Source organism: Pyrus communis, chromosome 12 (genome assembly GCF_963583255.1).
Source record: "Pyrus communis chromosome 12, drPyrComm1.1, whole genome shotgun sequence".
Classification (NCBI taxonomy): domain Eukaryota; kingdom Viridiplantae; phylum Streptophyta; class Magnoliopsida; order Rosales; family Rosaceae; genus Pyrus; species Pyrus communis.
In genome coordinates, this window is record NC_084814.1 from 22589842 (window position 1) to 22650789 (window position 60948).

The following is a 60948-nucleotide window of genomic DNA, read 5'->3' on the forward strand; positions in this document are numbered from 1 at the left end:
AATTTGTAATTCAATAACTGAAAAAATAGAAATTAAATTGATTATTGGGAAATTTAAACCAGTAAACAATCGTTCTTCATAAGTAAACCATCCAATACAAATCCAGTCATTTGTGGTAGATTTTGGCTTCATTGTTGGACATTTCTTTCAATCTATAGCTTTCGACTGAAATTTGCTGGTAGGAAGCTGTAAAACTCGTCGAGAAGATCACGATCCTGAAGAAGAAGGGTCACCTGCAACAATATTCAGCAACAGTTTCAATAATATGTTTTTTTTTTTCAGTCAATTTATGACTTGTATGTATATACGGGTTCCTTGTTATGTCGTATGAATAAGAATCTCGTCCAACAAGAGGTTTGTAACTCACGTAATTGAGAGTGATTGTGAACATATATTCATACGTGTGTGTTCAAAATCTCCGTTTCTAATATATGTACAAAAATAATAACAATAATATTAACCTCGTCCACTACTTTGGACATGTCTATCTTCTTCGCCTGAAACTCATTCAGAATATGCAAGAACAACCTGTATTTCTGCTCGTCATTGGAAAATCGTTTCTGCAAAATTAAATACGTAGAAAAACAAATGGAAAAAAAATTAAAACAATATATAGTTCGTGTCAAAAAAAAATAAAAAATAAAAAACAACACTTGCAAATTTGTTGCTTTGAAACGTTGTACCTTGACTTTATTTACTAAATTTAACGCGTCTTCAAATTCGGCCTCAAAAAGCCAAACGGGTCTTGCAACCATCTTCTTTTTTTTTTTTTTCCTTTTCAGCAAGAAGCTGTCCAAAACTAAAATGCTCATAATAACCAAAAAATTAGGGTTTACGCAAGGAAAAAAAACTTGCTTACAAAAAATATCGAGAAATTACTCAGAGGTTCACAGGTAAAAGTTTACAAACATTTTTTAGATATATTTAAAAATAATAATAATAAGAAGGGCAACTCCATTTTAGCAAGCAGTTAAATGACATGTATGAAGGACAACTCGAATTTTCAGAAAAACATCACCCAAGTCATTTAAGAGACTCATTGGAGTTCGGATGGTCAGTTGAGAGTACTCATCAGTTGACCCCCTTGCCCCTTGATAGGTCTGACATTGGACCAAGTAATAATGCAAAATATGTAAAATATATTACCAACAGTGAGTTTCATATAAATCTCACATCAATCAACGGTTTATTCATGACCCGTAGATTACAAATTATGATAGGGTTGAAATACAACGAAAAAAAGAAGAAAAAAATTTAACAAATCGAATCGAAAACTCATTCAGATATGCAATTTCTAGGGTATCAAGATAGTTGAAAAGTGAGCATACTAATTACCTCAGTTTAAACTCGAAGCACCAGTGCTGAACAAATATTGAAGATCACGTTTAAATAGAGGGAGACACTCTTAATCTGTTCAACTTTGACACAAATTCCTTGTTTAACGAAACAGTAATCCATTTAATTAGACTAATTAGTTAGATTAGAACACTGTTTCTGGAGTGGCGTGAGTTTTTTGTTACCCCAATCTTTATCGACCAAACGGTTTGATTCCTACACAATAACAAACTTTATGGTGATGAGAGTCATGCTAACTCACGAGATAAATATATTACTCAAAATAAATATTAATTAAAAAAATTAAACTCACTTGCAACTTTTCGACTACCGTGTGAGTTTACAACAACAATAATAACAGAGTCTTATCTCATTATTTAGAATTGGTTGTAAGAATTTTAAAACGCTATTGCGTTCGATTTTGCACCAAATATTTAGTTTGTGACAAATGCTTGCCATGCTAAGAGCATAAATCGGGCCAAGATTAAACAAGGTTTTTGGACTTGCCACAACAAAAACCCAATTAGTCCCGCAACTAAGAAAGTAGAATTATGGATGAAATCTTCTTGATGCTATTGGAGCTCATAAGAACAATGCTTAGCTACTCAATAATGAGTAAGAACTCTGACTTAACAATTTTTGTCTCTGATTTATAAAATTTCGTGCCTATAATAGGAATAATTCATATTATAAATCACTATGCAAAGATAATTCTTGCAAAAGTTGAATATAAAATAAGGTCATTTAGTCAATTAATTATGGAAAATAGATAGACGGTTTGTAATGCTTTTACTATTTTTATCCATCTGTTTTTATACAGTTCACTGACTAAACGAGCTTAGAGCATTTACTATACTAAGAAAAAGTGGGCTGGACTTATTTTAAAGATTTGCATTGGGCTAAAACTTAAGCAAGTTTTCGAAATCTTTGGATGGCCAAATTATTGAGGGCCCAAAAAACAATTCTTGGGTGTCCATAAAATCAGCACCAAAGGAAGAATGAAACTGTCCCTGTCCTATTTAGTTCACCTTTCCATTTCAAATCCAACCACAAAATTATGTTGCCACCAACAAGTTCAAGGCAATTTTCAGGTGTATGCATCTCATTGCGTGGGGTTCTATGACTGGTTAGATCTGATGTTGAAGGCCTAAAGTTAGGGAACTTCAAGTTTGGACTACCATATCCAACAATCTTGTGGTCCTCAATATGGTTGACCATGGCCTAAACCCAAATTACAAAAATGATAACATCAAAGTATAAACATCAAAGTTTTGGGGTAAAATTAATGTTTAGACGGCGAGCCTAGTAGCGTAGGCTTGTAACTGAGTAAGACATTAAAGTGATTGGTGATACAGCCTTGGTCAAGTGAGGCATAGTGTTTTAATTTTGTTCATTTTTGTTGCGAAGTCACTTTAAGCTCACCCTAAACCACTCGGGTTAGTAGGGATGTCCCACCCATTATGAGTGGGTAGCAAACAAAAATAATGTTTAGACCTAATACGATTATACAAACCGTAAATTTAGGTGACACTGTTGAATTTAGTCGCTCAAGCACTGTTTTATCATATGAATATGAATTATGCTGGAGTTGGTCTCTCACACATTGTTTTATCAAAAGAGTGAGATTGTTAAAATTAATCATCCACGCACTGTTTTATCTGATAGTTTGTATGGTAAATCAAATAAGTAGGTCTAATTAAACCCCAAAAAATGCGAAGAAATGAAGACCCTAAGATGGTGCCAAGGACATTTTGTTCTTTCTTTTAATTCATTCTCTTTGAAAGCCAAAGGCCACCACCTAATTGTCCTTTTCCTTTGCATGTGGAATTATGAGGTGTGTTGAATCCGATGAGTTATTTTAAAGGCACATTACAGAAACAAGTTATGAATGATAATCACCACGGTGGTTCAGTAGTCGATGACGAACTATAGACCTATATTTCACACGGTATATTCTGAGTTTGATTCCTGCGTTGTGAATCACAAGATGGTGGCTAGAGAAAGGTAAGAATACCCTTGTGAATCTTCTTAACCCCTGAAAAAATGCATTACCTTGACGAAGCCACCAACTGATTGCTTTATAAAAAGAAAGAAGTTGTGAATCATGAAAGATGATACATGTATATAGGATACAATAATTTATAATTTTAATGGCTATAATGCCACTCAAGCTAATTTTGAGTCCACATCCCATGTGGTATGATGACCTTGGAACATGCACATTGCACACCTATAAGTCCAATCAAAGTCTTGTCTTTAATTCTAAGTCACCCACCTATATATTAAAGCAAAATGATATATACCACTACAACAAAATTCCCAAAACTTAGATCTTACGATATTATAAATTCTCGTACTCTATGTGAAAAAGTTAAGAAAGAAATAGAAGGTTTTTAGGAAAAAGAATTCATACATAAGTTATCATTATGTTAACTTTTGTTATTTTATCTTTTTCAATTCATCCGATAACCAGAAATTTAAAATAATATATGGAAGGTAAAAATGACGTGTGAATAACACAACATGGCATCAAAATCCTAATGATCATAAGATTGACTATGTATATTGATGTGTCCAATTAATCTACATGAACAATAAGAAAAATTTTCACGTGACAAACAAGCATGGCAGCAGGCAGTACTCTAACCAAAAGAATGTTTTGTTCTTGGCAGTATCTGCCGCATTCCCTGTATATGGTTTGTATACACACAACTTGGGGCTTCCCAACATATCTGAACTCGTTATCCTCCACCCTTCACTTGATGCCGAGATAGATGCCAGCAATCAATATTCACTTTAATTCATCAACTACTTTTGGCAAAAATTAATTCCAAAATCAACTTTTTCCTTTCGCTTTGTGACCCAACTCCAACGACGCTCTAAAAAATTACTCTTTTCCTTCATAAATTGAATCTAGCAAGCCCTAATAAGTGGATTGACAAAAATATCCCGCCCTGCGAGAGGCACGTGACATGCTTGAACTCGTAATCCTCCACCCTTCTTCACTTAATGCCAAGATAGATGCCAGCAATCAATATTCACTTTAATTCTTCAACAACTTTTGGCAAAAATTAATTCCGAAATCAACTTTTCCCTTTCGCTTCATGACCCAACTCCAACGACGCACCAAAAAATTGCCCTTTTCCTTCGTAAATTGAATCTAGCAAGCCCTAATAAGCGGATTGATAAAAATATCCCTCTCTATGAGAGGCAGGTGACATGTTTTAACTAAAATGAATGGAAAGTAACATATGTCATATATTTCAACAGTTAAGAGAGTCCAAGTTGTTAAAAATTAAAATTAAAAATTCAAGTGGTACTAGCGTGCATGCTTTCAAGTTCAGGTTATACTTGTGTACAATCTCATACATATAACATATAACATATATACATATGTATATACATATATATATTATAATATATTACTACTTGAATACTTAAACCGGATATATATGTTTTGAGCTTGGAAACTTCATGTTATTTGTCGCGCTACATACAAAGCAAATTGCACATGGCCTGCACCCTGCAAATAGAATTCACTGAATTGAGCCAAGACCAAAGTTCTCGTTCTCTGCATGAGAGACATACGGATGAGTTTTGTGCATCAACAGTCAACACATTAGAAAACACGTTAAGGTATGGTGCGTTGTCCTTATCGTCCCCACAATCATACATTCAATTTTGCTTGTATGGCACCCTTTAGATAAGATGAAAACTTGATTACCTCGATTTCATGCACCAGTCGTGTATGTGTCGTGCACACACTGACACACATTTGGTGTATAAAACCGAGAGAAGACAATTCTTCTACATGTATAAAGGCTGATTTAGGATTTATTGAAAGTTGAATTCAAATACCACGTGTTTTTAAAAAACTGAAAATGTTTTAGCAATAATATTTTTTTAATTTTAAAACCACTTACAATATTTCCTGCAAGAAATACGTAGCTTTTACAAGTTCATCAATTTTATTCTTTCTTGTCCACAATCATTGCCGTTAATCCAGTTGAAGTAATCAGTTCTTTTGCTTCAGAACCATTTAGCTTTCCAATGAGGGGTTAACTGGTTAATTAGGCTGGTAGGTAAGGAGAGGTTGAAAGGTTGAGACCCATATTTTACTGTACGGTTCGAAAGCACACATTTCTTGGCCAGTTGGCCCACAATTATTAACAAATTGCATTCCTGATTTGATTTTGTTGGTCCACTAATTGTTGTCAAGCACCATAAATATAACAATCAGCATTACGATTAATGGTATTTTTATTTACTTATAAATAAAATATATCATGGTCATCTTACATGAATGATGAAGACGGATAATATTGTGACGAGTTTGACACCTATTAACAACTAGTTCATTGTGTGACGTAACCTAATCCAACTTTTTTTAAAGTAGAATATCGTTGTACATAAAAATACCAAAACTATGGATATTATAGCAGTAATGCCTTTGTGAGTTTCCCGTCCCCCGAAAATGTGGATTGACGTGACGAAACCACCACCTCTATTTAAAAATAAGAAATCTATACGTTCTTATTATCTAATTCATATGGTCTAAAATTTTATAATTTTGTATGTATTCTCGTGCTAATATGCTATCATATTGAATCTTTAATTAGTTAAACATCTCTCTTATTTGTTAGGTGCAACAAATAAAGGATTAATCCGAAATTTTGAGTAATTAAATAATTAGTTCTTAAGCATGATCAAGTAAACCAAACCCTCCGTTAACCACTATGCACTCCGTTATGATTTAGTTGAATCGGATGCACTACCAGAAAATTCGCTTCAAGCAGTTATCATTTTTTAACAGTAAAAATTGTCGGCAGTGCACAGTAACTTTGGCATAATTAACCCCGGCAAATATCACGTGACCACCTTAATGCTAGGTCCAAAATGAACCCGCCATCTACACCCGGTGTTATAATTAGTCACGTGCTCTCTTGTCTCCAAATTTACCTCTCCCCGTCTCCCGGACCACCGTGGTCCTTCCACCTGAAATCCCTCCCATTCTTAAAAGTTCCCCAATTGGACCAATCAGCATCTAACACCAATGTCTGGCTCACGTGTACAGTGTACTCATCCTCATACAATCTTGAATTTCGGGCTACAAGCTCGTGACATGTTTACCCGTTTTGAATGGTATTTTATTAACTGAGACGCTAGTATTAATGTTTTAATGCGCGTATACAATTTGTAATCTAATATTCGATCTTCGATTTAAATGCCAGATTGACTCAGAGATATAATCGATTGCATTCTCATTCTTTGTCTTTTACGTTCATGATTTCTCCGAAAAATAAAATGTCGGATAAATAAATAAATGAGGCTCACAATACAATTCATAATCTAAATTTCAATCTCTGAATCAGGTATTAGATTAATTTGGAGATATAATCGATTGCATTCTCGTTTTTGGTCCTCTATAATTATGACTTCTTCGAAAAACAGAATGCTGGATAAATAAAAAAAATAAAACCCTCACAATACAATATGTAATCTAATACCCGATCGCAAAATTAAATATTAGATTGATTCGGAAATATAGTCAAGTGCATTCCTATATTCTTAACTTCTCGATTCGATTCCCATGTTCCAAGTAAACATAATCAAGGGTGATTCGGTAATCCAGCAATGTTTAATGACTAAACATCCTTGAGTGAAGTGAAAAACTGGTAATTAACGAATAACGACTGCCTCCCTAACCGAAACGACACCGTAGCGATTACCCGCGTCAAAAGTTCCGTACACCGACTCCTCTTCTCTTTCGGTTTAAAAGCACAGAGCCTCGAACCACCTTTCTCTCTAAACACACACCGACCGAACCACCGTCAGCTCCTCCGGCAATGCTGCTGGAGATTCCGGAAGCTCCGCCGCCGGACTCGTAAACTCGACCCGACTCCACCAAAACCGCTCTATCTACAATGCCTCCCGCCCAGAACCTCAAGCACCGGGTCTTCACCTGCCTGAATAAGCTCTCCGACCGTGACACTCATTCGCTTGCAGCTTCCGAGCTCCAATCCATCGCCCGGACCCTCGAACCGACATCCGTACCCGTTTTTCTTTCTTGCATCCAGTCCACCGACGCCTCCGACAAGTCTCCGGTACGCCGACAATGCGTCCACCTCATCACCGTCCTCTCTGAAACTCACGGCGACACGCTGTCCCCGTACCTCTCCAAAATGCTCACCAGCATCACCAAGCGGCTCCGCGACCCGGACTCCGCCGTCCGATCCACCTGCCAAAACGCCGTCGCTTCCCTCTCCTGCCACGTCACCAAGCCCTCTTCTTTCGGCTCGTTTCTGAAGCCGCTAACCGACGCGCTTTTCACGGAGCAGGACCCGAACTCGCAGATCGGGTCGGCCCTCTGCCTGGCGTCGGGCATCGACGCCGCGCCCGACCCGGAACCCACGAAGCTGGCGAGGCTGCTACCGAGGCTCGAGAAGCTGATAAAGTGCGACGGATATAAGGCGAAGCCGGCGGTGCTGACGTTGATCGGGTCGGTGATCGCGTCGGGCGGGGCGTCGGGTCACGGGGCTTTGAGGAGCTTGGTTCCTTGCCTCGTCGGGTTCCTGAGCAGCGAGGACTGGGCCGCGAGGAAGGCCGCGGCGGAAGCGCTTGCCAAGCTGGCGGTTGTGGAGAGAGACACGTTGTCGGAGTTCAAAGCTGGGTCCTTGAGAACGTTCGAGAATCGGAAGTTTGATAGAGTAAATTTTAATTCTTTTGTTTTAATTGATAAATTTATTTAACTATCGAGTTTTTAGCGTAATTAAATTTGTTTAATTGTTAATGTGGGTGATTTTTAATTATGTGTGATAGGTGAAGAGTGTTAGGGAGGTTATGAATCAGATGATGGAGGCTTGGAAGAAGATTCCCGATCTCTCCGACGAGGCTTCCCCACCGCCGCGATCAAATGCTTCCTCCAAAGGTATTACTAGATTTGAATCATTGATTAATGGGTCTTAGTTTTAAGTAAATTCATTGGATTAGTAGGTTTTCTAGTCTTTGAAGTGATTTTATTTGATGTTCTTCTGTTTTTCGATATTGGTTTCAGGTTCTTTGATGGATCCAGAGAATGCAAGTGATGGTGATGGACGCCATCCGGTTAGGTCTAGAAACAGCGATGCTCCTGGTTCCGGAGCTACTCAATTGAAGAAGAAAGCTACCTCGGCTAGCAGATCAACTCCGCCTGAGAGTTCTTATGCTACCACTGCTACGAAGACAAGTACTTTGAAGAGTAAGGACAAGAAGGCGAATCCAGGGACGTTAGGGAAACCAGACCGTAAGAAGCCTTCAGATTGGGAAGCTGAGATTAGTGCGCTTGGCGCTCCCTCATCGGCTGGGGCCTTTGATGACGGTTTTAAGGAGATGGATGAGAATATCCCAGAAAGAAGGATCAATGGGAACACAAAACGTACCTTGTTCCATAGGAGTTCTGATAACAAAGTGCACAAATTTGGTGGGTCAAGGTCAGCATCTCGTGTGGCTCCGTATCATGAGGAGAGGACAGAATCTACCGTTGTTGTCAGTAATGTTACCGTGGATAATCATAAGAACCACAGAGAATGCGAGGATTTATCCCGGATCCGCAATCAACTTCTTCAGATTGAAAAGCAGCAGTCCAGTTTACTTGATCTCGTGCAGGTTTGTTTCCGCTGCTTGAAAATCGAGTTTACTCGATAGTAATTTGTTTTATTTTCCTGGATAATTGCAGCTCGAAATATGCCTATATTATGATTTACTCCGTTGTAAAGAAGAAGTATAATCAACTCTTGAATCGAAACTAATGTATTACGCTAGTACTCATCCGTGAATTTGTAGTGCATTTTGATGTAGGGCTGCTGCTAATCATTTTCTTCGTTTCACTTCCTACATTAGAAATTCATGGGCAACTCGCAAGCTGGAATGCGTTCGTTGGAGACTCGTGTACAACGGCTAGAGCTAGCACTGGATGGGATCTCATATGATTTGGCTTTGTCAAGTGGAAGGATGACCAAAGTCAAGTCACGCCGCAGCTCGTGTTGCCTGCTACCTGGTGCTGATTTTTGGAGTTCCAAGTTCTGGAGGAAAACAGAAGGCAGGTACTCAACGCCAGGGCTTCCTAATTCCAGGGGCATTGCACCGGCGGTAGCCATGCGCTACAGAGCAGATGACAGTGGCAATGCTGAAGCATTGGAGAACCTTAGGTTTCAGCTCCAGGATAGGAGTGGGTTCGTTGTAAACCCTTTGGCAGAGATTCGGAGTGACTCAAGGCGTATATCAGATGCCACACGTCACTAGCGAGTTGGATTCAGAGGTACCTTACAAGATTTTCATCGCATTTCTGATGTCATTTTCATAGTGTTTGGATCGTTGGCCTGGTTGCTATCACTAGATGCCGATATGATCAAAGCAATCCGAAGGTTTGTGCTATGTTATTGCCTTCTCGGTTAGCAGCCTCCGCCAAATCACCGGCGATAGTATTCTTTCATGCGGTGAAACGAAGATACGAAAAAGAATATTTTGTGTTCTCTTCATTCCCTGCACCTCTCTTTGTTATTTGTATTAAGATTTCAAAGGAGTGGTATATCATCAAACGCCATTTTTCTTGGTGGTTGGTGCAGAGAATGTATTGTGTACAGAGAGGGGTCGTAGAGTAAGAGAGCCGAGAACACGGTCCGGTATATCGGGTGTTTTGACACTTGGTGTACCGAGCCCTGTTCCCAGTACATTGAAAAATCTCTTGTAGTGCAGGGCCTTCATTCCTTTTAAGTTGTAGCTTTCTTACTGATCATTACTTGCTCTGAAAGAGTTTAAGATGCGATGATGAAGATGAATTCTTTACTTTTTGAAATGGCTGTTTGTTTTGGGGTGCGACCCGACCCGACCCATTCAGTTTGATCGACGAATAAAGCAACGCAATAATTAGGCATGTTTAAAAGTATTTGCAACATCATGTTATGCCTTTAAAAGGGGAGGTATATGAAAAAATTTTAGAATGTGTCGGCCCATAGCATGGACCGGATTCAATGGTTACTGACGGTTATGGAATCTCGATCCATGCTATGAACCGGTCAATTCTTGACAGACTCAGTCACATGAAATAAGGAATTTTGAAAAAATAAAATTATAACCACCTTTTATAATTATACAAAAAAATTGATATAAAAATATTAATATACCCTTCAAACGAGGTTTTTCCCAAAATGAGGACCAAGTGTCTTTTGTGGCAAGTACGCAGGGAAGAGAAAGACAGATGGAATTTGGCGATGCAAGAATTGTAGAAAAGTGAAGCTTGACGGTGCCTACCGTGGCACTCCTAGTTTTTTCACGGCTAAGAGCAAATGAGAAAGTTTTTTAGTTATTAAGCGTATTTGGTACTTTCATCTCGACTTTTGGTTATAATTATTATAAACTTAAAAAGATTATAATTGGTTTTTTCACTTTATTGCTTCTTGCAGAAAGCACTTTAAGTGCTTTTAGAACTCAAAAACATTTTCTCTATAAGTGAATTCTAGAGAAGCACTTTATTGCTTCTTGCAGAAAGCACTTTAAGTGCTTTTGGAACCCAAAAACATTTTCTCTATAAGCGGTTTCAGTCATTTTAAATACAATTCCGAACAAGCCCTTATATTGTCAACAATATTGTTTTCACAGTTTTGATGAGAAGAGAACACTTCGATGGATTTGAAGAGCATCTTAAGCACCTGGACACAACTCCGAAAATCTATTCCATGAAAATTGGGGCGTTATCGCATATTTCAATCGAAAGGATGTACAAATCTAATAGGTTTGTGGTATTCTTGGCTTCTTATATTGCAGAAGCAGTTGTCCATTTTGTTAATGGAATGGGATAACAGTCACACCAATTGCACTTCAACCAACACAAAATTCACCGCATAAACTAGTATTGACTTAGAGCTCGTTTGGAATTACTTTTGAAATAGCTGAAAACGCTTTTGGTGAAAATGTTTTCGGAACCAATCCTCAAAAAAAATGCAAGTGAATCTTGGAAAAATACTTAAATGTCTCATGCAAAAAGCACCAGTTATGTGCTCTGGAAAACGCTTTCAGTCACTTTAAAAGCATTTCCAAACCAACCTTTCTCTAATTTACGCCGTCTTTCACATTGGATTGCCACTATTCTGAACAAAGGAAGGCGGAGAACTATTGTTTACCGGTGCGCCGGGGTGAATGGGTTCAAAAGCTTTTTACTATCGAAAATGGCTACAAAATTTAAACAGAAAGGGACGATCTTTCATGCTTCGTACAAGATCACATTGATAACAAATCACAGAAACTGAGAACATAAAGCAAAACCTAGTTGGAGAGAGAGAGAGAGAGAGGGGTGTTAAGAGTTACCGATTGAGCTTTGTGCCAGGCGAGGCCTTTGTGGACATTGGCGGAGAAAGTGGCGGCGAGGTATAAGGTGGTGACGCCGAGCCCCGCCGTGAACGCCTTGAATGCCCAATCCCCTGCCTTGCTTACTATCCCCATCTCTCGCCCTCCGCTAGTTTTGGTATCGTCTGCGCGTGAGTGCGAGGCGCGCAAGCTCCTCGTCCTACTGGTTAAGGGTTTGTTTGGAATTGGCTTTGGAACGACTAAAAGTGTTTTATGATAATAAAAAATGCTTTTGACTATATTTAATTGAAAAAATATAAATCTTTATGCATTGTGAAAGTGATTTTAGGAGAAGCACCTTATGATCTTTCTTTGGAAAATCCGAGCTTTTTAAATTGCTATGTGTTTAGAATAAAAACACTTCTAGCTGAAACGCTTATGAACAGAAGTGCTTCCAACATAAAAAGCCTCAAAGGTTTTGTAAAAGTGCTATAGTCTGTTGACAACCGTTTGATGCATAGGTGAATTATGTATGTCCTAAGCTGCTCGGGTTAGTAAGCCACCGTTTCATTGTGGATGCATAGCAAATGAGTAATTTCCAAAATCTAATTACCAAAATGATTAAGAAAGGAGGTAAATCCCAATTATATATATAAAAAAAAAAACCAATGATTTTACCTTCAATTATATATATATGGTAAATGTTACTACTAACTCAGGAATCTACACTTGTTCCTCGACAATGGATCTTTCTATCCATTCTTCTAAGTCTTTGTTGCAGAGGAAGATGATCTGGTTTTGTTTCTAACTCGACGTCAAAATCCTCGCCGTTGGTATGCAAAGTCCATCGATATCTCTATTGCCACCACTTCTTCTCCGACAAAGATATAAGCTGTGCAACAGAAAATGCAGGAGGTATCAGTAAGTAAAATTCTTCCCATGTTCTCATCCAATTTCAAAACAAGTAAATTATTCAAGGCTACAAGATCCTCAGACCGTTTACGCCGTCTACTAAACAAAGAAAACCTCAGGCTGAGCATTTATCAACTTTGAGAAGATTAGGGATAAACCGAAAACATGGTGAAAGTCATGTAGGCAACCTAACAAGGTGAAATAAAGGGTGGACGACTAGATAAGGACAATGCCATTGGAGATCCAAAAAAAGTCGGAGGCAAATCTCTTCGAGGCATCTGAAACGTCAGTGAAACAAACAAACAAGACGGACAAGTGTGATGCACTAGAAGATGATCTTCGAGCATCGGAAAATCATGACAAAGAAAACTTATAGGAGATTCGACATGGAAATTGATCATTAATGAAAAGATATTAATCTCTTGGTGAATATTTTGAATCTTTTTAACACATATAGGTTGATCTCTAAAACAAGGTGCATATACGAGAGCACTTTTGGGGATGTGAACAAGTTGACCGATGATATTACACAACTACGGTCATTGGCATCTTATTCCAGGATATTGATATGGCAACGCCACACAGCATTCAACATCGAACCAGCTTGAGTTCGGCTCTAATTCACAATATTTTTCAGGGTAACACAGGCATACTAAATCTTTTCGGGAAGAACAGAAGACAAACTAGGCAAGCACTCAGATTGACCTTCTCAGTATTCAGCATCGACAATTGGATCTTGCATAACTTTACTAGCACACATGCATGAAAAAAAACACACATGACAAGAAGTAAACACTAATATTATGATTATCCCTACCTGACGAGCAACCTGTGCTAGTCGTCGACTGTCCCGAGATGATTTGAGCAACAAGCTTGACGTCTGTGGCTCTAGAGAACCATTTTGTTCCTCGATTGTCTTCCTTTCCAAAGTGTTATTGTCAAGAAGGGACTCGCTTTCAGGGTTGTTTAGCGTGTCCTTCTTGCGCTTTCTGCAGAATGTATATTTGAGAAACTTATTGTTTTCAGGTTGACTAGCAGTGCCATCATCTAAATTGGATACTTTCGTATTTGACTTATGTAACGGATAATCTTTCTCAACATCTCTTTTGCATGACAGAACCACCAGACTCTCGGCAGAGACACATTCCTGCCCGGTCAATCTGGATTCTTCAACAAACATTGTTGCCTTCTGACCACTATCATTTTCAGTAACATTAGCACATTCGGACTGTGTACTCATTTCAGTTGTCTCCAAGGGCAGTTTTGGGATCGAAATGGATGATGTGACTTTTTGAATTTCATCTTCAGACTTCTTTGAAGCATTATCTGTGAGAACACTGCTATTGAGTGAGGAAGCAGAAGTTCTAGAGCACGAGAAATCAGATACTTGGCGCATTTCCATCGACTGATGAGGATCAAGATACCTGCATGAGGGAGCTTTGCTTCTCCTAAATCTAGCTGCTCTCTTTCTCTTCTTCTGGAAGGACTTAAAGGCAGGTGCTTGAATATGGCTACCATCTGCCTGCCTCACTTTCAGTTTTGGGTTCTCCTCCACCCCATTTGCATTATCACCATTCGGTTCAGGGGTTTTATGCAGATGTTCATCATCTCCTCTGATGAATGTTCCATTCTTCCCATCATCAACAAGTACGGAAAGAGAGAATTTTTCATCCAACAGGCTTCTTTCAAATGCACGAATTCTCTGAGTGCATCCATTTCTGTATAACTCAGGCTGTTTACCTCTCATTACTAGCGAGGCGAAATCAGGATTACAAGCACAGTAATTATCCTTAAGAGAATCATACGTCCCATTCGAAACTGAATTCAATTGCGATGTTATTGACCCTCGAGCAGCAGTATTACCCTCTAAATTTTGCTCATCCAACTGTCTTGGATTACTTCTCGCCTTCTCCAGTTGAGCCTGCACTTCACTCAACTCTTCCCTAAGCTCCTTCACTATATCCTCAGCTTCCTGCAGCTGGGCTTCGAGTTCGTCAATCTTTTCTTGTTGACTCAAAGACATCGTCTTTGCCTCGTCATCCTGAACACACGGCGAAATCAATCACCCCCTCGATTAATTTCATCAGTAAATTAACAACAAGCATGTCTTTTTCTCCAAGAAATCCCCTTTCAAATGAAAACAAAATATAACAAGAAATCTAATCCTTCATCAAACAACAACTGATCATATGTTGTTGAGAAAAAACACAACCTTAACCAGACAACAATTCACACTAACTCACTTCACAAAACACAACTTTGACCAATCCCAACTGCAAATCCACATTACTCGATCAACAGAAAATCAAGCACGGTCAAACCCGACATCCAAACAGACCAAAAATAAGCAATCCCATAGTCCCCATTTGAGACAAAACATGTTACCTTGGAATCCAACATTTGTTTGAGCCTGAGAAGCATCCGAAAGGCCTCGTCTTTCGCCGAAAAGAGCTCCCCCTGAAACCGCAGAGCTTTCCTCTCCGACACCACAATTCGCGACGCCGCCTCTTTCGCCTTGTCGAGGATTATCTCGGCGTACGCCTTCTTCAGCGCCGTCAATTTCTGATACAAAACCCAGAACCCAACAGACATAAATCAAACGAAATCCGACACCAAACCAATCGCATACAAGATCATAGAACCAAAAAAAGAAAAGGTAGTTAGTTCCGAAATTACAACCTCGGACTCGCCCATTTCCGTCAATGCATACAATCCCGACGCCGCCACTGGCTTAAAACGAAGTCGTTTGCGAGTCCTGAGTAAAAAGAAGGAAGAAGAAGAAGAAGACGCGGAAGTTTTTCTGTTTGCCCCCTCACTTCGCAGCAGCTGTCTGTTACGAACTGAATGTCTTTACCATATTACCGATTTGCCCTCGTTACCCTCCTTGAATTGCGGTGTTTGCCACGACCCCTGACCCGGCGCATATTCGGTGCGGTTTTTTTAGTCGCAATTTTCAGTTGCGACCCTTGTAGTTTGTGGGTCCCGCGCCATGGTTTCGGTCCCACTAGTGGTGACGTGGACGTCTAGTAGGCACAAACGTTGAGAGCGGACACGTGGCTGAATGACAGGCATTTGGGTTTGGTGTAGAGAAATTTTTTATTGTGACGGGAATACGGATGATATACGGATTTAGATTTTTTCGGGACCCCCTCACTGGGGATCTGAAGATCAATGCATAGTAACCGTTTATCAAAGATCGTGCTGTCACAATTGAATACTTTTTATATTTTTAAAAGTAAAGTAAATTTATTTTTTAAAATTATTAACTTTTTAATATATATATTTCATCATTTATAAATTTTAAAAATTTCTCTTCTGGAAAGGGAGCGCTTTGAAATGCGTGGTGCGACAGAACTCGTTTAAATTTGACACGACCCACTAACTCTTCCCGCTTTCTTCCCCCTATTATGCACAACCAGTTCCACGTGTCCTTCTTCAAGCTCAGTCCTTCCCGCCCGGTCTCCTCTTCTGCTGTCTCCTGTAACTTTCTCGAGAAAATTCACAGAGAAAATCCAATCCGAAGCTCCGAAAGCTCATGCGAGCTTAATTACCGAAATGTCCTTCTCCCCCACGCTCTCCATTTCCAGCTCTTCGCCTATATCCACCTCAGTCTCCATAATTAACCCCAAGTCCCACCAGCTCACCGTCGTCATCAAGGCCCCGGACTCGTCCGTGCACCGGAGATTCTTATCCGTCCGCCATAACTTCCTCTCCGGCGACCGTCGTCTGGCGTTCTCTGCCGGGGCGAAGCCGAAGGATCTCATCCTCGGGAACCCGTCGGTGACGGTGGAGAAGGGGAAGTACAGCTACGACGTCGAAACCCTAATCAACAAGCTCAGCAGCCTACCTCCGCGCGGCAGCATCGCTCGGTGCCTCGACATTTTCAAGAACAAGCTGTCGCTGAACGATTTCGCTTTGGTGTTCAAGGAGTTCGCCGCGCGCGGCGATTGGCAGCGGTCGCTCCGCCTCTTCAAGTATATGCAGCGCCAGATATGGTGCAACCCGAACGAGCACATATACACGATAATGATCAGCTTGCTCGGCCGCGAGGGGCTGCTGGATAAGAGCGCCGAGGTGTTCGACGAAATGCCTAGCTAGGGCGTGGTCCGCAGCGTCTTCAGCTACACCGCCTTGATCAATGCCTACGGGCGTAACGGTCAGTACCAAACCTCCCTTGAATTTCTTGATAGAATGAAGAAGGATAAGGTTTCGCCGAGTATTTTGACTTATAATACTGTGCTCAATGCTTGTGCAAGAGGTGGGTTGGATTGGGAAGGGTTGTTAGGATTGTTTGCCGAAATGCGGCACGAAGGAATACAGCCGGACCTTGTTACTTACAATACTTTGCTTAGTGCTTGTGCTGGTAGAGGGTTAGGTGATGAGGCGGAGATGGTGTTCAGGACTATGAATGAGGGTGGGATTGTTCCGGATATAACCACGTATCGTTACCTTGTTGAAACTTTTGGTAAATTGGACAAGCTCGAGAGAGTCTCGGAGCTTCTTAAAGAGATGGAAGCTGGAGGGAATTTGCCTGATATTACGTCGTATAATGTGTTACTAGAGGCATATGCACAATTGGGGTCGATTAGAGAGTCAATGGGTGAGTTTAGGCAGATGCAGGCAGCGGGGTGTATGCCAAATGCCGCCACTTATAGTATTTTGTTGAATCTGTACGGGAGTCATGGAAGGTATGATGATGTTCGGGAGCTTTTTCTTGAGATGAAAGTGAGCAATATAGTGCCAGATGCAGCTACGTATAACATTCTCATACAAGTGTTTGGGGCGGGTGGGTATTTTAAGGAGGTAGTGACTTTGTTTCATGATATGGTGGAGGAGAAAATCGAGCCCAATATGGAGACGTACGAAGGGTTGATATATGCTTGTGGAAAGGGAGGACTCCATGAGGATTCCAAGAAAATTTTACTTCACATGCACGAAAATGGAATAGTGCCTCGTACCAAGGTCTATACAGGGGTTATTGAAGCATATGGGCAAGCGGCATTGTATGACGAAGCTCTTGTAGCCTTCAACATAATGAATGAAGTGGGAAGCAAACCATCAGTTGAAAGCTACAACTTGCTGATACATGCATTTGCAAGAGGCGGATTATACAGGGAGACTGAAGCAGTCTTGTTGATAACGGGCTTGGCTGGTGTTGCCAGGAATGTCCATACAGTCAATGGCATGATAGAAGCTTTTAGGCAAGGAGGTCAATTTGAAGAAGCTATCAAGGCATATGTTGAGATGGAAAAGACAAGATGCGAACCCGATGAGTGGACCCTTGAGGCAGTTTTAAGCGTTTACTGCGTTGCAGGTCTTTTTAATGAGTGTGAGGAGCATTTCCAAGAGATTAAAGCCTCAGGAATATTACCCAGTGTCATGTGCTACTGCATGATGCTTGCTGTTTATGCGAGGAGTGACAGGTCAGTATTCACGCAATAGTTTCACAATAATTTGCTTTCGTTTGTTAAATTAAACCATCCATTTTAAGCTAATGGATAAGATATGTATTTGCTAAAAGAAGTGGCAGTAAGGGATTTCGGATTACTGAATTTCAGTAACTAACCTACCAGTCTTAAGTTCTTAATCTATGTTAGGTTAGTATCGAAAAATCAGTCTTCCTAAGTTCTTAATTATTAAAGAATCCATGATATATTAGTAGCTTGCACTGCTTCAGACAATACATCCTTTACATTCTCTGTCCCAGAATCTTACAACTAAGAGGACTGGCAATAAATATGTGCAGTATGGCCTCTGCAACCTTAAAGCTCAACCTGTCATTCTCCATTCACTACATTGTTAATCTTATAGCCTTTAGCAACCGTTCACTGGAGATTTTCAAATCAATTCTACTTGGATTGCTTTTGAAGCTTGCATAAGTATCGTTGGTCCATGGGATTTTGAAACTTTTACAGAAACAAAGTTTGTTTGTTTATCTTGTGATGTCTTACCGTTTAGGCTCCTTGCTTTCAGGTGGGATGATGCCTATGAGTTGCTGAATGAGATGCTTACAAACAGGCAATCAAATATTCATCAAGTGATTGGGCAGATGATCAAGGGAGACTACGATGATGACTCTAACTGGCAGATGGTAGAATATGTTTTTGACAAATTAAAGTCTGAGGGATGCTGGTTGGGAATGAGGTTCTACAACACTCTACTGGAAGCACTTTGGTGGCTGGGTCAGAAACAGAGAGCTGTGAGAGTTCTTAATGAAGCAACACTGCGGGGGCTTTTTCCTGAACTTTTTCGTAAAAATAAACTTGTGGCGTCTGTTGATGTGCACAGGATTGGAGAATTTCTCTTTCTAGCCATGTTCTTTCTCTTACTTAGCTTTATTTCAGTCTTGACGTTGACCATTTTGCAGGATGTGGCAAGGTGGTGCGTATACAGCAATGTCAGTTTGGCTAAACAATATGCATGAGATGTTCCTCAATGGCGAGGATCTACCCCATCTTGCAACTGTCGTCGTAGTGTAAGCTGCTCTTTCCTTTGTGCAATTTCTTTTCTGATGTTCGTCTTCTAAAAGCCTACTTGATCAAAACTTGCTTAGGGATTATATGGTCTGGGTTGGCTAGGATTTATATGGTCTAGGTAGGTGAGAATAAAAAAACGTGAAAGGCTATATTTAGGAATTACAAATCGAATTCAGGGTTTTTGTAACTTTGTCATTGGTAATGCATACTTCACCTTGTCTGACTACAGGTGAAGTGTTTTTTATTTGATCAGACGAGGGAAGATGGAGAAAAGTTCCATATCACAAGAACTACCGATTGCAAAGGCTGCCTATACATTTCTGCAGGATAATATGCCGGCATCCTTTTCTTTCCCAAAATGGAACAATGGTCGAATACTCTGCCAGCGCCCTCAGCTCAAGCGGATTCTATCAAGCATTGAACCATCCACGGAGGGGTCCGAAAGGAATAATATAACCACGTTAAGTAACTCTCCGTTTCCTCCTCCAGGAACAAAGACATCCTCCAGTGCTGTCAATAGTGGACGGTATAATGATGCCAGTTCGGATGAAAGAACTAGGACAAGAACAGAGCTTTTGACAAGCCCGGTTTAAATACACACTCGATATACTCATCATCAGCTAACAGGTTTTGAATGTTTTACCAACTTTTTTCCCAAATCAGAACGACGGGAATGCTGCTTCACGATAAGTTCACCGTTTGATTTCTTAGAGTTTCAGTTTCAGTTTGACGGAGAATGATTTTCGGTCCTCACCGCGAAAAAGGTCAGTTAAACGTTGTTTACAGTTTTTGATGCGAATTCAGTTTTGGTCCTTGGATTACCCGTGTAAGACCTCAAGCGGCGAGAATTGTGTTTTTGTAGGCGTAGGTTATTCTTTTTCATGTGTAAATGTACACTAGAATTTTGCGTCGAGGAAATCTTTGGACACAAGTTAAGAGACTGTTCTAGTTCACACTTCACAATATAAACGACCTTCAAAAGCTTAAGTACCAATTAGACGCAGTATATTTCTGATTAATATTGCAAAATTTGGAAAAAAACATTTAGCGTGCTGCAAACACGGTACAGTACAACATTTGTCATATTATAATTGGTTTGGAATTTTTTTTTTTTTTTTAGTGGCACTTGATGTACCGGGCTGAAAGTTCTCTCCGAAATTTGATGTATTACTATTTTCGAGGTAAAATTTTGGACATAAATTCTAACGGACTTTACCATAGGTCCTAGTTTTTTCACCACAAGGGCCATTTTCTAACTACTTTATCACCATGGGAACTATTAATTCAATTAGACCAATATTTTGTCTTCTGTTTTCAAAATATATAACCAAATCTGGCAAAGAAAAAGCTAGACCCAGGAACCTTTCAGCCCACTGCAGCCACCGCTCTTTACCCTAGCTAGTGTTCTCAACCATTTAGGCCAGCTTTCAGGTGAACCTCCAAGGCATTAGAGCGTCCCATGGTGTGGGGCTCTATGTGCGGTTAGAAAAGTGGTGGATATAATCTATTTTAGAGTTTTGAGGAATTTTTCAGGCTTTATAAAAGAATGTCTCATAATGAGGCGCTATTAGCTTTATATGAGGTTATATATATATATATATATATTTATATAGTAATTTGATTATGCAATAACTTTGATTTTTTATTTTTTTTTATGTGTTAACTTCTCGTAAGTTGATTTTTGGACGTGTTATTTTAAATTTTTTTTTATGAACCTTTCAACCTAGAAAAGTTCAAATTCTAATAAAGTTAGATTTCATCAATTATAAACCGTTCGTTGGATTAGAGAATTATCTCAATCTCATCCATTGAAAATACAAACATCTGCTTGGCCCTCTGAAATAATTTGATTTTCACGTACAATACAACAATTTACCTAGCACCATTTGGAAGTTACTATCATATATTTGAAAAAAAATATTTGAAAATTTCACCCACTAATACCTTGAACGTTAAATCAATTTGAAATTTTAGGAGGAAATTGTAGCAATGGTCCCTCAACTTTAACCCAATTGGAGCGATTATCCCTTAACCAAAAAAAATCCATGACCAATGGTCCCTTAACTCATCAAAACGTGCAGCTATGGTCATTTTCGTCAACCAAAGTCACTTGCCACACATATAGGCTGAATCAAGGGGAAAATACGAAAAATGAAATGAAAAAAATTGTAGCAATGGTTGCTCAACTTTAATCCAATAGGAGAAATTATCCCTCAACCTTAACCCAATTAGAGCAATGGTCCCTCAACTTTAACTCAATTGTAGCAATGATCATTCCAACATGAGTCATGACAAAGTTGACAAAAACGACCATAACTGCACGTTTTGATGAGTTAAGGGACCACTAGTCATGGATTTTTAGTTGAGAGACCATTGTTCCAATTTAGTTAAAGTTGAGCAACCATTGCTACAATTTTCTCAAAATTAATTAGCAAAATTGCAAGAAAAATATGTAAGAAACAAGAATTAAAAGAAGAATAAAAGAAGAGTATAAGTGTATTCGCAAGTAGAGTGAGAGTGATAGAATTTTGCTCACCTAGGTTGCTACTTTTTTAGTGGGACCCACTAGTTTTTGGGGTTAGATGTAGCTCAATTTTATGCTACTCAAGAAAGGAAGTTGCTAGCCCAAGTGATGGATCTAGCCCTATTTTCCGACTCATTAGGGATAAAATTTCTCACTAAGGCTTGAAATATGGTAGCCTCATGGAGAATAAAGCGCCCATTGAGGATGCTCTTACCTCAATACAACCGAAAAACCCACCCCAATTTTTTTTTCTGGGAGATTCCAAGAGTGTTGAGCTCAAGGGTCGCTGGTGGAATCATAGCTGTTATACGATGGCTTTGGGAGATTCACGTACAGAGTATTTAAGGGAATGAAAATTAGTTGTGAGGTCTACATCACATCGAACTTCTACGATCCGAATCATCTTTCTTGTAAGTTTCGATTCATAGATCAACCTTGTAAAAATTCAATTCTATAAAGTATAACTTAAAAAATACACGATTTGGATGATTGAAGTTCTACACACACGTATATACAACACACATGGGGCTTTGTATGTGTTTTCTTTCCCCAAGGTTCATGAATTTCCTTGTTAGGGTTCAAAAAAACTAGAGGTGTAGGTATACGTTGCTGTCGAGATATGCAACCAGGCTTGGAGAAAGTTGAAGAAATTAAGCCACAAAAAAGTATTTGCTTCTTTAGTTTTCCTTTTGATGTGTAATTAGATTTTGTTACATTGCGAATTATTGTGTTTTTTTATCTTAAGTAGGACTATTATTCATGTATCTATTTCTGGGGCCTGTTTGAAATGCTTTTTTAAAAGGCACTTTGGCTCAAAAGCGATTTACTAAAAGTTCGCACATCGAAAGTTTTAAAAATGCACATTTGTATTAGTATTTGAATTGTTTATTGAAAGCACTTCGAAGTATTTTCATTTTTCTTTAAATCAAAATTACTTTTTATTTCAAACATGTTAAAACGTTTTATCTTAACAGCACTTTCAAATAAGCAAATCACATGGTGCGCCGTTCCATTTCATATTCATGATCTCTTATCAACTTTCAAATAAGCAAATCACATAGTGCGGTGTAAAAGTGACTTATTTCTCTTGATGCTCCATCATTTTCTTAAAGACTAAGAAAACACTCGTGGGAACACAAAGATACCAAATGATTCTTCGCATAAAGAAAAAAAAAGTCAAGAAATATCACACCGTCCAAATGCAAAGTAGTACCTCCTTGCCTGGGATTGAGATTCTCTTCGAATCTCAAACTCCAGATATCGAAGATCGAGCAATTCAGACCGTTTAATTTTAAATTATACGATCTTTATCAATCTATCTTATTGGTCGACCTCACACATAATATCTCACTTCAACGCTTAGATATTTTTCTCTTAAACATTTCAGATTGCTCGATCTATAGGCCCAAAGTGTGAGATCTATAAAAAATCTCAAAGGTTGAAGTGATGAAGTACCTAGAAAAAAGGGACACTTCCATATCGATGCGAATAACAAAATCAAAAACAGATTTAGATTCAAGCACGCTTGTCTCCGTCAAGTCAAAAATATATGTCCAAGTTTAGAGGTAGAGACATGTGCTTCCATTGGAAGTGCATTCTTTCATGGGATCCATCACTTGATATCTGGCTTTTTACCCATTTGCCCTTTTATTCCAAAATTAGTAGTTTTGGTGAAGGCTTTTTATTCCAACCAATGGTAGAAGTTCAAGTCTTACACTCTACCATCTCTGGTAATATAAATAGAAAACAAAAGTAGGAGTTCCAATGACGCGTGAAAGAGATATTCGGTCATACAACAATGCATACTATGTAGAGTAGTGGTACGCTTACCATCGAGTTGTACCATTATTTATATTATCTCTCTAATAGAGATAAGATCCACCAACGTATGTGAGGTTCATCCTTATTAGAGAGATATGACAAATGATGATACAAGTAGATTGTAAGAATAACATTTTTGTACTATGAATATCAGCCTTTTTCTTTTCTTTTTTCAAATGGAGAAAAATCAGGCGAGAGATTAGTTCTTTGGCAATAGTCGTGGGCGAGACATCTACTCTCTCTCGAAGGAGTACGGACTGTTACACCTAGAAACCCCTGCCCGTCCCCCCCCCCCCCCTCCACCAAAATTTATGGATAATAATGAAAGTAAACAAAAAAATATAAAAATAAAAATAAAAATACAAGCAGGGGACTGTGTCAAAACCTTCAAAGAGATAACGATAATAAGGATAAAACGAAACTCACAAGCATGGGTAGAGGCTACAAAATCTAGAGCCGGAGACCATCAGTAATAAGCATAACTATCTGCTCCAAATAAAGCTAAAAGATCTGCAACTTGGTTTCTTTTCTATAAACATGTGTACACATAAATTGTATTTGACGAAATTGCTAGAGGCAATTCTTCGAATCCAGTACAGATTAATTTGGTGTGCAATGTTCATAGACAATGGTTACCAGAAATTGACTTAAAACATATATAGAAAGTAGATAGATAAGGAAGGCATTGAGCACCATTTAAGTGCATGTGTGGAATCAAACTTTATCATCAAATGAGGTCAAGAAGAAGATAGAGCGCAGCAATGCATGATGGAGGCCCACAAAAACCTTATCTTTGGTGTTATCTTAGCTGCTCACATAAGCACCATTACCCCACCATAAAAGTGATTAGTTTATCTATACATACATACCTATATATTATATGCATAGCGCGGATACGTGGCATCATTTTTTCTACTTAACATCTGACACTTGTGTTTGTGGATCTTATTTCTAATGTATTTTAATGATTTGATCCGTCTATTTTTAAAACATCGTTCATAGATCATCTTGCAAAAAATTACACAAATTCAAAACCACTAAGATGTTCATTTGTAGTGAAGAAAATGAACGAATACGGTTCTACAAATAAATCTAAACCTTTAATTCATATAATTTCAGATTTGCATGACTTTTTGTAAAATGATCTTTTAAAGGAAGATCTAAAATATAGACGTTCGCTTCGTATAAATACATTAACGAGTGACTTCACAAGACGTATGATATATAAATATATATATATATATATATATATATATAAGAAAGTGTACGCTTAAGGGATAACGAAATAAAATCTACCTCTTTTTTTCAGTGGACAAAAAGCGAATATTCGAACTGACGGTCCATATAGCATCTCTTAATAATTTAACTTATAATGCATCCAAAATAAATAACAAAAATAATCAGAGATTGATAACTACCATAAGCATAAAGATTAGCATTGAGCTGGTTTTATCAATAACTAATTGCAATTTGCAACCAATTTAAGATTTGGAAAGTGGGGTGTCACGTTGGGTGATGCTATTAAATTAAATTAAACAAAACACGCGAAGCTAGAGTTTAATTTTTTATAATCAGAATCGCAGAAGCAAAACCGTAGAAGATAAACTACAACACGCGAAGCTAGGGTTTCAATGGCGCTATGATTAAAATCTATAATCCTTTCCATGTATTACGAAAAGCTAGGGTTTTGAAGAGAGATAAGTTTAAAGAATAGAATGACACGCCAAATAAATGAATCTAAACAACGGTTGAAATCAAATTTAACGATTAAAACACATATCATTTCGACTGCCTCTTGAAAAAGAAAATGTTGTGCATTAGTTTGGGGTCTAGTTTTGGATGACAAGTTGGGTTTTGTGGATGACAAGTTGGGTTTTGACTGGATAAGGAAAGGAGTGCAGATAGCATATAATATTTTGTGAAATGCCATAAACCATGTGGGATGCTCTTCATCTTTTGATTCTTTTAGGGACAACATGAGTTGGTGGTTGAGTGGGTCTCAATATTGACTCTCTCTAGTAATGTTTATATTCCTTCTAACTCTTTCTATTTTTAAACAAGCTAGCTAGTAGCTAGGGTAACTCATATGGTATGGATGATTTGGATTGTGGAAAAAAATTCCAATGAAATGTGGAATCTTTGTGTTCAAGTTTATCACCAATAGCAACATTTGGTTGTCACATCCCTTCCATCTATTAGCATGAATATAATATTGTGAGACCATACTTCATGCCCTTACAATAAGATCTCAAAACTTTACGATTCTCAACAAGTACCTTAGAACCACTCCACCGTTAGAGTCCTAACGAGATTGTACAGTCCGTCTCATAAAGGGTTGGATATTCTGAACTCTCTCAATTCACTTGACATCCATTCCACTTATTTCCCTCATTTACTGACTTGATCGTCGAAGTGCCTACTCCTTAAATCAAACTCCCCGGTGCTTGGTTTTACGATCTTTCTTGGTCTTTGTTCTCGCTGGTTCATTCCTTTGCTGTGTGCAGAATTGGATCCAACAAATACCTCCCATAATTGTTAGCAGAAATCGTGATAAAAAATATACACGTTTTAAGACGATACATAAAAAAATATTAACTTATATGGTATATACCAAAAATATATATAACAATATTTGGAAATTTCTTGTATATTCATTAATCTCCAAAGTGAAGTATATATAGGAGTTACAATTGGTATTACATATGCACTTTATCAATATGAGACAACATATTACTATTTACATCTTAACTAAGTACAACTCGCAACAATATCAGGTGGCGTAGCTAGAATTTTGTTACGTTGACAGAAGATTGAGATGGTAATTAGCGAAGGATAAAAGCATATAGTTATTTGAATTATTTAAACTCATTTAACCCGTTTATTGTATCCATAAATATTAAGAACTTGCATTTATTACTTGAAGGGCAATATTTAGACGGACAACTGTCCTCGTGTTTCATGTGACTAAGTTTTGTTTCTTTCTGTGTTGGAAGCGTCTCGAACATTTGTTAATAGTTTTGACCAATTCCATATATCTTGTTTGCTATACCAACTCCCATTTTGGGAATTTTAACATCGTTGGATAAATGCTAAACAATTCTATTTCTTTTATATAATTTGGTCTATTAATAATTTTAGGCTCGTATTTCACAGAGTACGTTCTAAGTTCGATTCATAGCATTAGTGGATTTCACGATGATAGTGGATATAGGAAGGTTGAAATACCTATATGAGTCTTCCTGACCCTCGAAAGTGTTGAATACCGTGGCCAAGTCATCGGCTGGTCCCTTTTAAGAAAAATGAAATCAAAATAAAATAACTCAAATATCTATTTTATGTAGGTAAACATGTAACTCGAATGAATGATGCTAAACACATTAAATTTTTGCACCAAAAAATGTGTCACCAATCAAAGTTTACTTTAATTCAAGTTGAAATTTGATTAATCATTGTAATAAAAATTTACATGGTGTAGAAAGTGACACATTATTTATAGCACAAATGTAATGTATGAATTTGATGTATGATTGTATGTAGCACCATCCAACTCGAATACCAATTATTTATAAATAAACACGTCATGAAACGACATTAACTTATGTTGGAAAAATAATGATTTTAAAAGAAATGTTAGTCATACCATATTTTTTATATTATATTTGTATCATTTCTTTAATAAAAATAAAACTCACACGTGTTAATGGATTTTATATCTATTAAAGAGATTGTACAAATGTGATATGAAAAAAAATGAACGATTATTAACACTCTGTGCAAGGCTGAAGACATCTTAAGTCCCATCCTAGTTGGTCGGGAGGCCTGGGACCTTATTCTACCAGTCGACTTCTAAAAATCTCATCTTACACTCATCTCCAATGTGTTTTTCTTTATAAAGATACAAAAAATTCAGAACGAAAAATAATTTTTTTTTTGAAGTATCAATAATAATTTTTATAAAAAATATAACAAGTGTAAGCATACTCGGAATTTAATGCAAATAGTTCTTTTTCAATTAATTAACAAACAAAACAAAACTCATCTTTTTTTTTCTTTTTTTTTTGGGTCAAAGATAAATTTTGTTAAATTAGAGATTAGTTACTGATGAGGTTCGAACACACACCGTCATGTAAGGACTAAATACATTTCCATCACATGTTAGCATCTGACGCGAATCCCGAAACTTTACAGCCTTCACACGCCGTCCGTTCGACGATCCATCACATGGTGCCGCTTCAACCTTGTCGTCTCCCACGTATATATATGTACAAACCGACCTGCAGAGCCCTCGCGCTCCAATCTTTTTTATCATTCGCTCCATCCGAATCGTACGGCCTCAGATCAATCGTCGTCGAGGAAGAAACAGAGACTGATCAATCCGAAACGTCGGCGTAGTCGCGGTCGGTGAAGATGTCGTCCGGCACGTGCTCCACCGTCGAGCCCGCGGGCGCCGGAGAATTCATGCTGTTCGGCGTGCGCGTGGTGGTCGATTCCATGAGGAAGAGCGTCAGTTTGAACAATCTCTCGCAGTACGAGCAGCCTCAGGAGGCCGCCTCCAACAACGGCAATAACGGCACCGCCGCCGGAAAGGATGACGCGGCGCCCGGTTACACTTCCGAGAATGACGTCGTCCACAATTCTGGAGCGAATCGCGAGCGCGAACGCAAGCGAGGTCAGTCACTCACTCTCTCTCTCTCTCCCCTTGATAATCTCCGATCATTTATTTAAAAATCCTTAAATCATTCGCTTAATTATGTTTATTGTATTCAGTTGATCAAGAAATGGAACAAATTTGAACAATGTTTTGGTCATCGTTTACAAATTTGAATCTTTTGCGAATTTTTCACGTTCTAATTCTAAATTAATCAAATCGCTAATTCTGTTTTTCTGTGTGAATTGTTCATATTCGATATCGGTAAAAGAAGAAATTTCGTTTGAATTTAGTTAATTTTTGTTGGAAAATGTGTATTTATTGTTTGTTGTTGTGATCAGGGGTTCCATGGACGGAGGAAGAGCACAAGCTTTTCTTGCTTGGATTGCAGAAAGTAGGGAAAGGAGATTGGAGAGGGATCTCAAGAAACTTCGTGAAGACTCGCACCCCGACTCAGGTTGCCAGCCACGCACAGAAGTACTTTCTGCGCCGGAACAACCACAATCGCCGGCGCCGCAGATCTAGCCTCTTTGACATCACCACCGATACGGTAACAATTAAATTCCCGATAGTTCCTATAGAACTCAATCCATTTCATGTATTTTGAATTTTGTTGGAGCTTAATATGTTTACATGGATCTTAAAAGTAGTTGTTTTACAGTCATTTGAATTGGTGGATCTAGTTTTATAAGTGCTTTAGTGAATGAAATATGTATGCAATTTCTGAAATTTCGATGCGATCTCCTAGCCGATGAGAGTGAGCGTAAGATTATTTACGTTTTGATGATATATGTTCAAGATCTGGATTGCTTTTACTAGCTCGAGAAAGTTAAGAAATCCAAATCAAATCTGATGAACAATCCTATGTGTTTTGATTGTTTCAGCATTGTTTTAAAGCTGAACAAAAAGTCAAATTGTAGATTCGTTATCCTGCTGAGTGGATGTTATAATTTCGGTTGTCTAATCAATTCTTTTCGTTGTTTTTTCGCAACCACCGGAAGGAAGAAGTTGGCTTATCATGATATTATCTTTTGCTTTTGTGTTAGGTCTCTCCAACTCCAATGGATGAAGAGCAAGTACATCTTCAAGATAACGCATCTCAGTCGCATCCATTGCCTCCTCCGCCACTATCCGACCCTCGCAACGCCAGTGGATTTCCAATGGTGCCAAATTTTCCAATGACTGTAGGTCCAGCTGTCTTGCCAGTTGCCATGGAGAATCCTACGGAAAATCTAGCTCTACGACAAGCAAATCACGAGAATAGTGCTTCGGCTAAGCTCGTCCGTCCAGTTGCCCTTCATTCGGCCCCTCATGCCACCGCAATGTCTGATCTAAACGCGACCTCAACAATGGACACATCAACTCTCACTCTCAACCTCTCCTTGTCAATGGACTCAAGGGAACCGTCATCAAGGCATTCGGCTTTCCAGACAATGTCCGGATTCAGCAATGGGGATGGCGTGATCAGCGTCGCTTAAGAGTGTCGGTATGTGGGAATGGTTTATAATTTAGAGCAAATCGGTAAGATGAAAATTCTCTGAAAAATTCGACAACGGGTTTAGAGAGAAGGCGAGGTAAATTAAGGTGACCGAATTTGTTTTAGTTTGTTGTACAGACCCTTGAAGATAATGTTATGTCCTGTTAGTGTTGTTTTTCTGCTGTTCTTTCTCAGATTTTTGCTTTTCTTCTTGTTTCATTTGGATTACTGATGTGCTGGTCCCCCCTTGCTGGGGCCTGGTCTAAATTCACTAGTGTCCCTCGTAGAGGGGTAAAAGTATCAATTTGGGTTCCGGAGAAAAAGCAATCAGGGATAAGATCGAAGAGAACACAACGTACGTAGTGGTCATTATAGCGCTTCCTTCTAGGGAAAATACCCCTTCCGCACCCCATGTGGATGTCATCATAGCGTTTTGGACCAGTGATACAACACGTCCAAAAACTTCGGTGTGTCTTAACTTCTCCTTATGGTAATTAGGCCATCTCTAATCGAAGGAGGGCCAGATGGTTCATTTTAGTCCTCTGATCCTTCAATAAATTAGTATTTTAATGAACAGTTCAAAACTATATTTCTTACCATCTTCAACCGAGGGTCATGGGGCCAAACATAATTTATTATTTAAATTTAAAAACTACAACTTAAATTCAAGGCTAAACTGCCAATTTACCTCCTGAACTATCACGCAACTTTTGATTTCCCCCATGAACTTTTTAATTGGAAAATTATGGACTTAAACTAATTTTTTTTGGCCAATTTCTCCTTACGGTTAGTTTTTCATAGATTTGATCCAAATTAACGTTTAACTCTTATCATGTGAACACCACGTAACTCTCCTTTGTAGACAAAAGCATCACTTCACTAGACTCTTAGACACAAAAGTTATAGAATCACACATATTTGCATAGGTTTATATTTTAGAAATCTAAGGTTTTCAATTATTTTAAAGAATAAAGCCACCAAACTACCCACATTTGTTATGCGTTTGCTTCCATTTAACAGAAATTTGGATGTAATGAATGAAAAATTAGCCGCAGGGGTAAATCGGCCAAAAAAATTAGTTTGAGTCCTTAATTTTTCAATTAAAAAGTTCAGGGGGGAATCGAAAGTTAGGTGATAGTTTAGGGGGTATATTGGCAGTTTACTCTAAATTTAAAAACAACTTAAATTTAAAAACTGCAACAACTTAATGTTATTTAATGTTGTTTAATGGCTTAGGAAGTTATAGGAAAAAAAATAGAATTTTTTCTTTAATTTTGTAAAAAAAAAAAAAATCAAATATAACGGCTAGCTGCCGTCAGCTAGCCGTTGCATTCAAATTTGTGGTCTAGCACAGGGCTGGCTGGGTTAGGCTACCCAATTGGCCCTTTGGCCTTTTTTGTCATGTGGGGCCCACGAGCCTTTTGGCCTAGCACTCGGTTGAAGACTATTTTCAACCCTCTGGCCCTCTAGACCCTTCAGTTGAAGATGGCCTTTAGGGACCAGTGAAACAACACGGTCTTCTTCTCCATACAACAATGTAACATTGGCTTGGAACATTGTCACGTTCCATCACATTGGCTTGGGATACTGCTATTATAGCTAGTATATAAAATGGTATCGGTAGAAATATTGTTATGCAAATTTGTGAAATTATAAGTGGATATATCAATATTGGTTGCCGTCAATGGAAATGATGGAAATTTTCTCAAAAACATGAAAATTAAAATGGAACTTTAGGCATGTCATATGACAGTTTGTCGATATTTAACCGATATATTAAAGATATCAACAAAATCTTTCAATTTTAGCCAAGATTTAAAAGTTTCTCCGATATGGGATCAAATTTAGACTTCACTCCTATTTTTCATATCTTTCTCTGTAAAAATATCGAGTATATTAAAGAAATTTTAAACACGAAGGGGTTTTTTATCCTTTATTTATTGTGGATGGACAAATTTATTTTCGTTATCGTGGGCAGAATGTGGCAAGGCCCTCAATAATGGATCATGGTTGTTGTAGGCACATTATAATATAGAAACGTGTACGTGACGACATTGGTGGATGGCTTATCGGAATGGCTATATGGGTTTCAAGGTGTCAACTTTTATGACTTTGGTCGGCTTTTGGCACTAGATGGATTGGGTGATTAATTAGGCACAAAAATGGTTGCTTCACCGCCACTTTTTGAATGGGATGTGGAAAGCTTAGTTTGGATGGCTGAAAATAACTAAAGTGCTCTTGGATTTTAAAAGCACTTGTTGGTGCTTTTCAAGAAGCATTTTCAAGTTTGGCAAAGGATTATTTTGATAATGATCATTATGAATTCACAATACTGATAAATAAAATTTTATTTTTTTCGGGTTGAAAAAGTAATGCTACACTCATTTTTACTTCTCACACATCCCTCTCACTTTTCGACCATCAAATTGAATGTATTAAGAAGATTGATGGTAAAAAATTAACAAGCGTGAGAGGTAAAAATGGAGTGTGAATATTCCAATAAAAAAATGGATTCATTGTGACAAAGATACACGATCATCCACCATAAAATTTGATATCAAGAGTTGAAATTAAAATAGTAAAAGCACACATATTTATTCTCCACCCTTGATATCAAATCAAGGGTCGAGAAATATTTGTGCACATGGAACACAAGATATAATACATGTTACAATACAAGTAAATGACATGGTTAATATGTTCCACTAAGGTTATATTTTTTCATTTTCCTCCACTAATATTATGCCACGAGTTGTACCGTCTTATGTTCCAAGTACATTCCGTTAAAGCGACACTTCTTTCCTCAAACTAAAGACTCCTTAATTTGTATTAATACATTGGACATGAAATTATATATTGAAAATGGAACAAAATGTGTCTAAATTCAAACTTTCACCGTTACATGGAGAACAATTTGGAAGATGATCTTCACTTCATCTAGTTTTCCTTCCTGTTCCTTTCACTCTTCCAGTTTTCTGCTTTCCAGCTGAGCCTTCAGCTAAATTTATACCGACGAAAGCCACGGGTTAGGTGCCACGTAAGTGTACCCCTGGAAATGCTGACCCGCAGTTGGTGTGGGAGCGGGTGAGTCTTCCAGAGGCATTGTAGTCCAGCACCGGTCAAAGTTGGCCGTGCAGTCTTTTCCGCTCACATCCGGTTTGAACTTTGGGAGCACTTCTCTGGCCTCCAACTTCTTCCAGTTGATTGATCGAAACCACTTATGGCTTTTGACGTTATCCCCTCCGTTCGGCCCGTTACCTAACCTCTGTGACGGATCCTTTTGTAGCAACTGCAAATTGAAGGAGAGATATTCCCTTGTATCTAGTTGTTCATCTGACAAAATGGAAATGAAAGGGGAGAAAAGATGATATGGAAGCATGTACTTACTCCTTTCAGCAGAGAGTGAGCTTCGCTGGTTAGATACGACGGGAGTTTAACTTTCTCTTTGATGATTCTCTCCTGAAGTTTCTTTCTGTTTGCGTGTGTAAATGGTGGCTGCAGTAAAGCAGCAAAACAAATTTTGAGCAGGCAGACAAGAGTTCGACAAGCTTCTAGTTTGCCGATAAACATACCCATGAAACAACACAATTTTGAACGTCAACGTTGCTTTCCAACGTTGATATTCAACATCAAGCTATCTGCTAGGGAAATTACAAGTTTACCTGCCCTTTTAGCATCTCATACAAAAGGATACCGATGCTCCACCAATCCGCATCTTTGTTATGGCCTTTAGACTGCAAAATTTCCGGAGCCATGTACTCTGTGGTGCCACACATTGAATTCGATCTGCTGGCTTCGTCAATTTCCTTTGCTAGCCCAAAATCAGTTAGCATGACCTGCATCGCAGGTACCAATTTGAGGAAAAGTAGATGTCTGAGCAAGAAAAGGACATCTGAATACGATGCATGTTCCTATGACAAGAGTGAGTAAACAAGCATGGTCATTACGTGCCCATCAGAATCCACAAGAACATTCTCAGGTTTAAGGTCCCGATGGACAATCCCGCACTTGTGAAGATGTGCAACAGCAGACACTATCTCAGCAGTATAAAATCTCGCCTGATCCTCGCTACTCAACAAACATCCAAGAAAGTTGAAATCAAACCATAGAAAAACATAAAGCGAGAGTAAAGCAATTTTCAAGCAATTCAAACACAAATTACCTGAAGATTCCCTGCCGGTATAGATGAAAGAAGAGATGCCCTCCGTTTATAAAATCCATGATCAAATAAAGCTTAGAGTTGGTCTGCAAAGTCAATACAAAACATACACGATCTTAAGAGCCTACAACTATCCACAACGAAATTCACATAAAATGGTTCACAGGGCAAGCAATCAAACAGTCACACAAATTTTCTAACATCTAATTTCGAAAGGAAAGTAAAGACAGGATCTTTCGTACACAAAGGCCTCGTTTGGCGTCCATTGGATCGATTAGACAACTCACTAGATTCAATATAAGTTCCCTTACAATTCTACCATTTTTTCGGGATTCGAAGGGATAAGTTTCCTTAACGAGTAATACATCTATTACAATAAGCTGGGACAAAATATGGAAGTTGCATCCATTTCTTCCTTCAATATACCAGTTATCCAATCCAATCCGAGACACCAAACGAGGCCAAAAAGACCGAGTGTTGAAAACCCAGCAAGTTTTTTCTATCAATTTTCAAATTAAATTCAATAAAATTAACTAAAAGAAAATGAAAATTTAAGAAATAGTACCTGGAAAGAGTAGCGGAGCTGAACAATGAAGGGGTGCACAACCTTAGTGAGAATATCTCTCTCAGCTTTCATGTAATCAACATGGTTCTTCTTTATGATTGTGTCCTTCCTCATAACCTTCATGGCAAAAAGCCCATCACCGCCGTCACCGCCGCCGTTACTGTCGCCGTCGCTCTTCTTTCTCACTTGAAAGACCTTCCCAAACGCGCCCTGACCCACAACTCTCAGCATCTCAAAATCCGCAGGCCCGAACTTCCGAGCTCCGAGCTCGGTCTTCTCTGATTCCCCACCATTCCGATTCTCAGTTCCGATTGGGGTTTCCGATTCGTCGTCATCGCTCTGGGAATCGAGGAAGTCGGAGGTGAAGGGAAGGGAGGAGGGAGTGGGAGTGAAGCGCGGCGAGGGGCCCACGAAGGAGTGAGAGCGGTTGTGGATGACTAGAGGCGGAGGCGGGAATGAGGCGGCGGCGGAGGTTGATGAGTCGTTGGGGGTGGTGGCTGTGGGGCCGAAGATTTCGTTAAAGTCGAAGTCTTGAGGTGCGGATGAGGAGGAGGGGGAGGAGGACGGCGGGATTGTGAGGCTGCTGAGCTTCGCGGCCAGCAGGGAGTGGAGCGTTTTCTTCCGAGATGACGTCACCATGGTTCTTCAGCGAGCGCTCTCTCTCTCTGCTTCTACATCGTTGAACAGCGGAAGAGAGAGAGAGAGAGAGAGAGAGAGATGAGCTGAGTGTGTAAGGATGTCAGCTCATTGAAAGGAAGAAGACGTTGACTCGTTTTTGGCGGCGCGGCAATTGGTATTTATTACCGACACGTCGTTTACCCTCGACGACATCGATGTCTCACTTCGAAACGTATCGAAACGTTGAGTTGCAAACGACACAAATTTGATTAGACATGTAAAAGAATGAATTCGGTTCGGGTCGGACCTTAATCCAAAAACAGAAGTCACTTACGTAGAATAGGTTCACCGTCATATGTTGTGGTGGTGAATCTGTTATTGTCATGTGTTGTGATGGTGAACCTGTTTCTTATAAGTCATTTTTAAAAATTAAATTATTTATAATTGAGTTTGGAAATAGATGTTTACTTGGGACTATTTCCGAAAGAAATCTCATATGTAAAACTTTAAAATGATATTTGATGGTTTATGTGGTAATTTAATATTTTATACAATTTTTGCTCCACCCAATATGTTTAACAAAACGTCATTCTATAATTTTTTTTCATCTCTTTGTCAGTTTAATTATTGAGAAAATCAATCAAATACTTGGAATACACAACAACATTTATTATGAATATAACATCACATCTATTAAAAAATTATTAAACCAATTTGACAGTTGTTGGTAAAAATGACAGCAAAAGATTTTGCCTTCAATTGACTCAACTCTACGTAAGAAACCAAAAGGCTTGGTTGGATGGGGTTTTGCTACCATTTTTATTGTTGTATGTTTATGTGGCAGTTTTGACATCTCATTTGAAAATGCTCTTGTAAGTTATAGATTTGTAAGGAATTCATTGCTAAGTTGCTCTTAATCTCATAATTGTTACAAAAAAATTAAAGAATAAAAATGTTTAATAAAATCAAGAAATTGATTATATCGGATAACAAAGAGGGATTATTTATTCATCCATTCTCGTACCAATTCATGAGTTCTCGAATTTCAAGTACAAAGAATAATACTTGAGTATTCACTAATGAGTATCTCATGATGCATTCAATTTTTAACAATTTTTTTTTTTTTTTAAATGTTGGGATTTGAAAATTTTCAAATTTAGATAGGATCTACATTTCCATTCCAACTTTAAAAATCTCGACTCTGCCCGGGAAAGCACTGCTACATTCAACATAAGAGTTAAGAACACAAAATGGCACTAGTATTCGCCCATCCATTTTTACATCTCACACACCTATTTTAATTTTTAACGTCGAATCAAATGAATTAAAGAATATCAATGACAAAAAATTAACAAAGCCGTGTGAACGTGAACTATTCAGCTGTCTAGATTACAACACATGAATCAAACCAACAAAGCTTTCAATATAATTTGTTCTTTTTTTCTAGCATCGCAAACCAATTGAAAAAAAACCTGAAACCCGAACAATGCCACTGTTTGGATTACAATATATTGAAGCTTTCAATATAATTTGTACAACCACCACCACCACAGCTTACGATATCGGACGACATGAAAGGACGGAATACTCCTAAAGAATGCCTACATTTTTCTTTCCTTCAGTAATCTACAACTCTATACCACCATGTCATCCTACCCCAAAAAATGACAATGCCAAGGAAACCAACCACTCAAATACAGAAACCGTCCCTTCTCTCCCATCGATGCGAAGGGCATTGATTCTCCTTAAAATTTGGAGAACCAAAGTAAAACACTGAAACAATGAGGAAAATGCACAGAAGACAACTCATTTTACCGCTGACAGGGCGAGGCGTAAGCAAAATGGTCGCTATCTCTCGTTTATGATCCCGGTGCTATGTTCAACTCAAGTGGCCTCAAAGATTGTTGAACGATCTCCATAACTGTTCGATTACGGCGGCAAACATCCGATAGGTCCTCAATTGGAACAGACAGGGCATTAACGTTAGCCCCGGACGCAGCATCTGACAATGCTTTCAAGAATCTCGAACGCTCAACTTCTGTCACAGCCGTCAAAGGAACTAAAGAAATACTCTCCTTGGCCCACTCCACCGACTGAGGCCCATAAGCTCGAGATAAAGATAGTAGCGTGTAGGTTACCTGCAGGATGGGAGAGCACAGCGAAATTCCAGACAAATATTGAGCACGCGTACTGCCAAATACTCATGCAGTTAACAGTGTGAATGTAAGAGTCGATGCTGAGGATACATGCAAAAACTTACCGATTCTAGTCGGGAACTTGGAAGTGCTCCTGTTAGTGAAGCAATTAAAATTCTTGTTATGCTGGACCCTCGAGGAAGAATGACACCATTCCTGATTGGTAAGTATTGTTCTCCCCCGGCAGAGTTTCCAAGATCAAATATATCAGATAAGAACGTTAATATTGAATTTGATGCCTCTCTGCAAAGAAGAGAACGAAAAGGTAAATAGCCACACTCATAAAAGGTTAAACCAAGAAGATAACTGATATCAAACACGGAAAGAAAATGTCTATGACATTTTAATGACACAATAGCACCATATACCAAAGACCACTTGATACACGCAGATTCAGAAATCCGCCAAGGCTAAGTAAGAAGCTTCAACAGAGGCAAACTTTCAAATAAATAACGCGAGGAGAGAGGGAGAGGGAGAGAGGAGGGAGTTGTGAAACAAAAAATAATTTCTGAAACAAAGATCTGAGACTCAACTGCAACCAGATATTTAACAGAACATGGTGAAAAATAATTTTACTTGAGAAGTTGAGGTCGAGTTGAAATTACTACGCATACAGTTTTGCAATCTCCTGGAAATTGTTTGAATTTTCAAACTTTTATTTACATGGAGGGGGAGAGAGAGAGAGAGAGAGAGAGAGAGAGAGAGAGAGAGTACCTGTGATGCACTGTAATCCCAATCAACGAGCAATCTACTAATGATGGAAATACAGCTGATGGAATAAATAATTGAGGACAATAGCGAATGCATCTTGATGCCAACAGAAAACAATCATCTGCTATATCAGGTCTGGCAGTAAATTCCTGCAATACTTGTCTAAGTTAATAAGAAAAAAGATAATATTTGAAAGTAAAAACAATTTCAGGCTCCAGCCCAATGAAAACTTACCTGAATGCTCGTGAGAAGACGTGTTGTGTGCATAAAAAGTGCTTCAATCAAACTTTTCAAATAATTTGCACAAGATGGGTCAGAACCGAATATCTGCAGCATAAGAAGCAACAAATGCACCATTTTAAATTTACAGGAAACAATAAAAAAGAAGAGAAAAAAAAAAATTCAGGTTTTTGGGTTTTAGGATAGTTTGCCTTTATAACTTCACTAGATAAATAGAGGAAGCACGGTTGGTGATGCTGTTGATATAAACCTTGAATCTCTTCTAGCATTGCTCCAATTGTAATTCCCATGCACCTTCCAGAAGTCCTCACCTAAAGAAGGAAAATGAGTAAGGCAAGAAAGATTTCAATATAAAATTACCAGAGAATCAAATTCGTATGGCTCACACAAAGCCGGTAACGATAGAAGAAAGGAAGACCATCTAGATATATTATTCATCATATCATGTAAGGCAATGAGAGGCGGCAGGCAAAAAGACAGGAACCCACAGTTGGATCACATGATAGCTTTAAACATTTGAGCTTAACATTTAGAAGCGGGATCAACGAACTCACAGCGTATTTGCAAGCTCGGCAAAGAGACTCCATTGTCCGCATGTCCCAAGCACGACTTCACCATAAACATTCAAATCATGCATTAGAATAAAGAAAAAGATTAAGATATCCATACTGAAATATGTTACACAGCTAGGTATGTAAAAACACTTACAGATCAAATATGGCTTTAAAAATTGGCCAAAGTCTTTGAATTGCATCTGCCACAGCTTCTGCATGATTCACATACCTAAAGATGTATCCAAATCGATCGATGTGAACTGTTAAATCACGAGCAGGCTTGCTATTTAGCGTGTCTGGGCCTTGGCTGACAATTTCCTGGTTGTTGACAGCAGTAATCAGCATATCACCAACAAAAGGATCCATACGTAGATTTTCTTCTAAAATGAAACATACCTGTAGAGGAGTAACAACGGGTAAGCACAAGGCCTCCAATGCCCTCTTAGCATGGTCTGGAGGAAGTTCAGTAATGACCTTGCTGCATGCAACAGTTCAATAGACACTTGGATCAGCTGTATCATGCAAAATTACGTAGTTCATGCAACAGTAGAACATGCAGAAAATAGTTACCTTAAGGCTTCAACTAAATGTAGTGAATCATCAGCAGCAACCTTGAAACTGCCTTCACCACTCACTGCCCTATGGTATATATGGAAGAGTCCATCCAAACATCCACAGAGCTTTAATCGGCAATCTGCATCCAAAAATAAAAGCATTCAGAGTTATTAACTATGAGGCTAACTAGGTTAGAACTCAAAGAGAAAAACAAAAAAAAAAAAACACTACGTAAATTTTTTTCTTAAACTTATGAGATTAGTACCGTCACAAATCTGTCTAAATGCCACAGCTGCAGCTGCTGCAGAATCTTCAGATATACCCATGCCACTCATGAGGATATCTAGAACTGAAGGCAGTATGGACAGTCCGCCTGATGCAGAATCAAGCCACTTTGAATACGCTCCAATAGTTAAGCAAACTGCAACACTCTCCACATGCAGGTAAAATGAATTTAGTACACCATATTAGACAGACTGATGAAATATAACTTCTATTAAACATAACCATTCACAACAGAGGAACTACAACTAATATAAATACATTACCTGTCTGAAGTAGTTGAGGATGTTGAGGCAATTTAAGTAGCCTATCCATAACCTGTGCGAATCAAAGAAACCAAAAAAGAAGTGAGTTTTGTGAGATCATAACTTAGGCATGACTTCAGTTTCAATTTCTATAGGATTATTGGGCACAACATCGTACCTTGGGCATTACTTCAGCTTCAACTGCTGAAACATAACTAGATATTGCCCGGATGCCGAACAAAGCAGCTTCCGCTGGGCGCCATTCACTTTGTTCATTGTGACAGCACGCTGCAGCCTTAACAAAATGAAAATATTCTGTTCAAACCGTAGTGGAAAAATGACATAGTGAATCCTACACAAAAAGAAACTAAAACTGCTAAAGCAGTAAAGGACCACTCCATGAAAGAGAAGATTAAGCAATCCTTCAATGCATTAAATATTTCCAAACATACAAGTTCTTTACATGTTAATAAGATTTCAATGGACTCACATTTAATTAAAATATCAAAAGAATATTTAATGAACTTGAAAATAAAAATATGGCCAAATAACTATATTTTATGCTCTAACTTTCAGAGTTTTGGACCAAAATTTCATCCCACTGGAGTTACAGTGAGAAAAATCAATACATACCTCATCAAGCTTCATGTAAAGAATTCTAAGTGTGGCATCCCCCCCTAAAACTGATGCTGCGTCAATTAAGACATCCGCAACAGCTGGAAACAATATAGAATCAGTTAGACATGAAGCAATGCTACATTCGGTGTCTCACAAAGAAGAGAATGACTAAGGAAGAGGCAAATAAACTGACCAATCACATTTAATAAAACTAAACAAAACAAAAGACCAACTTTCTAGTGGCACTGTGATCTCCAACCCCAGTGGTTTGGAAAAGGACTAATATGAACATAACCTTACAGTACAAGACATTTACACATGGATGAAATTTAACTGATGAACCAATAGAGAGAGCAGGTTGATAGATTGACACCAATAGCTTAACTTATAGGCTTTGCAAATAGTATAACTTGCACCTATAACCTGCAAATCTGGGACAAATTACATCAGGAGGCATTAACAATGAATGCAAATTGATCAGCTAGAAGTTTCGTCCTATGCTTTCTAAACGCTTCAATAATGAAAACAATAGCATACAACATAGACAAAATTTATGAATGAAACTATAAGACAATGATGGACACCCAACCAAACAGCGAGGAATTACCATATCTAGTATGCTTAAACTCCTTAAGATCCTCATTTGAAAGGTCTTGATAATCTTGAGGATATTGAATCCGAAAGCTAACCTGTCAAAAGTAGCAGCCTCTCAAAGTTTAGTACAATAAAAGAATGTCAAAATGCATGTATGTGGTATTTCATTGCTTCCATCATGTTGAAGTTCAGTTGCAGGATAATTGACCATTTTCCCATAATAATGTACTTCTTATGATATGAGGAAATTAATTCTCCAATCGTTTCACACCCATTTAATTTATGTGACAAACGGTAACCATGGTGGATCCCTGTAGCAGATAATCATTTCTTTCGAAATTCACTAAGCAGAACACAGATACAAATATCAACAACACTAAAGAACATATGTGATTGTCTTTAGAATCATGAATCCCAGGATAAGAAGCTAAACTATTAACTTGGTAAAAGCACTTAATTATCATGAGATCAATCCAAAAATGGAGGGTGACAAATAGTGATATCATTACATTAAGAATACAACACACATCAGATACCATCAATTGGTGTTTGGAATGATGCCAATAATTACAATTTCAAAGCTTCTAAGAAAAAGAACTTACTAAGGATACAAGTGACTCATAAGCTGGACGAAAAAGTTGCAGCCTTCTATTTCTCTCAGCTTCAATGGAAGATTCATTCATAAATGAAATATACGATTCCCTGGAAGATTAGAGTTCTTATACTGAATGTCTTGTTTTAGACAAAATCAAGTAGACTGTAATTCTAGGATGACTAACCTTCTGGTCAAGTTCACCTGAAGACTGTGCCAAAAGTTGAATGTCATGGAAGCAATATAGTACTCTGGGTGTGATGCAACTTCCAATAACGCATGTACAATCAACATTGATTCATCTGAGCCTGAAGAAAGGATGATATCAACCAAAAAAGAAACAGATCAGAGACAATTCAAAAAATTTGGAACTCATAAGAGGCAAAAAGCATCCAACAAATCCTCAGAGAAGTTTTTGATAGCTTCTAAATATGTATACCAGTTGCAATAAGTTCAACATATGAATCACCCATGTCAGAAAATAAGCGAGCAATGGCCTTCACGTCTTCCTCATCCTGAAAACAAGTATAGAGATAGGGTAAAATAACCATCAATGAAATTATTTCCCACTTAAATTTAATGATTAAAGAGTTGTTAGTTGATGCTTTTCTTGTAGGTAAAAATCACTTTTTAACCCAAATTAGAATCTACTGTCATTGGCAATTGATGAAAAAAGAAGGTTTGAAGTTTATATGAAGCTCACCTTCATATCTACTGTGATAAATAAAAAATACCTCCTTATACTTTGACATCAATGAATAAATAAATCCTTGAAAAATACAAGTGAATAATGTTTAAACAGGAGACTATGTGTTTAGACTCTTTTAAGTAAACAATCCAGTATAACTTAACTTTATGAAATTATACACCCCCTCAACCCTCAGAATAAAAAAAAAAATAAATAAAAACGAAACTTGTACAACGCTACACATAGAATACCTTTGAAGAATCTCTTAGCTGTCCCTTCAGATTCATTACTTGAGGGACAAGAACTTGAATTAAGGGCATCTGCACAGAGACACCACCTGAGCTTCCAGCTGCTGTATAGTGGATCAATTCAGATATAACTGCAACGAAAAAGAAAACGATGAGGGGAAACAAAGTAAGAAAATCCACCCGAGGGTAAGGCATAAATTGATGCAGTAAATGCATAAATAACAATATGTTCTTGACAGAGAAACAATATGAAATGACACAAACAGAGAGCTGAGTTAACAGATTTCAATAGAAACTACACCATCCATGCTGAGAGAAATGCTCAAACATTGACATGAAATAATTTGTCAATAACATTGAACCAAATGTCAGAACATGATGATTTTATAGACAACTTCAAAAGAAATATAACTAAAAACATATTCTATTCAAGGAAACGTTATATATTTACAAGAGTTACTTTCAGTCCCATATTTTCCACGGGTTTGATGTAAGAAAAATTAATGTATGTTACCTCTAATTCCATGACAACTATCTAGATAATACGTACTTCAAAAGATTTATTGTACTATCTAAGCAACAAAAAAACATTCAAATACCCTTTTAAATATCTTTCAATATAGAACCTCCAAATGTTGAAACTGAAATCCTAAAAAGCCAAATTGATCCAAAAAAGTCCGTTGGATGTTCTACCAGGAAATCTACACCTCAACAAATTATAGAATTACATCATACTCAAACAAAGAACAAAAAAACTCTTAAAGAATTTTCACATATAGCAAGCCTTTGAAAGAATTTTCAAAATTGAAACAAATTGGATTTATTGGGTGCTTTTATCACTGCCATAAAATCGCCATAGTAAAACCAACTGAAAACACAGATTTATCATACAGTTCCCTAAGAACCACCAGGTTCGTAAAGTTGTTTTTACCATTTACTGCAGCCTCTGAAAGTAGCTCAGAATTCAAGCTTGAGAGAGCTGTGAGCACCAATGGATGGGATGCAAGCACAGATCCAGGGATCCTGAAACCCACATAAGTTCATTTAAGTACCATGAATTGCTATCATTTATTTAGTCTCCCTATAAGAGGAAAGTCAGACAACTGCACAAGATGTAATTCAGGACTACCATATCAACACCCACAAACAATACCAAATTATAAGAACAATTACACTGACGGCGACTTGTGTAGGCATGCAACTATGTATATTAAAGAAAGAACAGCCTTCATCTATAACAAGCATTGCGTAAATCAAAACTTGCAATGTTTGATACCATAGGGAAAATAAATGCACACACATAGATGAACTTGAAGGACTTTGTCTCAAGTTTAATGCCTTAAGTTGTACGATCAAAGTATTATGCACTCTCATATAAGCTAGAAGGATGTAATATATGATCCACATTGACTACTGGTGAATCCTAAACCACAGACTCAAGTCCACATACAAAAGTTCAGAGTAAAACTTCATATTGCAGATTGTTTGTCACTTGGGCGGCATTGCAAGGCCCTAATTAATATTTCCAATAGACTATACATCCTCGAGAAACGACTCACTCAGAGAGGAGAGAGAGAGAGTTCATACCCATGTTTCAGTCGAAGCCAAGAAGCAAACGCTTCAAGAACCTGAAAAACCAACCAGCTAAAACGATTAAAAATGGCACTCTAGCAGCCGTCAGAAAAAAACTGGCAAGTCTCAAACATCAGCATAGAGTAACTTATACAATTATGAAACAATAATTACCTGCTCCTTAAGTTCAGTAATATTCAAACAGGCAGTCAGGATGTCAAGAGCAACCTCAATTTGTGAAGTAAGCTCCTTTTCAAATTGGCGGCGTCTTTCCGGGCGAGCTGCAATTTTGTAGTTGAATACTTCCTGAATTTAAATCCCAGACGGAAACGAACATGGTGAAAAAGTAGCCATCTGTCAATCGACTAAAGTTTTAAGAAAACATACATTGTTTCGGCTAATATATGAGACCACTACATGAATTCCCTCAAGGAAAGGGTAATGAAAAGACTGAAGAACATGATGCTGAACAACTTAGGAATCATTAGGAAGGGAAAGGTATGCTTTAGAAAGGACATGCATCATTTCTAAAGTGTACAAAACACATTCACCATATTACATGGAGAGTATTTAAATCAGCCTTGTCACACACAGTTGCACACTACAGTGCAAATATAAATTCAGCAAGCATCATATCTAATAGTTATTTACCTCGGGCAAAACTGTTAGTAACTCCAAAAGTCCTGGTATGTACTCTGGATGCAAATTCATCTCATCACGAAGCCACTTCACAATCCCACCATCCCCCCAATCTTCAGCGCGAACATGTACAGCCAAAGCAGCCACAGCAATGCTAATCTACAAAGACAGATAGTTGAGCTTAATATCCTCCTGGGATCCAAAAATCTGATGAACAAGTGTCAAAGAGACTTCTGGGACACTACCTGAGTTCTGACTTTAGGGGGGCCTTTGTGGAATTTTCTCAATAAGTTCTGCATTCAAAATATGCAAGAACAAATAACGTTCAATATTGTATAGAAACAATCAAATCATTCTTCATATAAATAAAACAGGTCCATGACACTGTCAGAAGACACTAAGGTGTAAAGCTTACTCAATTCTCACTCAAATTGTCAATGGATAGTGGATACTCACTCACATTTAACGAATCACGTAACGGGCGAAAAGCTTCAGAAGGTAGTTCTTCAATATCTCGTTGTACCTAGACAAGAAACAAAATGAACTAAGAATCTACACACGCAACCAGTACAACATAAATAAGGCTTAAATATTTGAACATTAGATCTTTTAAGCTTCCATAGAAATAGGACGTAATAAATTAACTAACTGCATGATTACAGGCAGCCAGCTCTAAGGAGAAGAGAATTACCTTGCTTCTAAGGGTCTGAGAACAAAATATTAATGTTTCTAGATTGCTAGTTGCATCATGAAGCAAGTTATCAGCAACCTAAGAAAAAGAAGCAAATTAATGTTCAGAAAACTCAATAGTGACAAATTCAACTTACAAGACCCATATACAAAAATGAAAAATAAGAAGAATAAGTTCAACATTTGTTTTGGCCTAAGGTAATTATTAAACTTAGAGAGCAAAATTCCGTACAATCTAACAGGTATAAGAATAGAATTAGAACACCAATCACTCATAAAAAAGTACTTTGGCAAGAAAATTTATATGGAAACCATACAAAAAAGACTAAAACTGCTGGTTGACTTTTACCCTCATATACAAAAAGTGAAAATCTTGAAAGAAATATTTATCATTGACTAAAAAAAAAAAGGTTAAGGGTATAGATTTAAAGCTTACTAGCTACTAGATAATTAAAAAACGCCAGATGCCCTATCTTGTATGCGTGTGTGTGTGTTTTAACTTTTACGCGAGTACTAAGCACAGGCATGGTTTAGGAATGTGATGTCCTACTGTCTTGGACACTTTTCAACACATTGCAGACACGGGGAAATCGTTTTTGTGTTAAATTTTATGATCTCAAATAGATTTTTTTTTTTTCAAAAGGTTCAGATTCATTTTGTAGTTTACACTACAATAACATAACTAGGTTCACACTGCAAAAATACATGTATACTCATATCATCCTTGTTTATTAAGCTCAGTATTTAAGTATTTATCATTTTACGTTGTTGTCTGGATCATAGATGAGCTTCCTATTCCAGATAAAAGAGATGCCACAAGCAAAAATCAATCAATTTTCGCAAGGTAAAACCTTTCGGTTCGAAATTTTCTCACAAACTGACCAAGACCTACAAATTGCTTCCCTCTGGCATATTAAAAATGAAATACATAAGAAAATAAGTAATGCTTCTGACCCAAAGCATACCACTCAATTCAGATTATTGACCAAAAACCCTAAAGCTGAATTCATCTAATTCAAATGGAACGAACTAGGGATTCCAAACGACTCAAAATCCAATTTCATCACGATTGACAAAAACACCAAACTAATCACTGAAATTACAGCGAAAATCGAACACCAAACTCTCACAAGCTACAGCCACCGATCAAAATCTTCAAAAAACCGACAGGAAAATTCAAATCTACGAAAAGAGAAAAGTGAACGGAAAAGCACCTGCCAGGCGTCCAGCGTCCGCAGGAAGTCCTGCAGCCAGCGATCGGCCTGCAGGCGGACGCCGTCGTCGGGGTGGTGGTAGAGTGCATTGAGGGCTTCTTTCACTGTGTTCTGGAGCTCCATGGTTCGTCGTCGCAGCAGCTCTCCGAGCTCTCTCTTCGCACTTGGTCGATTTGTTCTTTTTCTCTATCCTTTTTTTTGTGTGTTTTTTTTTTTTTTTGATAAAATAGAACGGGTTTTTGGCGCCCCACCCCAGTGAGAAATAGATGGTTTTTGGGGCTGTCTTGGCCGTCGGATCTGCGTGCCGATGTTTGACTCTTGGTCAATCCGAGTAATCGGGTGGAGGGGCCGTGTGTGTAAATATGTGTTTTCTTGGGCCAAGTGTGTAAATATATTAGTTTGTTTGAAATGAAAGAGATGTCTGGTCGAATGGGACACATGGCACGTGATTCGGATGTGATAGGTATACGATGGTACGTGTTTTTATGTAAGCAGTGAAAAATCTTATTTTTTAAGTTATCAATTTTTTAACTCAAGTTTCTCAATATTTAAATAGTAACACGTGATGTACTATTTTATATCTGTCACATTAAAAAAATGTCACGTGACTGGGAGATCGAATTTGGGTCCCAACGTATGACTCGCGTCAGGGCTGCTATGTTACGGTCTTTTTGGGCTTCGGCGGCTCGGCCCATCACTGACCAACCCGAATACGAATCCGAACCGGAACCGTCGTGGGTAAAACGGTAAAACCAAGTAAAACGCTTTTTCCGTTGGAAAATCATGAAACCTGCATGTGCCATTGCAATTTTGCCTCCAAGCCGCGCTAGTTCTGCTCCGGAGCAACACACAGTAGAGAGAGAAAGAAGCCAAGAGAGAGAGAGCGAGAGGGAGAGGGAGAGGGATGGCTTCGCCATCAGAACGCGAAACTCCATCGCCAAACATCTACATACCGCCGGAATGGTCCGAGGCAGCAGACTGTATAGCATACGATTCAGTCACTTGGCCGCCACCCATTGCCTTAGTATGTGGCGCTAAAAACTGCGGAAAGTCCACCTTTTCCCGCCACCTCCTCAACATTTTTCTCCGGAGGTCAGTGAGCTTCTCAGCTCCCTTTCCCCACTTTGTAACCGTTGATCAAATTCACGGCTCTGATGATTAGTTTTTTGAGTAAAAGTTGATTTCTTTGTGTTTGTTTCATGTTAGCTGAATTGGGTCACCTTATTTACCTGAATTCTCTCTGTTTTGGAAGTGAAATCTGTATAAATTTTTCATCTTTTAACTCGGTTTGTTATGAATTTAAATTTTTACTACTTTTTTGGGTGTGTAGGTTTGTTTTTTACCATGTTTTTCTGTAATTTTGTTTTCAGGTATAAAAAAGTTGGTTACTTGGATACAGATGTCGGTCAACCGGAGTTCAGTCCTCCTGGTTTTGTATCTCTCACTGTAATAGATGAAGTCACTCCAGGCAATTGTTTATTTTCTGCACTTACTGTGAATAATTTGCTTTAGAATTAAAAAGGATTGTTGATCATGTATTCATGTTAGAATAGCGGTTTTGTTCGGTTTGATTGCTAATTGAGTTTTCTTTTCTTTTTTGGTTAAAAATAGATTTGACAATCCCTCATCTGAAGACACCGGAGAGGTATGAACAGTTTTCTGCCTTGTTATGGTTTTGAACTTGTTAGCAGTCGTAGTTATAGTGCTTACCGGAATACACTCATTATTATGTAGTAGATGACAAATATGTAGGGCAGAATATTGTTATTTGACTTTCCTTCGGAGCAAGGTTACTTTTTTTTTTTTTTTGCTAGTTTCAAGCTGGGAAAAGGGTTTATCATATTCTTTACCATAAAGATTTCAATTTAGCTCGTCAATGTTGTAGTAGACGTTGATTCCTTATTAGCATTTGGAATGGAGTGTTGTTCTCAATTGAGGAATTTAGGAACAATACAATTGGTATGAAAGTTCGGGACTTAGTAAGGGTTCAGTGAAGACATTAGTTGCTCTATAATCAAAGCTGTAGCATCAGTTTTAGATCACACAGTATAAACAAGACTTGGAGTTAAAATTATAATTACAAAGCTGGAAATTTTCTGTTCGCGGAATTTGAAATGGGAAGTAGTTGCAACCACTATGAATCTATTATCAACATTCCATGTAACTAGGACTAGTTAACCTGAGTTCAGCCCTCCTCTCCCTCTCTCCCCCTCTCCCTCTCCCTCTCCCTCCTGCTATGCACGGATTTTGTGATGCTAGGTCTGATGTAATGAATAAAAGGAATCTTGGAATCTGATGACTTATAATTTGTCTCTTTTCCTCAGATGTCTTTTCTTTGGTGATGTTTCTTCGAAGACGAATCCTACAACATACTTGAATTCTATATTTTCTTTATATGATTACTATAAGAAGGAATACTGCTTATCTGACCGGAGTGATAGACCTACCAAGACTGGATTGCCTCTTGTTGTGAATACACCTGGCTGGGTGAAAGGTATGCTCTTTTAATTGGTCAATTGCTCCTTTCTTTTAATTGTGATTGAACAAGTTCTCCCTATCTGTAGTTTTGTTTGCTTGTTTGTTTTTCTTTCACTTGGTCAATTGCCCCCCTCTGGCTTTTTTCTGTAGATATTTTATGAACTAAATTTCCGCAGGTTTCATCCTATCCGTGTACCGTTTGAGGCAAAGGCCAAGTGGCTATTTTATGAATCTTCTTTTGATGGTTATCGCTGTTTGGATATGAAAATTTGAATATTATATATGATTTCTTCATTCCTCTTGTATACTAGGTGTTGGTTATGATTTATTGGTGGATATGTTGAAATATATTGCCCCTACCCATGTTGTTAAAATAAACATATCGGCCAAGAGTAAGAATCTACCAAGTGGGGCATTCTGGTTAGATGAGGATCATGATGCTATGCTAAATCTGATAGAGATCAATTCAGCTCGTCAGGACTCTTTCAATAGATCGTAAGTCTTAGCGTCTTCAAGAATATCTGGAGACTTTTATTTTGGATGCAGGTTATTTGTACAGTTTTTTTAATTGCTTTTCCGCCCTTCCAGTACATTTAATTTCATTATTATTATTTTTTAATTCGAGAATCATTTACGTGATGTATAATTCTTCTTTTCCTTGATTAAATACTAAGTTGCAGTGGTCACATTAGTTTCAGACCAAGTGCCAAATCTCTTTAGTAAGTTCCATAAAATATTTGTAGGAGGTGATCACTTTTAGTTAAGCTTAGAAGAATTCATCTTTTATACAAGATTATTGAATCAAGTTATCAAGTGTCGGGAATTTACATAAATTATTTTGCTTCATAAGCAGCATATGCTGGTGGAAGAACACAGGGAGTTATATGGATGTACTGGATTTCCCCGTGACATATTATCTTTGTTGTGTTGCAGGGTTCTAGTACAAAAGGATGCACGCCTGTTGCGTGATGTACGAATACTGGCTTATTTCAGGCAGTGCTTTTCAAGTAGCCTAAACATTACTACAATCAAAGAACTTGCTAATGCTCTGGCCTCTCAACCTCCTTATGAAGTTCCAATATCTAGCATCAAGATTAGACATCTCCATTGTCAGGTCGGTTCTTAGTTCCTGGCTGTTGATCGACTCACTGCAAGTTTCGGAAATTTTAAAATCTGTGTGTCTTTTACATGTACGAGTGAATTTTGCCTTCTATTCCTGTTTGCTGTGAGGGTCTTTAGAAAATGTTAGGGGAGAGCTTAGCGGTGATTAATTTTGTACCTCATAGCTTTTGATTTTGTGTCAACAACCAAGGGACTTTTATTACTATTAGTTGCCGTTATAATTTCAATTAAGGCTTGTAACAGTTTAGTTCTTTTATACCAGGTCCCAAGTGCTGAGAGCTTCTACAGTTTGAACGCAACCATTGTTGGCTTGGCAGTTAGCTCTGAAGGATCGAAAGATTTACCTTGGTGTGTTGGTCTTGGTAGGTTACTCTGTTTTTCAACATTTTGTCCATTATATTTTAGGGAACTTTAGCGAAAAGCTCTCAGTACTGTTCACTTTAAAGAAAAACCACATTTTTACACTAAAAAGTCAATCCTGGTACTATTCACTTTACCCTTTATTTTGTCCTTATCGTTAAAACTCAAAATTTTCAAGCCCTTTTCATTAGTTTTCCTTATATTTTATCTATTTTGTGTAGCTTTGCTCATAATTTTATGTTTTCTGGCTCCAATACATGTGGGAGTGAGTTTTCAGAAAAAATTAAGAAGACTTAGTTCTAAAACTTGGTTCAGGGTGGCAGGAAAATAGGTTCTTTAGTTTTTTATGTTTATGTTATTAGGGAAATCCAGATTTTCATTGTTGGTGCGATGCGGAAACATATAGATAGGTTGAAGCAATCAATTTGAACTAAGGTTCTTATGCATTTCAATTGATGCCTTTTTAAAAAAAATAGGAATTGTGAGAGGCTTTGACACATTCAAAGGCTTGCTATATGTGATAACACCTGTTCCAAGAGGCACTCTGGGGAAGGTCAATCTTTTCCTGCAAGGTTATATCCAAATTCCTACTGTGTTGTTGCAGGTAACTGAACCCCTTCCATGTAATACATGTTTCAGAACAATTGTTTGCTTCTTCATAGTCTCTCACATGCATTCAAGTTTGGATTCTTTGCCCCTTTCCAACTGCAATATGATCTTAGAGAAGGAATAACAGTTCGCGAAGAAACGTTCTTGTTGCATGGATAGTCAATCAGTCAGTTAACCACTATTACAGGGGTTGCTAGGTGTAGCGCATGTGCATGTGTGTGGTTTCGTTTTCAGAAACTGGAGATCTTCGATTGTGATTGAAATTTTCTCTAATACTCTAGTAGCATCATGTTAGGGAAGTTTATACGACAGCTAGGATAATGTTATGGGCATGTCTACGGTAGTATACACATAATCACTCACATGCACTGAACAAAATATCAGAATCTTGTCGTTGGCCGACTACTATTTTAATGGAAATCTAATGGAAGAACTTGATTCGCCACATTAAGGCTCGTTTGGAAGTACTTTAATTCCCTTCTAACTTCCTTCAGTAAATGAAAAGAAGAACCTGCCTATCGGATCACCTAACATATATATCTTCTATCTCGTCCAATATTACTAAGTGTTATTTCTTACTGAATCTATTGAATTTTCAGGTGCAGGGCTGCATATCGCCTTACATGTCTGCAAATGTTCTCTCAACAAGCTAAGCTCGTTCACAGTTGCTTGGGTTTCAAACGACATCCGTTACAGTCATTAAGCTAAGTTTTATCCCACCGTGCGAGAGACTGACAACCAAGAGGTCAGCTTGCATATGGAATTCCAAATAGACGATATTTTGTTATCGCGTGGATTTGATAGTAACGGAAATGTGAAATGGTTATATATGAACTACTGGATTATTGCTATACTATTTACAGGCAAGTGGTGATTACACAACTAGCAAAATTACATTTTCGTTGAAACTCGTACGCGTATATCAAAAGTCATTGTTGTTGCTGTGAGTTGCAGAACTGCATTTTCAATTTATGTTTCATGGAGTAGTTTGCATTGTCGAATCACGCAACAAGTATTCTGAGATTGACAGATACTCCGGTGATTCGATTTTTCTGTAGCAATCGGTTATCAAATTACCGGGTGATACAGAAAGGCAATGTAAATGCCAGGAATGGGTAACTTAAAGTGCCATCATCATCTGCATTCTACATTTCTACAGAAGTAAATGCATGGCTGCCTGCCTTGCATAATTCCATTGGCATTTGCAGGCTTTCCAGAAGATAATTCAATGGGGTCGTGGAGTTTTCTAGAAGCAAGGTTAGTGGTGTATGAAGCTTCGCTTGGAGTAGAAGCTACATAATGTGATTGCATGTTGATCTTTTTCAATTTCGTCTTTTTTCTTTCATTTCTCGGAGCTAAAGAAAGACTTGGCGCAAAACTTAACTAAGCACAGTGGCGTTTTAGGATTCATATAGTCGACCACACTTAGTGGGGTAAGGCTTTGGGCGTTGTTTTTGGCACCGATGGTCCCCGTACTTTATCTAGATTTCACTTTTGTCACCTTGGTTTTTTTTTCCTTACCATTTCCATCCTCGTAGCTTTATTTAGTCCAATCCTTCCAAATCATGCAAAACTCCCCTGAATCTAGCGTTGTCAAAGAAGATATGCACAAAAATGGATGTTGACGGATTGGACTAAAAGTGAAACAAACCAAGACTACAAGACAAAACTGCAAGAAAAAAATTTACGTGGAGGACAGTGAATCGAGGGGACTATTAGTGCAATTTGGCCTAATTTCGATAAATGACACAAAACTTAAAGTGGTTATTCTATGTATGCGGAACACTATCACGTAATATTATTATTACATTTAAATTATAACATGTGACAGATTGGATTTAAACTAAAACAAACCAAGACTACAAACAAGAAAAAAACTACGTGGAGGAAAGCGAATCTGGAGAGACTATTAGTGCAATTTGGCCTACTTTCAAAAAATGGCACAAAACTTTGAGTGGTTTTTTCATGCGAGCGGAGGAAAGTGAATCCGGATAGACTATTAATGCAATTTGGCCTACTTTTGAAAAATGGCACAAAACTTGTGCAATTTGGCCTAGTTTTTTTTCAGGTACACGGACCATCGTCATGTGGTATTATTATTACACTTAAACTATAACACGTGAAATGATAACACCACGTAACAGTGTTTCTAGTACAAAATCGCCTCCAAGGCTTATGATAGATAAACTAACCTACGTCCTTATCACCCCCAAGATTTCTTCTGGAATACAAAGCTATAAGTAGAACAAATCAGTGGCTCAGACTCCTCTCACAAAACGCCGACGTTTAATCCTAATCCAGTTGGTTGGCAAGTGCATGATAGACCGTTATTTCAGGTACATGCCAAGCCTAACAACCGCCATTTTTCTCCAAACCAAATTTTCCTGCATGTTTCCATGTATAGGCAGCAAAATTCCACCACCCAAAATTTAAAACCTTGCTTCGGAAAACCTTGCCCTCTCCTTCTTTTAGACATTTCACACACCAACACACAGCGAAAGGTCGTGATCTCGGAACGGTTTCGTGCTCCGCCAAGGTCATGATCTTAAGCACTTTTGAGAAGAAGCACTTTTGACTCCATTGTCGTGCTCTCTCTCTTGTTTCCGAACGAATTCAGATAGAGAGAAGGCCGGCATTTGTTTGTTTTACGGTTGTTTTCGTGTTGGAACAGCGAAAAAACCAATATGACGAAGCGATCTTTTACTCGTTATGTTGAGCAAGAGCTGGGGAGGGTGCCGCATTTTGTGCTCTACGCTTTGCTCGAATGGACGCTGATCATTCTGCTCTTCGCTGACGGGTTCCTTGCGTTTGTTGCCAACGAATTTGCTAAGTTCTTCGAGCTGCAAATCCCGTGCTGGCTCTGCACCCGAATCGATCACATTCTGGTTCATAGGGACCAGGGTTTCTATTACAATGACTCCATTTGTGAGGGTCATAGGAAAGATGTTTCGCATCTTGCTTATTGCCACAACCACAAGAAGCTGTCTGATATACGAAAAATGTGCGAGGCGTGCCTGCTTTCGTTTGCAACCGAGAAAGAATCTGACTGCGATACGTACAAGTCCTTAGTTGGGATCTTGCACAAGGATCTCGAGTGCTTTGTCGAGGATGATCACCACCAAATTCAGCTGAGTGTGCAGGCGGCAAGGACGTGGGAGGAGACGACGGGGCAGGTTGAGAAGAGCAACAGCATTGTTCGGGTTTCTTGTTCGTGTTGTGGTGTGCCATTGAAGATGAGCTCCTCTTCCAACTCCTATCCCAAGGGGAAAAATGGCGGCGCATTAGCGCAGGCGCCCACGCCTTCTCCACGAGCACCCTTGAGAAGCGATGATCGCAGCTTGGACTTGCCCCACATTCGATGCACTGAACTCAAACTCATGTCGGGTCATGAGTCCGAGCTTCCAGAGGACGAGTATGGATCACAACCACCGAATCGCGACTCTCAGTGTGAGTTTAACGTAAAAACTTGTCATACATTATTTGCTCACATCCTTGTCTATTTATATGCCTTCATTCACTTCCCAAACTTCTTTAAGCCTTATTTTTTTTGTTTTTCGGTTTTTCGCAACCATTAACTGATTCGGAGGATGGAATTTGTGCAGCAGTCCAGGAAGATCAGAAAGCAGAAGGTGAAGATTTGGCTGATGATGTAAACAGGACACCTCTTTTCGGTAAAGGAAACAGGTTTTTCGGAATCCCACTTACAGATTCAGCTACAAACAGTCCTAGGGTGGCAATGAGGATTTCGAGGAAATCGCCACTTGAAAAAACCGGCGAGTATGCCTTGGAATCTGTCGAGGAAAGCACTCCAAATGAGGCAGAGTGTGATTCCATTTTGCACCGGTTGAAGAGGCAGGTCCGGTTAGATAGGAAGTCGCTGATGGCATTGTACATGGAGCTAGACGAAGAAAGAAGCGCTTCGACTGTGGCAGCGAACAATGCAATGGCTATGATCACCCGGCTACAAGCAGAGAAAGCTGCTGTTCAGATGGAGGCCTTGCAGTATCAAAGAATGATGGAGGAACAGGCGGAGTATGACCAAGAAGCGCTGGAAGCTACGTATGATCTGCTTGCCCAGAGAGAGGAGGAGCTCAGGCTTATAGAAGCTGAAATAGAGGCGTACAGAGAAAAATACGGATTGCTGAAGGAATTCGCTTACGAATCTGGTGATGAAGGCAAGGGGAAAAATGAAAGTGGAACTTCTCCCGGTGAGCCCAACAGCGAAAACACACAAAATGATCAACCAAAGGAGGAGAATGCAGAGGGAGCCCTTGCTGAATCTTTGAAGCCTTTGAAGGGGGAGAAAACCTACCTCCTCGGTCGGATTAAGAAACTCGATAAGAGAAGCAACTTATCCGCTAATCATCTGGATGAGATAGGTAACACACACAGACACACGCACACACGAACACGCTCATAAGTAGAAAACGAGCATGTTAAATCTCTTGCGTTTCAAACAAGTGACCCGATTTATGCTTCGAATTTGGCAGGAAACGGAAACAAAGCTGCTCTAACAAGGCAACTGTCGATGTTGTCTCATCTCAGTGAAAGGGTGAAGGTCCTTGAATCAGACACAGGATTGTTAGAGTATGCAGCTAAGACACTTGAGAAACATAGTGAAGGAACAAAACTTTTAACAGAGATAACTCAAAACTTACAGAAGCTTCGGCATCTCGTCATGACGCCACCGGAGGAAAACAAGGAACGCAACGGGTTACCGTAGATTTTTCCGGCATCCCTAATAGTTCCGATGGTAAAATCGCTTATACTAGTTCTAAATGTTTTACATTACATCTCTCTCTCTCTCTCTCTCTCTCTCTCTCTTTAATTAGATAGCTTGAAATCCCAATTCATCTGTAAATCTATTGTTTTTACAAGGTAGAAAAGGTGAGACCAAAACCTCACAGCCGAGGAGTAAACCCGGCCGCGGAGGACCAGAAGGGCCGGGCGAACCTCCGCAGACGGATTGTTTCTTGTCCATTAGAGAGTTCTTCTGTTACACTAGAGTCGTTGCTTCATGTATGGATCACCAAGCATATGATTTTCCTGTACTTTGTATTCTCTTTACCCATGAAGGAGGTTTCCCCTCCCTAAATCGATTATTTTTGTCTCAGCCATGTCGGTCTCCCGACATGTAAATGGAAAAACCACTTGGATTACCACCCAATTCGACAGATTAACAATCTTTCCGTTCACCGGAAACTGAAAGCAGCTCATAAAGAACATGTTATCGCTAATTCCGTCATCATTCGTTTCAACTCTTTTAATACAAGACACGAGTCTTACTGAAATCATCCTATAAATCACATGAATTAAGCAGCAGAACAACTTTAACCAAAAGAATGATATGTTTTCTTTCCGTCTCTTTCTCAACTAAACATCAAAACTCATCTTCTTTGTAAGACAAATCTACAAAAAGCAACACGACGCGAGAAGATTGCTAATAGGCGGTACGCTATGCGGATTACAAAAAATAATCTGGAGTTCTGCGCGTTGTATCAGGTTCAACCTGACGCGGTGCTGGGTCGAACTGAAGGAAATTCTGGTCCATGTTCTCTCCAATCTCAAGAATTGCAGCCATATTTCCACAGCGATAGCAGTAATTTGGAGCACTAAACACCGTCACAACGTTCTTTTCCTAAAATAATTAAACAAAATTCAAAAACATAACTCTGAAAGCATAAATTTGGTACGATACTTCTGCTTCTTATGCACTAACCTGGGACCAATTGTAGCCTTCCATAACAAGCTGGTGAGCTCTAGAAATAAGACTTAGCCCGTTAGTGTGGTTAAACTGGGCTGCTATATCTTGTCCAAATGTATACCCTGCACCCCGAGGAGATATTCCCCACCCACATCGATCATCCGGGTCAGACCACAAGAGATCACACATTGGACCCTCATGAGGAACCTGCTCCATTCAAACAAGGGAAAATTATGATTACCACAAATCTTCTATACATGTACCATGAAATAAGAATGCCATACGTGTACCAAGAGATGCCTATGGCAGCAGTCCGTAAATCAATATCTTGAAAAAAAGTCTTACATGGAAGGCTTTAATACAAGCCTAGAGTAAGTGACGTGTTACTTGAATATGTTTGAGCGAAGTTTAGTCAGCGATTTCTCTCTACACTAATATACTTGAGGCGCAAAAAGTGTTCAAGGAACTTAAATTGCATAGACAAGCGAGTTTAAATATTGGAACTCAGGACCGCTCAAGTCTTATTTCATATACAAGTTAACAGGCAAGCAGATCCCAACAACCAAAGTAACATAGAACATGCAGGTCAAAATCACGAAAAAATATATAAGCATCCAATTTTGCCCCTTTATGTGGCAATTTTGCAAAATCACGAAAAATATATAAGCATGCAACTTTGCCCTTTTATGTGGCAATTTTGCCCTCCTATGTGGAAAGCAATTTGTGACAACTATGTAAGCATGCAACTCAGTTATATAGTTGTGTTAGTTTGTGTAACACACATAAAATAGACGTCCTCATGAAAAAATATATTGTTAGAGAATACGAAGATGAAATAGAATTTAAAATGAAGTCGAAACTTCAGTGTACCTCTTGTATCCGGTCCAGAGCACGAATATTGTCTAATGTATCTAACGAAGGCGAGAGTCCACCATGCAAGCAAAAGATCTAGGAGGAGGAAACAACACTTGTTAAATGAGATAACGGAAATAACATGATAATGATGCAGGACATAATATCTTCAAAAGTTAAACCTGACTCTCAATCAAGGCTGTGAGCGGCAGATAATCGAAAAGGTCAGTGAAAAACTTCCAGACGTTGGCATTTCCATATTTCCTCAAGCACTCATCATAGAAACCATACCTGAAAAGGCAACAATTTACTGATATAAATCAGGATTTGATGTTTAAGAATCACTCTTACATCACTTCAACCAAATTTAGTTACTTCCTTTGAGTATTTGACAACTTAGTGAAGCGAATAAAGGTTATCTACAACTTATAAATGGCTTCTTTACATGACTAACTGAAACCTCCTCCGAATCGGTGGCAAATTCCACTAGTTTGTTTTCACCATCAATACTTGTAATGTAAGGTTGCACTTTTGGAGTTTGGAATGAAAACATTTGAAAAAATAATGTCTTACACTTGAGTTATTTGCCGACTCTCATGATTTCCTCTTAGAATTGTAATTCTATCTCTGTAACGTACTTTCAGGGCCACTAGGAGTGTGACAGTCTCCACAGAGTAGTATCCGCGATCTGCATAAGAAAAAGGAAACAAGACAATTACTGAAAAAAGTTGCACAGGCATACTCTGGTAAAAAAAAAAATGATAGAACAATCTACAATAGTGGAACATTAAATTACATCTTTTGTCATATAAGATTGCAACTGCATAGTCAGAGACTCAAATGACATTCAATTTCATATTTACATGCAAACATGCCTAATTATCATCTTCGTCATCTTTCAAAAATTGACAGTATGCTCATTACTCAGAATAGGAACTAATTATGAATTCCGAAAAACAAAGATACAAAAACTATGAATTAAAACTAACTTTAAGGCTTGCATTGTAAAAATGTACAAAACTCGTGACTCAGTTAGACATGGGAAGTAAAGGAGGCCTCAAATTCAGCCTAGTGCGGTAACCCAAGTAAAATCTAATAACACAAACTCATCCTTATAGGGTAAAGCACGCACGAAACTCATCGTCCACTGCAACAGTTCATAACCTGCTGCAATCCTTAGAATACCGAAAATGACCAGCTTCAAACTCATTTTTCTTAAAAAAGCAACAGTCTGCTGCACCTTGCTGCATTTACATATTAACTAACTTAACCATATCAACTAAATACTAAAATTCACTGAAAGAAAAACATGAACAAACCACATTATCCAAAAATTCAATCTATGTCTAAATCTCAATAACACATAAACTAAATTAGTTAATTAATTACTTAATTAAACAACAAGGCTATGTGAAAATGCCCAAACTGACCTACATAGTCGCCCATGAAGAGGTAATTGGTATCGGGGGCGTTGCCGCCGATCCGAAAGAGCTCGACGAGGTCGTGGAACTGGCCATGGATGTCTCCGCAAACCGTGACCGGGCACTTCACCGGCTGCACGTTCCACTCCTCGACCAAGATCGTCCTCGCCTGCTCGCACAGCGTCTTCACCTCCGCCTCCGGCAGAGGCTTGCACTGCATCAGGTGCTCAATCTGACGGTCCAGATCGGCGTGCGGTGGCATCGTCGTGGATTTTGTTCGGTGCTCGTTGATTGGTGCACGGTCTGAGCTGAACTCGACGAAAACGGAGGGGATTCTAGGTCATGTCACCGGAGCGAGGTGGTGGAAATTAGGGTTAGGGTTTGTGGGGAGGAGATTTGGGGATTGGGTGCTGAAGCTCAAGTATTTTTGTTGCTGGTAACTGGTGCGCACATTGTATCAGAGATTCAGAGTAGGGAGTTTCCCGGTGGCGGTCCCTATAGTTTTATGTATTTATGTAGTTGCCTCCCATTTTTTGAGATTTTTGGTTTTTAGCCCGATACTGTAGCCATTAATTCCAGATGGGCTATTTACAATTTTATATATTTCAGTTTTTTTTTTCTTAAATTATAGAAGGAAGTTCGGAGCGATACAAATCCGATATTATTAATAAAATAAGGGTTTCAAAAATAGTTAGAAACGATTTTGATTGACAGAAAGTACTTTTGGCCATCCTAAAGCATTTTTAAGGGTATTATTGGACGGGAGTGCATTTTTTGAACATTTGACAAGCATGTATTAGACCGATAAATCACTAGAATTTTGTTTTTCTAGAAAAAAAAAGGGTTGTGGTCGTCATTAAAGATAAGCTACTCATGTGTGTTGCAACAATAAAAAAAACGTATATTTTCTCATAGAATATAAGTACGTATTACTATCAGGTGGAAATTACTTTAATTTAGACAATTTTAATAAAAATTACAGAATTAAGAATTACATTACTTCTAACTTGTCTAAACTCTATTCGTTTTAATTTGATTATATTATATTTTTACCAGGGATATTATCATCTTTATGAGAGAGGATAATGAACTCAAATCCGATGAACAATGGTTAATAGAAAATTTATGACGTCCATACAATAATTTATTTAGGAGCTGTTAATAATTATTTTATTTTTAACTTTTTTAAAAGACTAAAGTTACTTGGTGAGTTTTTAAAATTGCTAGTTTTAAAGAAACACTCCTGATACTGTTCACTTTTAATGAAAAATCACATTTTTATCTTTCACTGATACTATTCTCTACATATTTATTTGTCATTTTTCATTAAAACTAAAGTTTTGTTGAACTTTCGTTAATTTTCCTTTTAAAATTGAGTACTAAACAACTAAAACAAGTGTTGAATATTACCCAAAAAAATAATAAAAAAGATTATTAAACGACTTGAATTCTAACTACTTAATTGTAAAAATGAGAAATTAAACGGAAACATTTTTTTTTTTTTTTAACAAACGATATTATACACGCTAAAGGGGAGGGGTGGGCTTAGCCTCACAATGAGCTAGCAATAATGTGGTTCAAATTTGTCTTTAACGAGAATCGAACCTAAAACCTCTCATTTACAAATGAAAACCACTAAACTGTAGTATTAAGTAGTTAAGCGAAAAACTTCATTAAGAGAATAAAAGAAACTCAAATGAAAAAATATCAAGAATTTACTATTAATAGCCAAAATTTAACACTTAATAAATGTGACTTTTTTATAAAAAAGAAAAAAAAACTTTCAAATATAGCAGAAAACTCACGTGAATAGACCTAAATGCCCTCAGAATTCAAAACCCATTTGCCCAAAAAAGCCAAACACTTGAATTGATCTCCTCGACATCTTTGGATTCTGAATTCTCATTAGC

The 60948-nt window shown here is 38.3% G+C and overlaps 8 protein-coding genes and 1 pseudogene across 11 annotated transcripts; 5 read left to right on the plus strand and 4 right to left on the minus strand.

Moving 5' to 3' along the window:
* The first annotated feature begins 7097 nt into the window (after positions 1-7097).
* Positions 7098-10135, plus strand: LOC137710507 (TORTIFOLIA1-like protein 3). The gene is made up of 4 exons (XM_068449548.1): positions 7098-8042; positions 8155-8263; positions 8390-8979; positions 9214-10135. The coding sequence occupies exons 1-4, from the start codon at positions 7260-7262 to the stop codon at positions 9613-9615; spliced, it is 1884 nt and encodes a 627-aa protein (XP_068305649.1). The 5' UTR covers positions 7098-7259; the 3' UTR covers positions 9616-10135.
* Positions 10136-12339: 2204 nt separating this feature from the next.
* Positions 12340-15366, minus strand: LOC137711665 (uncharacterized). Its single transcript, XM_068450921.1, has 4 exons — positions 15247-15366; positions 14953-15129; positions 13385-14608; positions 12340-12547 (listed from the first exon to the last, which is right to left on the minus strand). The coding sequence occupies exons 1-4, from the start codon at positions 15259-15261 to the stop codon at positions 12512-12514; spliced, it is 1452 nt and encodes a 483-aa protein (XP_068307022.1). The 5' UTR covers positions 15262-15366; the 3' UTR covers positions 12340-12511.
* Positions 15367-16122: 756 nt separating this feature from the next.
* LOC137709682 (pentatricopeptide repeat-containing protein At1g74850, chloroplastic-like) lies at positions 16123-20112 on the plus strand (annotated as a pseudogene).
* Positions 20113-27640: 7528 nt separating this feature from the next.
* LOC137710439 (transcription factor MYB1R1-like) lies at positions 27641-29692 on the plus strand. Its single transcript, XM_068449460.1, has 3 exons — positions 27641-28057; positions 28378-28586; positions 29083-29692. Exons 1-3 carry the CDS (start codon positions 27796-27798, stop codon positions 29512-29514), a joined length of 903 nt encoding a protein of 300 aa, XP_068305561.1. The 5' UTR covers positions 27641-27795; the 3' UTR covers positions 29515-29692.
* Positions 29693-32211: 2519 nt separating this feature from the next.
* Positions 32212-34984, minus strand: LOC137710646 (serine/threonine-protein kinase AtPK1/AtPK6-like). Its single transcript, XM_068449726.1, has 6 exons — positions 34238-34984; positions 33676-33758; positions 33461-33581; positions 33176-33349; positions 32901-33008; positions 32212-32802 (listed from the first exon to the last, which is right to left on the minus strand). The coding sequence occupies exons 1-6, from the start codon at positions 34874-34876 to the stop codon at positions 32518-32520; spliced, it is 1410 nt and encodes a 469-aa protein (XP_068305827.1). The 5' UTR covers positions 34877-34984; the 3' UTR covers positions 32212-32517.
* A 1056-nt stretch (positions 34985-36040) lies between these two features.
* Positions 36041-46698, minus strand: LOC137711072 (transportin MOS14-like). Of its 3 annotated transcripts, XM_068450274.1 has the most exons (26): positions 46493-46698; positions 45280-45357; positions 45049-45111; positions 44834-44881; positions 44601-44747; positions 44124-44255; positions 43965-44005; positions 43309-43400; positions 42381-42508; positions 41881-41956; positions 41629-41749; positions 41452-41551; positions 40863-40944; positions 40271-40353; positions 39816-39932; positions 39659-39710; positions 39376-39531; positions 39126-39249; positions 38952-39033; positions 38710-38873; positions 38556-38610; positions 38193-38312; positions 37996-38088; positions 37765-37910; positions 37116-37293; positions 36041-36993 (listed from the first exon to the last, which is right to left on the minus strand). In XM_068450274.1, the coding sequence occupies exons 1-26, from the start codon at positions 46613-46615 to the stop codon at positions 36715-36717; spliced, it is 2880 nt and encodes a 959-aa protein (XP_068306375.1). In that variant the 5' UTR covers positions 46616-46698; the 3' UTR covers positions 36041-36714. The 3 variants fall into 3 exon arrangements, with proteins under 3 accessions (XP_068306375.1, XP_068306374.1, XP_068306376.1); XM_068450273.1 differs by having other exon boundaries at positions 38710-39033; XM_068450275.1 differs by lacking the exon at positions 46493-46698 and having other exon boundaries at positions 45045-45111; positions 45280-45350.
* Positions 46699-47360: 662 nt separating this feature from the next.
* On the plus strand, positions 47361-51943 carry LOC137709719 (polynucleotide 5'-hydroxyl-kinase NOL9-like). Its single transcript, XM_068448700.1, has 9 exons — positions 47361-47584; positions 47863-47950; positions 48076-48137; positions 48817-48986; positions 49282-49465; positions 49904-50084; positions 50355-50454; positions 50929-51056; positions 51661-51943. Exons 1-9 carry the CDS (start codon positions 47397-47399, stop codon positions 51712-51714), a joined length of 1155 nt encoding a protein of 384 aa, XP_068304801.1. The 5' UTR covers positions 47361-47396; the 3' UTR covers positions 51715-51943.
* A 1606-nt stretch (positions 51944-53549) lies between these two features.
* On the plus strand, positions 53550-56078 carry LOC137711175 (probable myosin-binding protein 5). Of its 2 annotated transcripts, none has more exons than XM_068450382.1 (4): positions 53550-54508; positions 54664-55440; positions 55552-55814; positions 55940-56078. In XM_068450382.1, the coding sequence occupies exons 1-3, from the start codon at positions 53746-53748 to the stop codon at positions 55782-55784; spliced, it is 1773 nt and encodes a 590-aa protein (XP_068306483.1). In that variant the 5' UTR covers positions 53550-53745; the 3' UTR covers positions 55785-55814; positions 55940-56078. The 2 variants fall into 2 exon arrangements, with proteins under 2 accessions (XP_068306483.1, XP_068306484.1); XM_068450383.1 differs by having other exon boundaries at positions 54667-55440.
* A 218-nt stretch (positions 56079-56296) lies between these two features.
* On the minus strand, positions 56297-59484 carry LOC137711176 (serine/threonine-protein phosphatase PP2A catalytic subunit). Its single transcript, XM_068450385.1, has 6 exons — positions 59048-59484; positions 58191-58305; positions 57800-57908; positions 57636-57713; positions 56781-56972; positions 56297-56699 (listed from the first exon to the last, which is right to left on the minus strand). The coding sequence occupies exons 1-6, from the start codon at positions 59298-59300 to the stop codon at positions 56526-56528; spliced, it is 921 nt and encodes a 306-aa protein (XP_068306486.1). The 5' UTR covers positions 59301-59484; the 3' UTR covers positions 56297-56525.
* Between the last annotated feature and the right edge of the window lie 1464 nt (positions 59485-60948).

Coding starts and splice junctions, on each gene's coding strand:
- LOC137710439 (XM_068449460.1), top strand. CDS start 27,796: ATGTCGTCCGGCACGTGCTCCACCGTCGAGCCCGCGGGCGCCGGAGAA. Junction 28,058..28,377: donor CGAGCGCGAACGCAAGCGAG/GTCAGTCACTCA, acceptor TGTTGTGATCAG/GGGTTCCATGGACGGAGGAA. Junction 28,587..29,082: donor TTGACATCACCACCGATACG/GTAACAATTAAA, acceptor CTTTTGTGTTAG/GTCTCTCCAACTCCAATGGA.
- LOC137709719 (XM_068448700.1), top strand. CDS start 47,397: ATGGCTTCGCCATCAGAACGCGAAACTCCATCGCCAAACATCTACATA. Junction 48,138..48,816: donor CATCTGAAGACACCGGAGAG/GTATGAACAGTT, acceptor TCTTTTCCTCAG/ATGTCTTTTCTTTGGTGATG. Junction 49,466..49,903: donor CAGGACTCTTTCAATAGATC/GTAAGTCTTAGC, acceptor GTTGTGTTGCAG/GGTTCTAGTACAAAAGGATG.
- LOC137711072 (XM_068450273.1), bottom strand. CDS start 46,615: ATGGAGCTCCAGAACACAGTGAAAGAAGCCCTCAATGCACTCTACCAC. Junction 42,509..43,308: donor TTCAGAGGCTGCAGTAAATG/GTAAAAACAACT, acceptor TTTTCGTTGCAG/TTATATCTGAATTGATCCAC. Junction 39,711..39,815: donor AAGCTGAAGTAATGCCCAAG/GTACGATGTTGT, acceptor TGATTCGCACAG/GTTATGGATAGGCTACTTAA.
- LOC137711665 (XM_068450921.1), bottom strand. Junction 14,609..14,952: donor AACAAATGTTGGATTCCAAG/GTAACATGTTTT, acceptor CCGTGTGTTCAG/GATGACGAGGCAAAGACGAT. Junction 12,548..13,384: donor TAGCACAGGTTGCTCGTCAG/GTAGGGATAATC, acceptor TCTGTTGCACAG/CTTATATCTTTGTCGGAGAA.
- LOC137710646 (XM_068449726.1), bottom strand. CDS start 34,876: ATGGTGACGTCATCTCGGAAGAAAACGCTCCACTCCCTGCTGGCCGCG. Junction 33,759..34,237: donor AGCTCCGCTACTCTTTCCAG/GTACTATTTCTT, acceptor TTGACTTTGCAG/ACCAACTCTAAGCTTTATTT. Junction 33,582..33,675: donor TACCGGCAGGGAATCTTCAG/GTAATTTGTGTT, acceptor TTTGTTGAGTAG/CGAGGATCAGGCGAGATTTT.
- LOC137710507 (XM_068449548.1), top strand. CDS start 7,260: ATGCCTCCCGCCCAGAACCTCAAGCACCGGGTCTTCACCTGCCTGAAT. Junction 8,264..8,389: donor ATCAAATGCTTCCTCCAAAG/GTATTACTAGAT, acceptor TATTGGTTTCAG/GTTCTTTGATGGATCCAGAG. Junction 8,980..9,213: donor GTTTACTTGATCTCGTGCAG/GTTTGTTTCCGC, acceptor TTCCTACATTAG/AAATTCATGGGCAACTCGCA.
- LOC137711176 (XM_068450385.1), bottom strand. CDS start 59,300: ATGCCACCGCACGCCGATCTGGACCGTCAGATTGAGCACCTGATGCAG. Junction 57,909..58,190: donor AGTCGGCAAATAACTCAAGT/GTAAGACATTAT, acceptor TTGCCTTTTCAG/GTATGGTTTCTATGATGAGT. Junction 57,714..57,799: donor CAGCCTTGATTGAGAGTCAG/GTTTAACTTTTG, acceptor TCCTCCTCCTAG/ATCTTTTGCTTGCATGGTGG.
- LOC137711175 (XM_068450382.1), top strand. CDS start 53,746: ATGACGAAGCGATCTTTTACTCGTTATGTTGAGCAAGAGCTGGGGAGG. Junction 54,509..54,663: donor ACCGAATCGCGACTCTCAGT/GTGAGTTTAACG, acceptor GAATTTGTGCAG/CAGTCCAGGAAGATCAGAAA. Junction 55,441..55,551: donor TAATCATCTGGATGAGATAG/GTAACACACACA, acceptor CGAATTTGGCAG/GAAACGGAAACAAAGCTGCT.